We start from the raw sequence: 72,089 nt of genomic DNA, 5'->3' as shown, positions 1-72,089 counted from the left end.
TTCATGTGGTATCTTTGGTGGCTCTATCAAGTCCACCAAAATTTCTGGAGAAACTGCGTTCTCTAACCCGTGAACTGATTTCTTCAGTTTACTGACATGGAAGACAGGATGGACTTGAGAACTCTCCGGTAACTCAAGTTTATATGCTACGTCCCCAATCTTCTTAAGGATTTTAAAAGGACCACAATATCTCGGAGAAAGTTTATCACACTTTCCCGTTTTCATGGTTTCTGACTGCGCAGGAACCTTGAGGAATACAAAGTCACCTTCTGCAAAGGTCACCTTTCTTCGTCCTTTATCCGCATAAGATTTAGCGCGATCCTGAGCACTACGAATGCTCTCACGTGCAGCTCTGAGCATATCATTCATATCTTCAAGGAAATCCTTGACAGATTGAATTTTCTCCTTTTCTAGGCCTACAGCCATCGGAGATCTCAGCTGGAATCCATACATTAACATGAATGGTGTAAATCCTGTCGTTGAGTGTTTGGAGCTGTTATAGGCAAACTCCAATAAGGGCAAGTACTCTTCCCAATTAGATTGCTTCTTACTAACATAAGAACGCAACATATCCTCTAGAATTTGGTTAACTCTTTCAGTTTGACCATCAGACTCCGGATGATCTGCTGTACTCATACTCAGAGTAGTATCCAACTTTTTGAAGACTTCCCTCCAAAAATGACTGTTGAACTTTCTATCTCTATCCGACACTATATCTGCGGGCAGGCCATATAGCTTGTAGAGATGTTCAATAAAGAGTTTTGCCAACCCTGGCGTTTTTACAGTTTTCTTCGTGGCAATAAACTTTGCCATTTTAGTTAACCTGTCCACTACCACCCACACCGAGTCATTCCCTCGACTCGTCTTGGGTAAACCAGTAATGAAATCTATGGAAATGCTTTCTCATTTCCCTTGAGGAATCTCCAGCGGATGGAGTAGTCCTCCAACCTTCTTAAGACGTTCATGTTTATTGACTTGGCACTTACTGCATTTCAGCACATAAGCCTGGACGTCCCTAAACAAACTAGGCCAATAAAACTGTCTTTTTACTAGTGCATAGGTCTTCTGAATCCCAGGATGACCCGCACTTGGACTATCATGACTTTCTTTAAGAATTTGGGCCCGAAAGTCACCAATAGTTGGTACACATATTCTACCCTTGTAGAGTAAGTACCCGTCGTCAATGGAGTAATTAGCATATTTTCCCCCCCGACGAAGTTTATCACTCCCCTTTGAAGCCGTGGTAGTCAAAGGTGATGAAGGGCCTACGTCAGAACTCTTCGGTTCCAAACTATACCCAGAAGACACGGCTAGTCTCTCCGGACTAACTCTCGCTTCCCTTCTCGTTGCACCTTCGGCCAGTCTCTCCGGACTAGCAATACGTGTCAACGAGGGAGGTGGTCGCGTCTGTGAAGAAGTGCGTACGCGTACAGCACGCTAGACCTCTGTAAAAGATGGACCGTGCTCACATAAACCACGTAGGGACTCCAAGAAATCATTCTTGAAGACTGTGAAACTAAGTTCATTTATCTGTGGCATGCGACTAAGTGCATTTGCCACCACGTTATACTTACCTTTCTGGTAACGTATCTGAAGGTCAAACTCCTGTAGAATCTCCGCCCACCGAGCTTTTCTACCCTTCAGTTCATTTTGACTTGAAAGCCATTTCAGACTTTCATGGTCCGTCCGGACCTCAAAAGTAGCACCATATAAATAGTGTCTCCACTTTTTCAGTGCATGAACTATCGCTAGTAACTCTCGTTCGTAAGCCGAGTAGTTACGCTGCGCACGATCTAACTTTTTACTCTCAAATGCAATTGGGCGTCCCCTTTGCATAAGTACGGCCCCAATGGCCTCATTACTAGCGTCTATTTCCAAAACAAACGGCTCATTTGGATCGACAATTGTCAAAACAGGTGCAGTTGCTACGGTCACCTTGAGCTTGTCAAAGCTCTTCTGTTGGGCGTCCCCCCAACTAATGTTTTTTGTTTTTGACCGTTAACTGGTTAGGGCCACCTATGGTGCCATACATGCGCACCATGTCATGCGGACCTACAGTAGGCTGCCACATCGCTGGTGTCACTGAACAAGTGTGATGCTCATCACAATGACACACTGTCACCTCTCTGAACTCTGCGAAACTGAGAGGGAGTCTCTGCACTGTATGCAACTGCCTAGAAGATTTACCATCTTTTTTGGGCTCGTTGCCACTCATGCTGGCTTTAGGCTTTGGACACTCAGCCTTCGTGTGCCCTACTTCATTGCAATTAAAGCAGCGATTTTCCTTTCGCGCTTTAATATACTGCTCTTTCTTTTGGTTTTCGGTGTCTCTTTTCTTCCTGGATGGTCGCGGTTTTTTAGACCAATGACCACCCTGTCCTTCCTGGTCCGTCCTATCCCCTTGTTTCTCACTGCGGAACCCTTTTCTTTTGAGGTCTGACCTCCTCTTTTCACTACCCTCGGCCCTGCTAGAACCACCACGCGCACTACGCTCTTGATGTCATCGAATATCTGTGCATATTGAATTGCCTCTGCTAAGTCTTTAGGCTGTAGGGTTCTACGTACTCAAGGTAATCATCTTTGAGGCCTCTCTTAAAGCCTCGCAATGTCTGGAATGCATCGATTCCCTTTAGCTTGAGTACTATCTCCTTGTAGTTTGAGATGTACTGAGTTAGGAATTTGTTCTCCATCGAGCACTTGTCTCATAACTCCCAGCTTCTCTCTGCCTCATTAACATGCAAAAATTCTTTTCAAAACATTGTTTCAAATTCCGTCCAAGTGGCAGGGCGAGTTGTCAAACTTATCCACCACTTGTACGCTTTACCGGTTAATGAGAGGCTAGCCTCTACGGGCTGTATACGGCTAGGCTGCTGTCGCAGCGCATGCAAATCTGACCACTTCGCTAGAAACATATTGACTGAGTCCTTGTTTCTCTCCTTTTCCTCGCCACCAAAACTAGGCGGCTTTAAGTCTTTTAACAACGACGATCGGCCTGTACTCCTGCAACCACTGGCGAGGCTACGCTCACCCGTGCTGTAGGAGCTCGGCTACCTCGAGGAGTCGGAGTACTAGCCGAGGCGGCTGTCAGTGCATCTAACCGTGTGGAGATGCTCTGTAGCATCGTGACTAAATCAGCCTGGACTTTACCCATAGTGTTCAATTTGGCATTAAGATATTTAAACAGTCCACTAGAGAGCTCCGTCTCTGTCAGGACATCAGCATGGTCCAATAGGTCATAGTCATCGTCGTCATAATCCAAGAGGTCTTCCTCGGTCCCCTCGGCGACGTCAGTGTTCATGTCCTCTGGCTCATCGGCCAGAAAGGGGTCATCAGCCAATGCGGCCGCCGGGCCCGCTGGGTCCTAAGACGGGGTCAATAGACGAGGAGGGCGCTGGCGGATCACGAGTGATCGATAAGCGCGCTCCGGACCGAACAACGGTCGGGCGTGTACGGCCTGACAATTTGGTCGGGGTCAAACCCGCGAGACCGAGGACAAGAGACTGGAAAAACCTAGAGAAGTAGAAGGCGGTGGGGACATACTACGCCTAGCAAACATTTTCAATTCTTGCAAAAAATAATGCGAGAACTCGGAAATTACTAAAAAAAAAACACTAATAAAAATGAGCAGTGGTGGAGAGAGAATAATAGTCACCCCCCTTTACGGTCGCCTGTCGAATTGTTGTGCGTTGCGGGCCTCTACAAGGATGCTTCCGGGATGCTCCGATCCACAAGAAAAATGCCTGCGATGCTGTGTGTGACGGGGAGAGAGAGTGAGAGAGAGAGAGAAAGAGTTCTTCCCTTCAAAAAATCTTGGCCCTCCTTCCTCCACACACTCCCTTGTGGAGATAAGGGTGAGAAGATTGTGGATGAAAACCATCGAGTGGGCTCCGGTCCCCGGTTCGCGCGCGGACTCTCACGATCCCCTCGAACCACGCTCTGATACCAGTGTTAGATATCCGTAACGCCACTATGGGCGTTACCACGAGAGGGGACGGCCTCTGGCTCACCACCCAGCCATAGAGGAAGAATGAGGATTGCCCCTCATCCCCCAGGCTATATAGTGTGTGGCCTACCGTCCACACTAGCCTGGCCGCCCATGACTCCGCATTGGCGTCCTCTCCCACTGAACCCCGGACATGGCCATCCGGTCTGCCGTCGGTCACCACAGGCATTACAGCCTACGTGACAGCTATGGTAGCTGCACTAACCAACCCATAACCGTTAGTATCACTCTACACAAGTTGTGGTATCGACCACATGTACAAGGATTGCCCATTAAGAGCATCCATTCCAAGTCTAGCCCAAGAGCACAAACCAAGTATGATCCTTAATTTGCTAAGCATTAGGGATGGGCTATTACAAACGCTTCCTCTCAGCATCATGACTAGAATGTAGAATAGGAGAAGAACTACCACTCATCACGACGCGACAGGCTTTAGATTCTAGTACTCAAAGAGCATGAAAGCCATCCTAAGTCCTGTAGCCGATAAGGTTTCGAAACAAGCTATTGCCCCTAGAACTAGAAGATGAAGGTCTAAGAAGACAAGACAAGGGGAAGACCAAGTGAGAGTTCAAGAGAGATAAGGTGATGACACAACTTATAACATCTCTTCATCCTCTTTAGAGAAAGAATTGAATCCCCAGCCCACCACCAGATATCTGGAAGAACCAGCCATAGACCCTAGCAACCTCCCTAGGCCTCTAGTGGCTTTAGGTAGTTAGAATCCCCCCTGTTCCTTCTTCCTCCTCCTCAAGTGTTTCCATCAAGGTCAATTTGTTCATGGGGAATGGGTGGTTGTTGCTGTGGCAAGAGTGGAGGTGGCAGGGGTAATTCTAGAACTTTTAGAACTACTCTTTAAGGTGCATACTACCATGGGTGAGGTGCAGCAAGCATGGATCTTACCAGTGGAGCCGACAAAGCTAAGTGTCGTGTGGGTGGATTTGGTGCGACTAACAAATTATGTGCTACCTCTGAGGTTGACTCTTATAGCAATGGGTAGTATCATGGTTTCCCATCCTCATGTAGTATACACACCAGATTCCTCCTTGTCTTGGTCTTATAGGTGGGGGCATTCCATGCTTGTGTGGTTGGCAAGGCATATTGAACACTAGACCAAGTCACTCCTAGGGTATATATGTGGTTGAACTATGTTATCTTTTCTCACCCCAACCTTCCACTATTCACTCATTTTACTACATGAGCATGGCCACTAGGTCTTATATGGCTAGTGCGGCTTGTGGTTCTTTCCCTTTGTTGCCAACCTTTGAAGAAATTGTGCCAAAGGATGCTTTAGAAGGGGTTCCCCCATGAATTTATTATTATAGTTTATGGCACTTCTACAGCATGGCTCAAAGTTCTTATGCTTTTCTAAGTATAAGGTGTTCTGCCTGCAAGGTTGAATTGAGAATTCCTTCCAACAATCTCCCAGTTAACTATTTGTTAGAGAATTTGTCATTGTTGTGAAGGTATCTCACTCTATTAGTGTAGTCTCTTATTGTTTTTTCTCTTGTTGTTTAACATAGTAAAGTTGATCGTCGACTGGGTTTCATCGAATTCCCTAGCAGGAGTAAATTGTGAATTAATCTTCAGAGTGTCAAAGTCAGCCTTGTCTTTTAGTTTTAAGATCAGAACCATTGACCCGCTTTTCCTTTCATGATAAGTTTGAAGGCACTTGTAACCATGATAAGGCTAAAGGCACTTACCTGTATAAGGTCATCACACCAACCACAAATGTTGCACATCTAATCAAACACTTCCAAGTGCATAACGGGGTCTCCAGTCCCATTAAACTTAGGCATCAACTAAATGATTTGCATGTGTTTGATCGTATTTCAAATGGTGTCTAGGGTTCGAACCTGTGTTGTGATGCTGCAACAACTGGTGGTTTTGCTACTATTCTTGTTTTGTAGCCCCTTTTGTATTCCTCAAGATATCCTCAGTGGTTAGAGTAGAGGGTAGTGGTGTAGGCGAAGGTGTAGGCAGTGGTTGTGGGTGATAGTACGGGTATGGGTAGGTTGGTGAAGGCATGGTATATGTTGGGTGTTACCCTTACATGTAGTTAGGGTACTATCAAGGATAGCCATGTAAGGCTGGTTCATACTATAGCATGTATGCTCCTCGTAGGCTTGGATATAGTCTGAAGCTCCCTGCTCCATGCCGCAAGGTTTCCATAGTCATGTATCCACTGGTATCAATCCTAGTGGCCTGAGTGTGTGGCCTTTGTGGTCATGTTAAACCTAAATTCCCCATGCACTGCTTGTATCGAGGTCTAATGTAGCGAAGCCAGAAGGAATAGTGGGTCTCTAGGCTACAAACACTCAAGGTTCATGTTCTAAGAGCTGGTAGAGCCAAAACCATAGATGTAACCATTGTCTCTCTACAACCATTCTAGTTGTGTTGTAGAAAGGATTTCTACTTCCTCTATAGGGTTGATGCTTCTTGTTCCCGGGCCAGACTACTTACGATCCATATCAGGGCGGATGCCTTCATGCTTGGTCTTTCTTTAAGGGGTGGTCTAAGAGCTGGTAGAGCCAAAACCATAGATGTAACCATTGTCTCTCTACAACCATTCTAGTTGTGTTGTAGAAAGGATTACTACTTCCTCTATAGGGTTGATGCTTCTTGTTCCCAGGCCAGACTACTTAGGATCCATATCAGGAGCGGATGCCTTCATGCTTGGTCTTTTTTTAATGGGTGGTCTCTCTCTTATTATACAGCTTGATGAGTCTTAGACTCCCACTTCTCAGCTGGACCGACTATGATAGTATTTTTAGTAACATCTATAAAACTGCTTTGAGTAATTGTAGGGGAGTCAGGCTCTCCATGCATGGCTAGGACTTATGAACGTGCATTCACAGCATTAGGAACATGCATAGGGAACTCGAAACATACATGGCTTGGTATGATTTATGAACGCGCATTCCGAGACGTGAATGTGTGTGCCTGGATACCTGCAGACTTGTGAATGTGTGTTCAGCATGCATTCCCATTTTGGCACATGTGTATGTAATTCTAACAAGTTTGCCACCTGTTGTAGTGGTGGCCACATGATGGTTAGGTTTCAATCATTTTTATCATTATGAGCATTTATGTGAAAAATATTATCCAACCCTTTCTTAATGAAAATATTGTGCAAATATTATGTGTTTTGGTCTAAAAATCTAAAATTTTCCCTCTGATTTCTCCTTAATGCCACATATTTTTGGATTTTTTATTTGATAGCATGTTTTAGCTTTCCCTAATTTATCTAGTGATATGCATAATGTAGCCTAATGGTCTTTCTACAAAGATTAATGGTGAGATTAAGTGCTAAAATGAAAAAAACTTTAAAAAAAATACAAATGCAAAAAGGAACTAGACAAAATAAAAGGAAATTAAATTGAACACTTACTTGTAGCCATGCAACTCAAGCTCAAAGGGTTGCTCCAAGATCCATTGCATCAAGATGGGCAAATAGACCATAAAACAACAACAAACCAAAGTTACACTAGTGGATTTGCACTTCAACCCACAAGGATATGTCAATACTCCAAATGTAAAGTATTAACAAGGCTATGTCAATACTCCAAATGTAAAGTATTAACAAGGAAGTCCTAAGCACCATAAACACTTCCCACCTCAGTAGTGCCAAATATGTTTATGGTACAGAACACTTGAGCCTTGTAATATAGAGAGAAGGAGAGGAGAATGCAAGGGTCTTACCGGTTTACACCTCAAGAGACTCTTTTCTTAGAGTAACTCTTTCTTGTGCAGAGCTAGGGTCCTCAACCTTACCTCCTTTGTTGTCACCACAAAGGAGCTTTGCAAATGGGTGAGGAGCAAAGAGAGAGAGCGCTATGGAAATCTCAACCTCTACTTCAATGCCACAATGAGTGAAGGCATGAAAGAGTAGACAAGAAGGAGAAAGGGAGAAGAGAGCATACATCAACACCATCACTTACCTACACTATCCCTAAGCATGCATGTAACAAGGAAGAAGAGAAAAGCATACAAGCAATTTCAATCACAAGAGTAAGAAGAATGAAACTTTATTATGAGAATGAGATTATGTGTTTTCTCATTAGCTAAAATGTCTTATATACAAAATTCATTTGTATAATGCCCGGCCATCCAACTGATGTTTGAGGGCCCAATAAGCTAATCTAGGATAATTTCTCGGTCTAAATATACTCGGTGTTTGACTATCTTTTGACACTACACAAGTCATAAGCTCGAAGATTTTCCATAATCATTTTACATGAAGTACATTGCATAGTAAAAAATATTGTTTGGAGAAGATATCGTGCATTTTGGGAAGTAATGTAATCCAATGTGGTTTAACATTCTTCGAGAAGGGGGTCTATTAAATGTATTTAGGGGTATATATTCTCAATTTCGATCCCCGATCATCTCAAGCCATGCCCAAGATCTAAGAAGGCAATTTATATTTATAAAATGGTAATTTATATTTATAAAAAGGTAATTATAGTTATATATAAAAACATAAAATTCAAAAAGGAGAGAGAACACTACATCATAACAAGCCCTAAATCAATGGTGACATTAGAGCGTTAGCAACATCATCAAGGGGTTTACCTAAAAATATGTAAGTATAGCCCCATGAGTTCATTAAAAGGGGATTTTTAATTCAAAATTTTAAGGTAAATTTATAGAAATACATTTACAGAAGGGGTTTTCCCACTTGATTTTGAAAAACTCCCATTCTTGTTTTGGTGGTTGTGTCCTTGCTCCTTTGTAATTCCCTTATTGCCATTTTTTTTTTACTAACCTCTTGATCTCTAGCCTTTAAATGACATCACTTTCTAACTCTTCCATAAGCTAACGTTGAATCACTATGTTAATTACTCCACAAGCTATAATACTCTAGGCCTTGACAAATATAAAACATAAGGCAACAAGAAATAGAGAGAGAGAGAGAGAGAGAGAAGAAGGAGGATAATATATTTATTAAAAAAACTTTGCCTATCCTCAATAGACTAATTCATGTGCAATCTCTTCACTAACACTTTTCACACTAACACTAACATCCCCACCCCATCTCTTCCAACAATGACCAATTAGACACCACCAACTATAGTTGTTACATTAGCTTGAACCTCCCCTCTAATTCTAATCTGCGCTAAATTTTATCACATATCTTTCATAAGCCTAGCTACCCACTACATATCATTAAGTGCATATATACAGAGACAAAAAAAGAGCTTATGGCATATCCCACATGTTTAAAAAGGCAATGTTAAAGTAATGGTTAATGAAAGTAGTAAAAAGCTTCTAAGCTATAACTTTGGCCAAAGTTGCAAGAGCCTTCCCATCACAAGTCTCTTGATTCTACCCCACTATGAAGGTACTCCGTGGATGCCCATAGTGATGGTTAGTTGGGTCCCCTTGGTCACATCAGTGATGTTAACAAATGCTCAAATGGGTCAACTTGATCAATGGTGTTGATTGGGTTAAATCCTAAAAGATCATTTTACTACTACTTCATTTACATCCTTAGCCTCTCACTAGAGTATCTTCCTAGAGGAGAGATATGGCATGAAGGCCCTCAATGTGGAAAAAGACATGGACGTAAGAGAGAGAGAGAGAGAGAGAGAGAGAGAGAGAGAGAGAGAGAGAGAGAGAGATGACTAGCTAGCTCAAGGAGAGAGAGGTGAAAAGTGTTTCATGTTAGTTAGTTTAAAGGGTGGGCCATCTTGGTCAGGTGAAGAAAGGATAATGTTAAATAGAAAGCCTACACTACTACCTACTTCTATATACCATATTAATCAATACTACCTAGCATTCCATGGTTTAATAGTTATACATAATGCGGGTAAGGAGATAAGATTTCTTTCTAGTTGCATTATAAACAAGTCATGAGAGAAATGGGCTAGTGCCCCTATCTTAACCATAGTAGTTATCTTGGTAGGTAGAAATTAGGGGCCTCCATCTATGTAGGGGTAGGGTGGTCCACAACTTTGAATGTAGGCGTAATCATTGAAATAAGACTCCTTAAAAAACCAATTAATAGTTATAATGATTGGTACCACATCCATGAGTCCCATCGACATTCTAGCTCTACAACCCATCCTTACTGTATGCAAAAACCTATAAATATTCTAACTCTACAAGCCATCCTCTTGTATGCAAAAACCCATTATTTTTCTCCCTCTACAACCCATACTTATTGTATACAAAAACCTATACAATAATGTAACTTTATTATTTTACATATTTTGTCTCAAAACCTCGCAACCGATCCTATTATACACACTTAAGGATATAACCAAACTATTTTTTAAGCCCTTTATTTGATAATATAATCCTACTCAGAAGCATGTGGGGTATTGTCATTGAAGTGAAACACCCAAACTATATTAGTTGATAGATATGAGATAGATGTAATGATTGGTACCACGTCTACCTTTATAACCCAGCCTTATTGTATGTAAAAACTATAATGTAACTTTATTACCTTCCACATTATGTCTTATAACCTCAAGTTTAATATTACTATACATCCATCTATTTAGTGCTACATTCTCATTATCTAAATTAAAAGGCCATCAAACTCACAAGCGTGAGGGTAATGTTATTGAAATGAAACCCCCGAGATATATCGATTAATGGATATAATGATTGGTACCACATACATGAGCCTCAAAGCATATTGATGATTTACCTATGTAACAAACTATCCTGATTGTATGCAAAAACCTATATAGTAATGCATCTTTGTTATCTTTCCTATTATGTCTTAGAACCTCATATTCAATCCTAGTATATATTTTAGTATATATATTCAATCCTAGTATATATTTTAGGATATACACCAATCTCTTTATTTAACCCTTTATTAATACTAAAGTCTTACTATATAAATTAAATGCCCATCAAACTCACACGTGTACTATATCCTAAGGTCTTACTATACATACCTTAGGATATACACCAAACTCTTTGTTTAACCCATTATTATTATTAGTCTTACTATATAAATTAAAAGACCATCAAAGTCACAAGCGTACTATTTCCTAAGGTCATTTCCCCACTCACATATATCACTCTTACCCACCATCAAATCACTAATCCTATGATAAAAGATCTCATGATTGGAGATAAATTATCTAGATTTCATATATATAAGTTTTCCTTATTTTTTATTTTAACATCCCATGGTTTTACGGAAAGTGAGAACTGAACCCAAGTTCTTCCCCTAACCAACTTAATGCAACACCCACTGAGAACATGATTGATCTTTGACCTATCACTCCATGAATCGTCACCCCCTTGTTAACAAATCACCCTCCATAGGTTTTGAGAGGCCATGCAATGCCATGTGCCTTCTCTTTTTTCCCATTATAGTAGTATAGATTTTTGTGCCATTTACAATGGTAAGTAAAGTTGTCATTGTGCTATGCTAGAATAACTCTTGCATCGATATTTTGCATTAAAGTTATCATTAAAGTCGTATAGATTTTTGTGCCATTTACAATGGTAAGTAAAGTTGTCATTGTGCTCTGTTATAATAACTCTTGCATAATCGATATTTTGCATTAAAGGCATGGACCCATGTAAATAATTCCTTACCACATGGTGCACTTTTACAAAGGTGATGAGGAGTGGGGTGTCCACTTGGTAAAAGAAAAATGTGGATATGGTTTCCACATTGTGATACTCCACCTTTTACATTATAGAAGAGACAAATGATGGAGAGACATACCTTCTACTTGATGTGACTCTAGTGATGACCATGTCACAAAAACTCTTATCACTCCTTTTGTTAGATTTATGGAACATGAGTGGCTTATGTAGAATATGCAAAAAGCCAAAAAATAATTATGATTGACTTATACATACTAAGGTGCCACGTTGGTAATAGATTCCATGTTTTAAAATACTGTGTTTGGGCCATGCCACTTGTGAAACATTTGAACATTGTTCCTTTTAGCTTGGAAAACAAAACTTTTTTATTTCAATTAAAATTTATAGTTTGTAGTTTGAGTGTTTCAACAACTTTTCATGATGCAAGGTGTCTCTAAGGCTTTTTCATAGCTAAAAGATAAAATTTTGAGCTATAAATCTTCTTTAAATAGGGACTTTGTTAATTTTCCTAGTGAAGGATCATTCGGTAGCTTAAAAAGAATGCATATATTTTTTCAAAGTCAAAGTGAGGCCTTGATTCCACAAAAGCATAAGGGTGGCATTTTCAAAGTAAACTCTTTATTCCATCATATGCACACAATATAGAAAAGAAGGCATCCCACCTATGCTTTAAATGAGTTTGTTGAAAGAATAAAGGGGCAAAGCTACTCATGTCCATAGTACGTATAGTACAATTTTATAGAGTACTTATTATTCATAGACAATGAAATGCATTTTAAAGATATATAGGTTGGATGTGACTTCCTTAAGATCTCATAAACATTTAAAATGCATTTTAAAGATATATAGGTTGGATGTGACTTCCTTAAGCTCTCATAAACATTTAAAATGCATAAGAAGTGTCCTTGTAGGATATTTTTAAAAGGTAACTTAGTCCTTTACCAGAAAATGCTATGATAGAAAAAACAAAGAAATTATCCTTACATATAAATAGAAAGAGCTACTTTGATTCCATGAGACCTATCGAATGGCTTCATTGATGCTTTAGTTTCTATATCCACATAGTGTGTCCAAATTAACTTTACTCACCACATAAGATATGAATAAGAATCATGGTTAGAAAGGTAAATGAACAACTTCATAAACTAATTAGCATGCCATCTTGCCAATGGTGCACAATAACATGGTTTCAACTTTCTTTTATATCCCAATTTCTTCTTCCATGTGTAACGAGGAGAGCTTGTGCCACTAGCAAGGTAATGGAAGGTCTTGATGGTATACAAGGGTACATGAGAGCGAACATGTTAAGATATTTCCATCAAACTTTGTTGTTATCATTAATGCTTAATGTATGCCATTGTGTGGAAGGGAGTTGATTATGTGTTCAAAAGCAACATATTTAATAGTTTAAAAAGTTGAGAAACATATTGAAGAGGTAAAGCATCCTTTTTGGTCGTGCTAGTTATCCCTATGTTTTTAGGCTTAACAAAATTAAAGTGAGTGTTGGATAACATGGCGTGGATATTTCATGACTTACAACCACAACATTGTGTCGAACTCTCAACTTCTTGAAATGAAGAAGCATTATTCACTCCATTGGGATGGGCCACTACTTTTGGATGCATTTGAAGGCTTTCCCAAGCCACCAACTTGCTCCTTGCCCTCCTCCCTCAACTATTAACTCATCCAATCTAACCTAGCCCTACCCAACTCCTAGCTGATCCATCCCATCTTAACCACATAGTTTCTAGCTTGCATAGTGAGAAGTTGCCACACTTTTTATGCTTAATTGGCATCAAACAAGTTGTTAAAGGAAACATGTTGCTTTGATTTCCTCCCACAAGGCAAGGTTTAGCACATACAAGCTATGGTTTTTTATTTCTATGGTTACTTAGAGCACCGTCATTAATACCAAACTAGTTGTTGAGGGAAACGAGTTGCTTAGCTTTCCCTTCCATGAGACAAGGTAGGATTTTTTATTCTACTATAGTGTGCGCATGTATGTGTACTACACACACACACATGTGTGTGTGTGTGTGTGTGTGTGTGTATAGATAGAGCGAGAGAGAGAGAGAGAGAGCGAGAGAGAGAGAGATTTGATTATGTCTCCAAAGGTCAAGTACGAATATGGTAACACAAAGCATAAATCATGGAGTTCTCATTCTAATCATGTATAAAATTGATTTTAAAAAAACATCCCATGGATCATTTTTAGACTCTCTAGATCCTTGTAAATAAAGAAAGTGGGGCCTATTGATCCATTTTAACTTAACACTTTCCATTTTCATGCCTTGCATGCTACTTTATACTTCTCTAGCCCCCCTCTTTTCTATTTGAGTTATGAGAGTGCAAGCTCTTTGCTATATCCAAAGGGTGGTGTCCTTCAAGCTTTACAATTACACAAGTATTATCGCTTGTGTCATGTTAAAGGGGATGATCACATGCCCATTCTTGAACCTAATGGGGCTAATATGTTCCATGCAAAGGCTATGTAAATTTCGTTAGTGCATGTAATGTCTTGCCTACAAAGTTTATGTAGAACCACCTACTACTAGTTGCCCAAACCTTTAAATCTAGTGTATTCCTCCCTTTCTATCATTGGATATTTATATCTATTATTGATTCCATGTAAGATTGATTTGAGACCTAAGATTCCTCTTAAATCTTAGGTCACTTGAATCTAGTGCATTCCTCCCTTTCTATTCTTGGATATCTACATTAATTTAATTTTGATTCCATGTAAAATTGAAGTGATTTAAGATTCCACTTGAATGCTTAAGGTCCCATTGTCTCATTTAGGTTAACCTCTACCCTCTTTACCTTCTTCATTCTTTACTAGGCACTAATTGAGGTTGTAAGGGCAACTCAGGAACATTTAGGGTGTGCTAAGAGTAAGGAGTGGAGAAAGGAAAAAATTAGGAGTGCTTTTCTCCACTCTCTACACATACATGGAGAGAGAGAGAGAGAGAGAGAGAGAGAGAGAGAGAGAGAGAGAGAGAGAGAGAGAGAGAGAGACTAGTATAACAAAGAGTAGGATCACTTTTAATAAAAAATGATCCCATGTTGTTAATTTGAACTACAAGCTAAAGGTCATATCTTTTAACCAATCGATGACCTAAAAATAATTTCACACTATATCACTTAACAGAGTGCATACAACTTCAATCAGAAAACAATCAATATGCAGCGATTTTCTCATGTCAACACAAGTGGGTATTGGTATTATTCAATGGCACACTATTTAAAAATTAAGTAGGGTGTTGGGCCAAGTATACAAGACCATATGTGGCAATGAATTTAAATCTATAAAACCCACATGGAGCTTTTTGAGATGGACAGAAACCCAATGGTGTCCACATCCATTAAGGGTAGCATATTACCATGCACTAATCACTGAGAAAGATCACCTATATTGCAAAGTTGTTAGCATGAGCCTATATATTTATCTAATTATAACTATTAAAAAATTTATAAGGAGACATCTCAACTTCTCCCATAACTCGAAGAGGATTTTCCTAAAATTGAATCAAATGTAGGATGAAGTGAACCCATCAACTCAAAACAAATTTTCCCAAAATTGAACTAGTCATATGATGAAGCGAACTCACCTTTGCTTGAATTTTATTCATAACACGCCTAGTAACAAAGCAAATCAACATGGCTTCATTATAAAAAAAGTGCATGAAAAAAGACATATTGGTATAATTGATCTTAACAATGGGTTGTGAGCAATTTTGTCCATAATAGGCCTAGTAAACAAAGCAAATCAATATGGCTTCATTTACAAAAAGTGCATACATATTGGTATGATTGATCTCAGTAAATGGGTTGTGAGCAACCTATGTAATCAGTCATTTAGCGCTGTTGGAATGCGGTGTAACATGAGGTTTCATGGATTTATTATTAATTTTGTCTCCCCTATAATGGATGAAGTGCATTTTATTACATAAAATTTGCCTCAATCATATTTTTGAAACCTTTGATATTGAAGTCAACTCTCAAAAATACACTAAATACCTAGAAAATATTGTCATAACTCCATTTGAATTTTGTTTTTCCTAAAGACATTCACATATCAATCGATTATTTTATAACTAAAATACAAAAATCTTAGCCATGACAAAAATACAAGTGTTGTCATTTAACTTTAACTTTAAAGCAATTAATTTAAATAAATAATGAGAAAACTAATTGAATACCATTAAATAAATATTTTTATTGATTATCATTTAAAAATATTAATATCATTAAAATTAATATTTTAATTGATTTTTAACTCGTTGTAGGCCCCTATTTGGGCAATAAAGTTGGGTTATGACTCATTTTAGTAAAGAGTTCCTTCATGGGACTCAAATCTCGGGAGTGGAGCCTCCCAAGAGCTCATCAGCTCTATTGGATAGCACATTGGTTATTTGCATCTCTGAGAATCGAAGTGTCTGGGGGTGCATGGTATGAGACGTACACGCCTTTGGGATGTGGACTGGGCTAGGGGTGCGTGGTCTTTGGTTCAAGGAGGCTTACTATTTTATTTGGTTTGTAGCCTACAGCTAGCCAAACCCACCTTCGTCTTTGTGATCTTCATGATGTTTGTGGTGGCCATGGATTATAGGTACTTGGATTATTGCTTCATGTTTATGCTTATGTATGTAGGTGGACACTAGTGTTTGATTTGGTATGAGCTAGTAAATTTTATCATTTGATAAACTAATAGCAATATATTTAATAGGAAGATTGATTGAATAATGTATTGTATTTTTGAAAATTTAAGGGGGTACTTGTCAAATCTACTCAATAATAATGTATTGTATTTTTTAAAATTTTACAAAGGGGGTACTTGTCAAATCTACTCAATAATAATGACTACAATGCATGTGCATTGTGGCCCGTGGGCATTCTATGATCTCTCTACCTACCTACCTAGGGAAAGTACCTCCCCCCCCCCAAAAAAAGTGTCTAAAGTTGAGACATGTGCACAAGGCTATAATGTCAACTTTAGAAGTGTGCAAAAGCGTAAATGTCAACAAAGAAAGGGGAGAGGGCGAGGAGAGCCCGAGAGGGGTGCACCAGATTTAGGACAGTTCGTTACAACTTCAAAGCACCCATAACCTAATCGAGTTTAAGTGCGTATGCTGGATGGAAGAGAGAGAAAAGAGATGATTATATTGATATATATATTTATATATATATAGAGAGAGAGAGAGGTATTAACGTCGGTAGAATGCAACACGAAGACATATACGACCAACGGTGGGACTTGAACTCGGATGGATCATGGCCTTTATAAGGACCCTCGCAGTGAAGGCCATGATCCACCCAGTGCAAGTCCCACCAAAGAGATAGTCAAGGGAACAGTGGAGCCGGAGTGGACTTTGTCTACCTATAGCTATGGGTCGCTCGTGGAATCTGAAATTGGGCTTGAGCCTTGTGGGCGCATGTGCAGCGGTAGATAGTGGAGACCGTGCACAGAGATGATGGCAATTGGCTTCCTAAAAAGGCTCATTTCCTCTTTCTTGCGTTTCTCTCTCTCTCTATCTCATGGCGGGCACATTTTCACAGATCACCCACCACGTCCGGGAAGCCTCTCCTGCTTCTAGCCTACTTCTCTGCAGGTGCGCGCACTCTCTCTTTCTCTCTCCTTCTCTCACATACACACACACAGGTGCATTGCCTTTCTTTTATCTTGTATTGGCCACACCTCACGGTGCCCTCCATCCTTCCTTTCTGTGTTGGGCACTTCTCCCTCACGCAAGTTCTCTTACCCTTAGTGCCTCTCCTGTTTCTAGCCTACTTCTCTGCAGGTGCGCACTCTCTCTCTCTCTCTCTCTCTCTCTCTCACACACACACACACACACACACACACACACACACACACAGGTGCATTGGCTTTCTTTTATCTTGTATTGGGCACCTCTCACGGTGCCCTCCATCCTTCCTTTCTGTGTTGGGCACTTCTCCCTCACGCAAGTTCTCTTACCCTTAGTGGTTTCTGCATTCCTGAGGCTCTCTCTCTCTCTCAATTGGGTTGTTTCTTCTTTCCCTGTCATTCCGCTCCACTCTGCTCTTCTTTCTGCTGTACTTTCATCGAGTGGGGAACATCCCCCCTCTCTCCCTCTCTCCCTCTCTCTCTCTCTTTGTGTTGTTGGGCAACCGTCGCTCCTATTTGAGTGTAAACCTTCTCGTTCTTGTTGTGAGCACCGCCCTTCTCTCTCTCATACACACACACGAACAGTTTCTGGTCCCATTGTTGGAATCTTCTCAATAACCCCAGCCACAATGTGTCACTTTAACTACCCGCTCAGTTTCTCTCCATAACACGCCTCTCTCTCTCTCTCTCTCACACACACACACACACACACACACACACACACACCCCAAAGTTTCTTATTGAGGGAAGATTTCCATATGTTGGGAGGTGAGTAGACTCTGAATGACATTGGGTTGAAGCAAGTAGGGTCGCCATTGTGCAGAAATTGGGAGCTTCTATGGATTTGGACATCAGAGCAGTTCAGGATATGCCGGCAGCAGCGGCTCAGATGAAGGTGCCACATATGGATGCCAATGCACGCATGGCTTCCTTTCCCCTAATGCCGCATGTGGTCCAATCAGATGCCAAAATTCAGGCATTTATGAACCAGCAGCAATCGGTTTACACCATGAGCCCACGTGGCCAAGTGATGACTGATGAGCAGCTGGAGACTCTGAGGCGGCAGATCTCTGTCTATGCAACCATTTGCCAACAGCTAGTGGAGATGCACAAGGCCATCATGGCGCAGCAAAACCCGGCATCAGGTATAATCTAGTTCTCACTTGCTTGTGCTAGTGTTAACTTGCTTCACATTTGTCACTATGCCCTCAAGCTGTGGCTATGTGTGATGTGCCATTGATTAGACTTAATACACTGCAGCTTTATGGTTGGGCCAATCGACCCCCTTTGACTCTTCTCTCCATTGTATGGGACACAAGCTGACATCCAGGCAGAGATGGACACCAAGTCAAACCCAGCTTCAAATTCTTGAGAGGCTCTTCGAGCAGGAGAGCGGCACACCAAACAAGCAGAGGATAAAGGAGATCACCATAGAGCTGAGCCAGCATGGCCAAATTTCGGAGACCAATGTCTACAACTGGTTCCAGAACCGAAGAGCCCGGACAAAAAGAAAGCAGCAGCTTGGCGGCTCTAACAATGGGGAATCCGATCTTGACACGGATGTCGATTCGCCAGAGGAGAAGAAGGGTAAGATTGAAAGGGAGTTTTCAAATGACAGTTTTGATGCCACTCATGTGGGCAGGGTTTCTCAAAGCACCCATTGTGCTGAACACCACCCTGGGTTGCCAGATTCAGCTCAAATGCATGTACAATTGGATAACACAGCAGTTTCTTTCAGTAGAGCTGTTATTAATGGCCATGGTAGGTATTGTTGTTTATAATTGTTTTGTTTATTTACTTGCTTTTCATTTTCATCTTACAATATACATCAACACTTTAGATTGAATGTACCAAAGTGAACACTGAGGATGGAAAGTTTTTTTTTCTACTTCTTGCTTTTCAATCTCTGCCTCCCGCTTTTTAATCTTCTCAAAATCCGTTAAGTAGAAAATTTTGAAACTCCTACCTAGTTTTTTGCTCTTTCAAAGATTTTATGTTGTGTGTGGTTTGGCCACAGGCTTCCCCCACTAGTTGTGTTGTAAAGCTCCCCCACTAGTTCTAAGGAATATCGCGGTGTCGTTTATGAATTTTCCCCCGAAGCAATTCAAATGAACTGTAACAGCTTTTCTCATAGAGGGAGAGAATTGATGAATCAACTTCTTTCTGTTCTGACAGGTGTATCTGAAGCTGGCCATTTGGCTGACCATAAATTATGGGACATCCCTTTGTCTGTGTCTGAAATCAAGGCAGATTTTGCTGGACCTTCAGTGTCACAGGAATTCCAAGGACGGCTGATGATAATTAATGGTGCTGAGAGTGGCCATTGAAATTCTAGGGAATGACAATCTTATGCAATAAGGTAAACACTTGCAGTCTATTATTTAGACTGTGACGTTGCACAATCAAGAGAGGATTGCTGAGAGTTTTCTTTTTATTCACCACCATGCTCTTCGAGTTAATAGCAGTTTGACCTAGCAGGTTATCTTGTATATTTGTAAGTTCAAGTAATTTTTTTCTATTTGCTGTTCCTCTACTTTGTGTTGTCTCAATTTTGTGCTTCACAATAGTTTAAAGAACCAGGCTTCTCCATAGTGCACCTTGTACTACTGCTGCTAGTTTTCTTAGTTTCAGCTTGAATAGATGGCGAGACTTCATGTAAGAAAACAGGCATCACTGACACCCCATTTATAGATGCTTGGCAAGCTCGAACGTTGTATCCACGTGAGCTACCAAGGCATGATAGCTTTGAAGTTGTAGCAAATGAGGCTGTGACTCATTCAAAGAGCCACCAAAGTCCTTCAAGTTGTAAAGGCCGCCTTCCAGTACACCTATGGCAACAATTTGCAAGGGGTTGGTGTCAATGACCTCAAGAATTGAACTATCAAAGTACATGCCATAGCCTTTCTCTGCAATCCGAAACACTGAGAACAGATTGCTAGAGAGCTTGGGAACATAAAGCACATCTCGGATGGTAGAAGGTCGGCGAGGAGAAGAGTTAAGTTGCCCGTTACCCACACAAGAGACCTCAAGCTTGGAAGCATCACCAATGGACACCTTCGAAGAGCTAGGCCGAATATCATGCAAAATGCACCTGTCATGAGTCATGTGAGTAGTGCACCCATTGTCAACCACCCAATCCATAAGACGTGAGGTAGTAGGAACAGGTGAGCCTGCAGGAAGCTCCTCAATGCCAACGAAGACAGTCTCCTTGGTGGAAGAGGATGTAGCATGCAATAGGTTGATCGTCGTAGCACGCAACAAAGCCTTCTTTAATGCCATGAGTTTATGCAATTCCACTTTGCTTGAGAAAGAAAGAAAGAAAGTTGTATTAACGTCTACAAAAGGCCAAAATGGCCTATGAGACCAAAAGGTTACATCATGTCCATGAAATACATCATCAGGGGTACTAAAAATAAAAATCAAAGAAAGTAATAAGAGCTGAAATGTTAGATCTGATCCCAAAACAAAAAGTGTGCAACTCTCATATCACCCTAAAATATCCCAAACCAAAAAGTGAGAGAGAAGATAGAGTCGACAAAGTATGGGGTCCCAATTATCCATTGAAGCACACCCCCCCCCCTCCCTCCCCTCTCCCCCCCTTTTCAACCAGGAGTATTTTCTTATATTTCTTTGGAGAACTTTGTACAATGAGTATGAAGGAAGACTGAGGACTGCCGAACGTAAGGACGAAGTAGACCGAACGTAGGCTGAACCATATGTTGTCCAAGCTCCTTTGAATTGCTCTTCGATGACCACTATGCAGAACCAAAATTGCGGGATGCACATATACTGGCTGAATGCTGAAGAAACTCTTTGCAGAGGCCTTGGGGCTGTAGCACAATTAAGTGCTATATGCTGAATGTATGCGCAAGGCCGAAGGCTCTAGGCACACATCACTTTTGTTTGACTACTTGTAAACTGATGAATGAATTATGATGGGAACTAGGCGCTTGCTTTTATATTCATTTTGCTACTGGTCGGTTCACCCTGGATACTGTTGGCTTGTTTATGGGATAGGAAAATGCTATTTTAATAGCATTAAATGCTGCAAACTTTTCTCAATTGTTGTCCTTTATATTGGCTGTAACTTGGTTGAACACAATGCTAATCAATACACTTAAATACACTAAGATTTGATGGACAAGAGCAAACGCAATGCAGAAAGAAAACAGCGGGAGAGAGAGAGAGGCGTGTAACTCTGCTCTATATACACAAAGAAGATTCCGAATATAATACAAGATGTGGCAAGGGCTGTGGGGCCATTTTATATGGCCCCCATACAGCAATCGGCCTGCTGTAGGCAGCCGACAGGACTCCAGAAGTGCCCACCACGACTGTAATCACCAGTCGGCCTGCATAAAAAAAAGATCCACGACTTGTCCAGACTAGTCGGCCAGCTCCACAATGTGAACACAAGTATACTGATGCAGTCGGCCAGCACCTGGGTCCTCCTGCCATCACAGGGCAGCCTCCCATGCCAAGGAAAAATAGGGAAAAATGGGGAAAAAATACGGGGAGTGAGGAAAAATGAGAACAACACCTACAAGGGCGGGCATACCCAGGCCCTGGTGTCTACAGAAAGACAGGAGATGACTTCTAACACCCCCTCTTAGCTCCTGGCTGTGAAACCAACCACAGGGAGCTAGGGTGCCGCTTGAGCAAATCTTGAGATAGCGACTTCGTGAAGAGGTCCACTGTATTGTCCTCCGTCGAACAGAACTCAAGCAAGATGTCATCAGCAACGATCTGTTCACGACCAAAGTGCCTCTGGATGACCATGGGTTCCTCCAGTGGAAGCCCAATCTTGCAATACAACCTCTGTAACCTCACCACCTCGCAAGCAGCATCACAAGCAGCCCGGTACTCTGCCTCTGTCAACGACAAGGCAAAAGATGACTGCCTCTTATTGCTCCATAAAACTGCTCCTGGGCCTGAAGTAGATCTCCTCGTGTTCGGATCTCCTCCCCAAACTGAGTCACTCCAACCGTGGAGTCGGACTCCATCAATCAATCCCCCTCCTATGTAAAAGAGTCCATGATCCTTCGCATGCCGCAGAAACCGCAAGATACACAATCATGTCTCCCAAAGAGTCATCTGCAACCATGAGCTCAACTGCCTAATCAGGAAGCTCATGTCCAATCTGGTGTCCATCAACCAAATCAATGAACCATTCTGCTTCTGAGTCAAAGAGTCATCACACTGCTCACAAGGATCAACACCTGTTACGGTGCAAAGCCAAGTCCTAGAAACCTGCTGAAGACCACGCAAGGCCTTCTGAAACGTGTCAACCACCCCCTCTGAATCTGGAACCACAAAGCCTGGAGTATGCACCTCCTTCTTCAAGTAATCAATTGCCACCTGCCTGGCTTTTCGAGAGGTCCCCGTGGAAAGAACATCCTCATCTACAGGAGTTTCTTTGTCCTGAATACTACGATACATTAGAGCATAAGTTACCTGTTCAGTTTCCTCTGACCGACGAACACAAGAACCACCAACATTAGTACTGGAAAGTTCCTGCCAACTACTGCCATCAATTGGCAAGCTATCCACCATTTGGTCCTAGAAAGCCTGCACCTGCAGCGTATCCACACTTAAGTGGCCATTACCAGACTGCCACTCATCACAAACTGAGGACTTGGGAGAGAGAGTACTGAAAACTTGTAAACTCCATTCTCCACTCCGCCTTCCCAAACCACCTGGCCTGTTGCTTTGTCCCGGAGAGCAACAAAATGCTTATCAAACTCCACCCGTACACCAGTCTTGCAAACCTGATGCACTGACAACAGATGAAACCAAGTGACGGAACATACAACACCTAGGAGGAATGCTTCCCCCCTCTGCCATCGGGAACTATCTCCAACTTGCCCTCACTGTGAACTGGGATAGTGGATGTATCCCTAGTAAGAATGTGACCAGAATACCTACAGAGATCCTGTAAATCTGAACGGGAAGGAGTCATGTGCTTGGAAGCACCACTGTCCAGAATCCACTCCCGAGTATCCGTTGCGGAGATTTCTCCAACCTCCTCCCTGCCTGAAGAAAATGAAACATCGGTGTCCATCACCTCCAGGTGCACAAAAGCCGGAGTCTTCATGATTGCTGCCGAGGAATCTTCTGGGTCTTCCGCTTGGGACACTGCCTCCAATAGTGGCCTTTTTCGCCACAATCATTACAAGTCCTCTTTGCCTTTAGTTTCTCGCGGTCAGCGACGGACGTCTTCTCAGAAGACTGCTCCAATGAAGCCTTTCCTTTGCCCGTGTTACGGCCTTTCGATCGTTGGCCAGTTAAGGCCTCCGAAAATCCACCCTGAGGAGGGTTCGTGAATCGTTCCTCCTGGTCCAAGACCATGGGCACAAGCTCCTCCCACGTGATGGTGCTAAGCCTGCCACTGGTAATCGAAGACGAGTAAAATGTTGAGTACTGAGAAGGCAAATGCGACAGCAACGTTATGGCCATGTCCTCTGACGATATCTCCTTCCCAGCCTGAAGAACTTCCTGCTGAAGAGCCTGCAGCTTGTTAATATGCTCCCGCATCGTCAACGACTTTGTAGGGTTCATAACCCGCATCTGTACTTCCAAGGAAATCCTCTTCATGGGCAATACCCTGTTGTAAAGAGAAGCTAAATGCTGCCATATACCTTTGGCTAGCGTCATATGCTTTACATGATTGATTACCTGCGGTGTGCAGTTGAGGAAGATAAACGAACAGACCTTGGCGTTGACACGAGCCTGTGCCTCCCGGTCCTTTCGGATCGACGGTAACTCCCCTTCCTCTACTTCCGGCCGTGGAACCCCAACAACGATGAAATCAGTGTAAGACTCCAGAACAGATTCCATCATAGCCTTCCATATGCCGTAGTTGTTCCCGTCCAACTGACGCTCCATCGGGAACGTGGGGAGTGTAGGGATAACAGATTTGCCATTGCGGGGATGTACTCTGAAAAAGGGTGGGTGGGTGGGAACAAAGAAGAACTTACACCTGCAAGTGGCTGTCCAGCAAATCAGCCCGCCGTCCTCTTGCTTCTCCTCTTCCCAAACAGTCCCGTACAGTCCACCAATCAGCAACACAACAGTCCCCCTCTTGCTCACACAAATCCCAAGAACTATCAAGAGCCTAGGGCTCTGATACCATGTCAAAATGCGCAGCGGAGATGATGACCAAATCTGGGAACACGAGCAAACACAATGCAGAAAGAAAACAGCACAAGAGAGGGAGAGAGATAGAGGCGTGTAACTCTGCTCTATATACACAAAGAAGATCCTGAATATAATACAAGATGTGGCAAGGGTTGTGGGGCCATTTTATATGGCCCCCATACGGCAGTCGGCCTACTACAGTAGGCCGACAGGACTCTAGAAGTGCCCATGACTGTAATCACAAGTCCGCCTGCATAAAAAAAAGGTCCACGACCTGTCCAGACCAGTCGGCCAGCTCCACAATGTGAACACAAGCATACTGATGCAGTCGGCCAGCACCTGGGTCCTCTTGCCATCATAGGGCAGCCTCCCATGCCAAGGAAAAATAGGGAAAAATGGAAAAAAAATACGGGGAGTGAGGAAAAATGAGAACAACACCTACAAGGGCGGGCACACCCACAACAAAGGCCCTGGTGTCTACAGAAAGACAGGAGATGACTTCTAACAATTTAAGCATTAAAGCTTACCAATTGCAAGTAGAGTCGATGTCAGCGGAAGTCTTTGCGATGAAAGTCCTTGGAGTGATGAGATCTTCGATTTGTCGCATTTCTTCGTGACAAAAGTCTTCAAGAGGATGAAGGGAACCTTGGGAAAGCTTCCCCTATGGTTCAACTTGAGAAAGGAGGGCTGAAATTAGGGTTTTCAGCAAAAAGACCAGAAATTACAGCAATAAAGAGAGCTGTTTTGCTGAATTTCAGTCATTGGGAGTGTGCAGGAGAGTGATTAGCATCCGGAAACACTCTTGGAAGCTTGAGAAACACCTTAGCAAGCTTGGAAATGGAGTTGGGATGGAGAAAGTGCAGAAAATGCAGCCCAACAGCCCTCATGAAGGAGGCGCCAATCTCTAGAGAGAGGAGGAGTGAGGTGATGAGTTGTCCGGTGTAGATGGCAGGCAGGTGCTTTGTGGAGCAAGCTAGAGTGGACACATGGCTGGCTACTCTCTTTGTACAAAGGGGATGAGGTCTGGGCGGTGGACATTGGGTTATGTCCACCTCGGGACATCAGTGTGTGTGAACACCGGGCTGGTCATAATTTATAAGTGAGTTTTGGTCACCCAAAACTTAATGAAGTGTGTACACACTCACTTATAAACTAGTGCTGACTCCTAAGGCTAGGTTTATGACCAATACTTACCACCTGTCACATGTCACATAACCATGTCAGTAGACAGTTTCACACGTACGGTTCGCGGGCGGGCATCCCCTTACCCGGAACTACACATTGGTCAAGCAAGCATGAAAACATCATGCAATTTCAATTGCAAGCAAGCACATAAAGATGCTATGCAATGCAGCATTGGTATGGACAATCCCCCTTCATGAGACTATACTAAAATAGATGTGCTCCAGGCAAGTACACGAGGTACCAGACCCAATGGAACACCAATCCACCAAGCATTTCCGGGCATGTACACAGAGGCACAAGTCCCAACGGAAGGCCAAGTCCACAGTATCACATGAGTGGCATCAATCCTCGGCATAAACAACTGCCATGGACACCAGTCCAATCTACATACATGATAAGAAAGCACGGGTGGACCAATTGGGTGGCCACGACTTCTAAACAGTTGTCCGCAATTGAAAAGCATCCAAATATATCTGAAGCACATGCAGGCAATCTCTGAAGAACTCTTCATCTACCCATTTAGCATCAATGGGAAGATAGTTCTTAAACTTCACAAGGTAACGCCTGACAACTTTGCCTGTAGCAAGCTTGCGTTCCTTGTGATACACAATTTGCTGTGGTTGCAAGATCTCCTTAAGCTCATCCACTTCTAGTGGATCCTCAATGACCGTTTCATTGGGCTCCGGCTCTATATACTTGCGAAGGAGACTCACATGAAAAGCATTGTGTATGTGCCAATGACTAGGTAATGCCAATCTGAAAGCCACTTCATTGATCTTCTCGATCACTCAAAAAGGCCCATAGTACCTGGTTGCAAGCTTAGGATATGCACCCTCTTTGCCAGGCCTCTTTGCAAGTCTTGCTTTCTCAAATTTCAGCAATACCTAATCATTCTCTTTAACATCCAATTGCCTTCTATGCTTGTCGGCAACCTTTTTATGCTTGTCTTGTAACCTTGCAATAGCTGTCCGCACTTGCTCATCAGCTGCAAATATCTCATCCTTTGTGCGAAGGATGGGTGGCAAAACCACCTTACCATAAACAATCTCAAACGGGGCCTTTTCCATAGATGCATGCACCGTGTTATTGTATGCAAATTCCACAAGTGGTAAGTATTTCTCCCAAGAAGACTTCTGATCCGCCACATAACATTTCAAGAGATCCAACACGGCTGAATTTGCAGCCTCACTTTGCCCATCCGTTTGAGGGTGATAAGCTGATGAGAAGTCCAATTTGGTGCCCATATTATCAAATAAGGCCCGCCAAAAGAGACTTGTTATCCTGGGGTCTCTATCCCCCACAATGGACGAGCTTGCTTGCTAAACCTGTCCACAATTGTCCAAATTGCGTCATTACCCTGTTGGGTCCGTGGCAAGTCCATAATGAAATCCATTGTAATACTTTCCCATGGCTGCGTGGGAATAAGCAATGGCTGAAGTAAACGTGGTGTCTTTTGCCTATCAAATTACACCTTTTGACAGGTGATATATGCATGTACATGTGCCTCTATGTCCTTCCGCATACCTGGCCAAAAGAAATACCGCTCAATCATGTCCGTAGTAGTAGGCATTATGCATCTATGACCAGAGCATGGCACTCATCCAAAACCTTTTGCCTCATGTCAAACACCACACATAGGCAATTATCTTTCATGAGATAACCCTCTTTGATCACATATGAGGCATGTGCATGACCAGCCATCAAATCAGCCCAAATAGTGGCAAAATCAGCATCCGTATGATACAAATCACGCATGGCAGACAAGTCTCCTTGAGAGGCAACCGAGATAGCTGCTACATACAACTTTAGTGACAATGCATCGGCCACTACATTCTTCTTTCTTGTGGTGTGCAAGATCTGAAAATGAAACATAGAGAGGAAATTGGCCATGCTCATATGCTTCTCTGACAACTTAGTTTGGGTAAGAAAATACCTCAAACTCTGGTGATCTGTCTTCACAGTGAAATCAGCCCCAAGAAGGTAATGTTTCCATATAATAAGTGCATGAATTACAGCCAAGAGCTCTTTCTCATAAATGCCAAGAGATAGCTCTGCATCATGCAATCTACGGCTCTCATAAGCCACAGCATGTCCCTCTTGATTAAGGACAGCTCCTATGCAATTTCCAGATGCATCACATTCCACACTAAAAGGCTTTTGCAAATCCGGAATAATCAACACTGGACCATGAGTAGTTGCATCTTTCAATTTGAGGAATGCATTCCTCTCTACATTAGTCCATTTGAATGTGGCCTTCTTCTTTATCAAATCATGCAAAGAAGAAGCTATCCATGCAAAGTGCCGAATGAACCTGCGGTAGTAAGAGCGTAATCCAAGAAAACTACAGATCTCATGCACTGAACTCAATTCGGGCCAATTTCGAATCGCATCAATTTTTGCAGGATCCATCTGCACTCCATCTTTGGACACAATATGCCCAAGATAATGTATCTCTGACAAGAAGAACTCACTCTTCTTTGCATTTATGAAGAGTTTATGCTTACGGAGTTCTTCAAAAACAATGGCCAAATGAGTTCTATGCTCTTCTTCGGTCTTCGAGAAGACTAGGATGTCATCAAAGAAGACACTTGTAAATTTTTTGTATCCACGGAATATACGATCCATCATTCTATTGAATGTAGCCGGGGCATTCGAAAGACCAAAAGGCATAACAAGATACTCATAAAGCCCAAATGCTGTCCTGAAAGCAGTTTTGTGGACATCCTCAGGCACTACACGCACTTGATGATACCCACTCTTGAGATCAATTCGGCTAAAGCATGCCGATTCATCCAACTTGTCAAGGATGTCGTCTATGCATGGAATCGGAAACCGATTCTTAATGGTAAGCTTATTCAAAGCTCTATAATCCACACACATACGAAAGGATCCATCCTTCTTTTGAACCAAGAGGACAGGTGAACAATATGGGGAAGAGCTTGGCTGAACCAAACCCTTCTCAAGAAGCTCATTCACCTGCTTCATGATCTCCTCTTTTTGGGATGCACTTACACGATAGGATGGCCTATTAGGTGGTGAGCTACCCGGCACAAGATCAATGCGATGATCTTCCGGTCGTACGGGTGGAAACTCATTTGGTAACTCATCAGCAAAACAATCATTGTGCTTTTGCAAGAATTTCGGCCTATCATTACTAAGAGTGTTTTAATGTACACTATTTTCCTCAACATGATCTCATACAAAAATCAAGTACGCAAAAACACTCTTTTTTATTACTTGCTTAATTTGTACATGAGATACAAGGGGAATGGTATCACCCTCTTCACTAGCATCAATTACATGCTCTTGGCCTTTATGCATGAAGGTGATCCTGTTGGTCTTGTAAGCCTTGCACGGATCAATACGTGTATGCCAAGGCTTTCCAAGCAATACATCACAGCCATTCAAAGGCGCCACAAGAAAATCCTCATGATCCACATAGCCTTGAATGTGTATGTGCAACTTGCCAAAAATAGGCATGTCTTGCACTTCTCTACCAACAAAGGCAGCCCCTACTTCAATTTGAGGACCCATGTCCTTCACTTCAATACCCAAAGCAGCTGCTATGTGTGTGGATATGAAATTCTCAGATACACAATCATCAAACATGAACAAAGCGGATTGATCCTTGAGCTGTCCCCAAGCTTCACATACAATCCTGTCTTTGCTATCATGTGAAGTGTTGCCCTGCACATCCGGAACTATATGCACATTAGGCTTTGATGCATTTGCATTATCACGCTTCTTCTTGTTTGGGCATGCCTTTGCAATATGCTCGGTGCTACCACAGGTAAAGCATTTCCCCTCACTCATATATTGCTTTTTTTGCTCTAGAGTGGGACCATAGTCTCTCAGTTTGAAGGGACGCTTCTTGGTAGTGTTATTTTCAGCCTTTGGACCATTTTTATCTTGGTTTTGGTCCTTTTTAGGTGGCTATCCATTATTTTGCAGGTTTTGGACAGCCCTCTCTTTGCCTTGAAACGAGGGTTTAGCCTTACTGGATCGACTCAATTCGAGTTCGCTCGGTGGCGGTGGCGGCTGCGATTAATTGGTGTAAGGTGTGACCAAGATACATTTGTAGTCCCGCTTTGTACACGGGTTGCAATTCCGATTGAAACCTTCTCTTCCTTTCCGTCTCGGTGACATGCATAAATGGAGATACCTCCAAAAGCACTTTCCAAAACTTTTGTATATATGCATTCACTAATACCCCCTCATTTTGCTTCACCCAATATCACTTCATTGTTATCTCATTCAATGCATTGGGAGGCAAGAATTGAGCATAGAACCTCTCCTTGAACTCTTCCCATGAATGATCTAACAGGATTCGGTGAGAGCAGCTCCGTGAGCCACCAATGGGCTTTCATGAACATGCTTACATGCCGGATCATGGATTTCTGAGTGAAATCCTCATCACTGAAAGCAATATCAAACTGGGCAATAAAAGCAAGTGCCTTTGATGCATCATATCTCCCATGATATGCATCAAACTTAACAGATTTGTCTCCGGCTTTGAATTCACGAGACTTTGATGCATGTGCTTGCATCTCAACATGTTTTCTCCCATGTTTGTCCATTGGGATAGCCCCTGGACTGGCATCATTTTAGGACCAAAAGGTGATGCATAAGGCATAGATACATGTGTCCTGTAAGCATGAGGCATGGCTGGTCCCTCAACATGCATTGATACATTTTCAGCCATAGCTTCTCCCTCACGAGCACACTCGAAGGCATGAGTGGCATGAGAGATAGGCGGAATACCTGCACCAACAGAAAATTACAGCCCATTATGCATGTGTTGTGCATGTACATTTTCAACCGGCAATGGCATTTGACATACATTTTGACTACCATAAACATTGTATCCTTCACGGGCTACATAAGATATTCCTGCATGGCGTGAAGTCACTGATTGCGTGGAGATTCATCCTCTTAGACATAAGTTCTTGTTCGGCCACCTGAGGGGATTCCAAGACATGTGGGATGGTTGCCTTTTCTGCATAGGCATCCTCGGTACGAGCCAAGTATGCACGTGCTGCATCCCTCGGTTGCATGTGCAACTCTTGAGCTATCATTGCCATTGCATGATCCATATAAGATTCAACTTTCTTGGCCTTCAAACGGTCATGTACCAATGGATCCTCGCGGCGGTAAAGATTCAATTCTTCTTGTTGTGCATGGAGAAGAGCCTGCATACGAGTAAGTTCAGCTCTCAAAACTATAGACTCTTCTTTCTGCATCTTCTTTTTGCCACGGGATGGCTGTCCCACATATTCATGTTCCCTATTGTGCACCACATGAGTTTGCTCATCCTGTAAAGCATTGTGTCCTTGCCCCTTGTGTTAGCATCTCCAACATTCATTGTATGGCTGTCCATAATGTTCTAAGTGTAGAGATAGCTAGTGTTCGCAGTGATCGTTTCTCACGATAGAATTGACACACAATGAGCATAGTGTCATGGGCATTTCTAACCAGATTTCCATACCAATGCATATGAATATAGTATTGCAAACAAGTGGTTGTCGATGTAGACTTGCAATCCAGTGTCCATGTTCCCTACCATCTGCTCTCTATTGTTCTACCAACACATGGTAGCAACAATCTGCAAGAGAGCACGTAGGACAAGAGAACACTACACAGGATATGTGATCTTGTAATCCGGTTCCTCCCTCCTGCTACTTGCTTCCATATTTAAGCATAAAAGCTTACCAATTGCAAGTAGAGTCGATGTCAGCGGAAGTCTTTGCAATGGAAGTCGTTGGAGTGATGAGATCTTCGATTTGTCGCATTTCTTCGCGAGACAAAAGTCTTCAAGAGAATGAAGAGAACCTTGGGAAAACTTCCCCTATGGTTCAACTTGAGAAAGGAGGGCTGAAATTAGGGTTTTTAGTAAAAAGACCAAAAATTACAACAATAAAGAGAGCTGTTTTGCTAAATTTCCGTCATTGGGAGTGTGTAGGAGAGTGATTAGCATCCGGAAATACTCTTGGAAGCTTGAGAAACACCTTAGCAAGCTTGGTAATGGAGTTGGGAAGGAGAAAATGCAGCCCAAAAGCCCTCATGAAGGAGGCGCCAATCTCTAGAGAGAGAAGGAGGAGTGAGGTGGTGAGTTGTCCAGTGTAGATGGCAGGCAGGTGCTTTGTGGAGCAAGCTAGAGTGGACACATGGCTGGTTACTCCCTTGGTACAAAGGGAATAAGGTCTAGGCAGTGGACATTGGGTTATGTCCACCTCGGGCCATCAGTGTGTGTAAACACCGGGCTGGTCATAATTTATAAGTGAGTTTTGGTCGCCCAAAACTTAATGAAGTGTGTACACACTCACTTATAAATTAGTGCTAACTGCTAAGGCTAGGTTTATGACCAATACTTACCACCTGTCACATGCCACATAACCATGTCAACAGACAGTTTCACACGCACAGTTTGCGAGCGGGCGTCCCCTTACCCGGAACTACACATTGGTCAAGTAAGCATGAAAATAGCATGCAATTTCAATTGCAAGCAAGCACATAAAGATGCTATGCAATGCAGCATTGGTATGGACAATCCCCGTTCATGAGACTATACCAAAATAGACGTGCTCCAGGCAAGTACACGAGGTACCAGACCCAATGGAACACCAATCCACCAAGCATTTCCGGGCATGTACACAGAGGCACAAGTCCCAATGGAAAGCCAAGTCCACAGTATCACATGAGTGGCATCAATCCCCGGCATAAACAACTACCATGGACACCAGTTTAATGTACATACATGATAAGAAAGCACAGGTGGACCAATTGGGTGGCCAAATGGTGACATCGGCTGACTTTAGTGCTGGCCAACTACTGCTGAGCAAGTCTTTATGCTGGCCGACTGCAGATTGGAGTTCTTTTATGCTGGCCGACTGAGGGTTGGAGGCTTCTATAAGCTGCCGACTGGCTGCCTATGCTCTCCATGCTGCCTATGATGCTTTTTTGTTGGTGTGAGGTGGAATAGGGTGTAAAGACCCATATGCAAGGCAACCCCCATGATGGGGTGCCTTTATGGGCTGGTCCATGTGCATATGCCCTAAGATGCTTACTAATGTAATGACTAAAGCTGAGGTTGACCTCTACATGAACCTATCCGATGAATTCTCCAAGTGCGTAAGAGGAACTAACACATGCAAACTCTCTATGGTAGTGGAGACTGACCTACGTAGCTCGGTTGACATGTCTCGGACTAGCGCTCACAACAGCATATGACAAAATATTCCTAAAAAAGGTAATCCTACTGTATACATGTTGCACTGATGTAGAGCCAGTGTGTTGCATAGCACTCCAGTGCAGGGTGCGTGTGGCATTCCCTCCTACTTAGCTTGGCAGCAGGTTCATGGCTTCCAAGTAGTCCGCCAAGAGTTGAGGGTTGGAAAGAACTATTCGTCGATCCATATTACTTCAAGGGTACCACGGTCCTTGAACTTCGTGTAGAACTGTCTTTGTCTTCGACTAGATCGATGCTTCCATCTGTGGAGTAGATTCTTTTCAGGTTCAAAAACCTCGGCTTCATCTACCACGTCCGGTTGTTGCTCATTTGCAATATCTTACAAAGCTGGACCAATGTAGGGCTTCAACCAAGAAACATGGAAAACATTATGCATAGTCCAACTATCTAGAAGCTTCAGCTTCATGGGGACATCATTGATCTTTTTGATGATAGGAAAGGGTCTGAAACTACGAAAGGAGAGTTTGGGACAATGTTTGCTCAGTTGCTTCAATCTCTGCTTCATTATCTGGAGTTATACCCAATCCTTTTCTTTAAAGTTGACATCTCGACTTGTTGGCTTGCCTAGTATATGCTTCTTGTGCTTTGGCAAGGTGCTCCTTGACAGACTCAATGATCGTGAAAAAGTTTCAGTGGTCTTGTTGGCCTCCAAGGAAGGTGACACCATTCTCGGAAGAAGTGATGAGAAACAACGACCATATGCTGCCTCATACATAGTCCGACCAATACTAGATGAATGAGTGTCATTTAGGATGGCCTGAACCAAAGGAAGATAATACTGCCTGTCATGGCAATACGATTTGAGAACATCAAATACCAACTCACTATAGATTTCTGTGTGTCCGTTTGTCTGCGGATGGAATGTAGTGGACAGATGTAACTTTATCCCAAAGTCGTCGAATAATGCTCTCCAAAAATTCGAAGTAAACTTGGGATCCTTGTCTGATGTTATTATCCTTGGCAATCCACCTATGGGGTACCAATGGCGAATGAATAGGCGAGTGATTTCTTTGGCTGTGGCCATTTGCTTGCACGGGATCAACATGCAAAATTTATTGAACCGGTCCACAATGGTCATGCACTATGTGTTCCGAGATCCACATGCAACAGGAAGAGGCTCAACAAAGTCCATACTAATGTCTTGAAAAGGGCCTTTAGAAACTGACAAAGGTTGAAGCAACCCTACCTGTTTCGTATAGGAACCTTGACTTTCTGGCATATCTGGCATGCTTGGACCTCCGACGAGAGTCATGGGCATCCCATCTCATTTTAGGCCAGTAGAATGATCGCTCAAGCTTCTCCAATGTGCTGTTGATACCTCGATGACCTCCGATGAGAGTCATGGGCATCATGAAGAAGTGCCTGTCGCTTTTCCTTGAGTATGCAAAGTTGGTTCCTGTAAAATAACTAGCCATTATGGATGCTATAGTGACCCCGTTTTCACTGCAAGGCCAATCTATACCGAGTCTCGAATTCCAAAGAATCCTCGTATTGTGCCTTCATATGGTTGAGATCTTTTCTCTATATTTCACGCACAGTGGACTCCTGCAAATTTTGAATTTTTGTGTCTTTACGACTTAGAGCATCAGTAAAACGAGGTTATTCTTGAGAGGAATGTATTCAATCATACCTCCAAATTGTTGGAATATCTGACTTCATCTGGCTTGTCTATCACTCCATTGGGCACTAGGCATGTTTTGCAAACCATTTAAGTGCCTAATGATGTGTCTTAACTGTGAACTCACTCCCGTAAAGGAAAGGTTTCCAATGCTTAAGCGTTGTCATCACCCCCAATAGCTCTTTGTTATACACAGAATAGTTCTTTTTTGTGTCATTTAATTTTCGGCTATAATAAGTTATGGACGCCCTTCTTGCTGGAGAACAGCTCCTATGGCTAAATTGTTGGCATCGGTAATCACCTCGAAAGGATCATTCCATGAAGCCAAATTGAGAATCGGAGACTTGGAGGCAACTATCTTCATTGCATGGAATACCTGGAGTGCTTTGCCCGTGAGACACTTTCTGTCGACATGTCTTTACACCCTTGAGTAGATTTGTAAGATGTGTTGCAAGGTCAAAACATTTGCCCATATGTGAACTGCATGCTTGACAGAGACCTATAAAAAAGCAGATCTCTAGAGCATTTTTGGAAAACACCTCATTTGAGAATTGCCCTTACCTTTTCAAGGTTGACGCTAATCCCGTTTGCACTGATAACATATCCCTGATAATGAATTTCTTCTACTCCAAATTCACTCTTTTTTGCATTGATGTAGAGCACATAGTCTCACAAAAGTTGCAAGACCTTTTCAACATCCTGCACATGTTGCTCTACAGTACCAGAAAGATGAGTATATCATCTAAAAAGATGAACACACTTTCATCTAAGCTCCACAACACCCGAGACATCATCTTGTTAGACGTCGCCGGTGCATTGGTGACCATCACCACAAACTCGTAGCGGTTGCGTTCAGTCTTGAAGGTTGTTTTTGGTATGTCAAGCGTAAAGATGTGAACCTGATGATAGCCACTCTTGAGGTCTATCTTTATAAAGAACTTTGCGCCATTGAGTCACTCAAAGATATACTCAATCCTGGGCATTGGGAACCTGTTTTTCACTGTGAGCTTGTTAATTGCCCTGTAGTCCATGCATAATCGTGCGGACTTGTCTTTCTTCTGCACACACAAGATAGGTGCAGCAAAGGGCGAGGATGAGGGCCGGATAAATCTAGCTCGGAGTAACTGGAAAAGTTGCTGCTCCAGTTCGCCCTCCAATGCCTTAGAAAGGCAATAGGGGAACTTATTGGGCAGTTCTGTCTCGGGGACCAATTCAATTTGATGATCCTCAAGATGACTGGGTGGGAGCTGCGGCGGGAGGTCGTCCTTTAGCATGATGTCTTGAAACTGTGCTAGGAGACCATCCAACTTTTGCTTCAAAGGGTTTGCTGACTGAATAGTAGAGGACTGCTGGCTATGGATATAAATTAAAGCACATTCGGCTCCTTTTTTGATAGCTCGTTGGGCCTGGATGTGTGAGACCCTTCACATAAAGTGACCTTGGGTTTGACCTCTCTGGCAGATACTCCATGTCACCATTTGGCTCCTTGAACAACAAGGTATCCTTAAATAAATGCAAAGATAGATTCTCACTGAATCTTCCTATGCGTTTGGACACCAGTTTGATTGTTGAATCACCCACGGGATGTCCAGTATTTGGGATTTCCTGATATGATTAGTAGTCATATGACATGGACTGGTATTTCCAGAGGAATAGGAGCTTTGCTGATATGATCAGTAGCACTTCTGGCAGTGCTAGTGTGACTAGTAGGCCTAGTATGTTTGGGAACACTGGTGCTTGGGGTCTAGTATGACTAGATCCCTAGGTGAGATACATGATTTGAGAACGGGGGATTTCCAATGTAACACGCGGAAGCTCTGGGGGTCTTCTTTCAGCCCTAAACACTCCTGGAAACATGTTGATGCAAAACGCAGATATGGAGAGAGAGTAGAGAGAGAGAGATGTGTTGGAAAATTCAGTATATTGATATGGTACAAAAAGGGTACTTTGCTACAGCCCTAGGCTGTCTTCATAAAAAGTGGTAAACACCTAAAATTTGGTCCTACTATAGGACCCTACGGACCCAATCCCTAAAGGATTGAATGAGTTCAACTATGAGCTACCTTGCCTATTTATAGCTCCTTTATTTCCTTGGAGAACTGGTCGACTGCTGGTCGGCCAGCAGTCTTGGCCTTATATCCATAATATCCAGCGCCGCCCTCTGGTTGGTCTAGCCGCCTCTTGTTTTGGTCCAGCCGCCCACCTTCTGTAAGCAACCCCGACAGCCCTTCCTGGTTCAGCCGACATCGCATCATTCCTTGTCCTGGCTCCAAGTCCAAGCTACTACCTCATCTGCACCCTGATGCTCCTAACGTCTGGTTCATATTCTTTATCTGGTTGCCTCTTCTGGATCAGCACCTGAGAATGTCCATGGCATCTTTCATGCACATGACATGCCCCTCTGCTAAACTTGATGACGAGATTCCAAACTATTCTTGGATGACTGTCATCATCCCAATCTTTTCCCGAAGTCCCTCTGTCATCCATCCATCCCTGGCAACCCTTTTCTTTGAAAGCCCGGCCCGGTCTCCAAACCACTCTGTCACACAGACTAAGATCTATGCATCTGATTCCCATCTAGTCCACAATCCATTCCTGCCCTGACTCTGAACACTGTCTTGGTCTTCATTCCTAAGAAATGAGTTTGGCACTCTCACATCACCCTTGGAGGGTAAACCTCACTTGGGACCGTTGCTCGAGAACCTATCTGGCTCACAGGCCTGCCATCCCCTCTGGCTCTGTGGAACACCACCAACAAACCTCCTGGGAGCTCTTCTCGATTCTGTGCTCCTTGCCTTGGGCTTCGTATCCGTGTACTTTCCTGTACTTTCGAGTGCATGAAAGATGCCATGGACATTCTTAGGTGCTGATCCAGAAGAGGCAGCCAGATAAAGAATATGAACCAGACGTTAGGAGCATCAGGGTGCAAATGAGGTAGTAGCTTGGACTTGGAGTCAGGACAAGGAATGATGCGCTGTCGGCTGAACTAGAAAGGTGTCATGTGCATCATAGATGCCATGGACATTCTCAGGGCTAGATCCAGAATAGGCAACCAGATAAAGAGTATGAACCCAGTAGAAGAACCAAGATGATGGAGCACAGAGCACCTTTGCAGTGTAGACTGAAGCAAGGCTTGGAGAAGAACCAAAGGGATGCTGTCGGCTGCTCACAGAACCAGTCGGCTGAATCAGAGGACATGGGCAGCATCAGGCGCACCATGAGCAAGCAGTATAACCAGTCGGCTGAAGTAAAAAGGGATTTATGAATATATGAACTGGCCGACCAGCAGTCGGCCAATTCCCCATCAATATCAAGGGGCTATAAATAGCCCAAGTGCCCATCATTCTAGGCATTCAACCCACTAGGGGTTTGAGTCATTAGGAGTCCTAGTCTAGGGCAGAATTTTGGGTGTTTTACCACCTTTTCAAGAAGGCAGCCAAGGGCTGCAGACATGTACCTTTTTGTACCATAGTATATACTGAATTTCCAGCACTTCTCTCTCTCTCTCTCTCTCTCTCTCTCTCTCTCTACCTGCGTTTTTGCATCAGATGGTGTGTTTTTGCATCAGAAGGTTTCCAAGAGTGTTTAGGGCTGAAAGAAGACTACCCAGAGCTTCCGCGCGTTACATTGGTATCAGAGCATCAGGCTCAGCAAAGCTAAACACTGATTCAGTCCCATATGATGGTGTACAGGTCCAAGGTACAGGAAAGTACACGGATTCGAAGCCCAAGGCGGGAACACAGATCGGGAAGAACTCCCAGGAGGTTTGTTGGTGGTGTTCCACAGCGCCAGATGGGGATGGCAGTTCCGAGAGCCAGATAGGTTCTCAAGCAACGGTCCCAAGGGAGGTTTATCCTCCAAGGGTGATGTGAGAGTGCCAGACTCAGTTCCAGGAATGAAGACCAAGACGGTGTTCAGAGTCAGGGCAGGAATGGATTGTGGACTAGAGGAAGACCAGATGCATAGATCTTCATCAGAGACATAGTGGTTTGGAGAACAGACCGGATTTTCAGATAAAAGGGTTTGCCAGGGATGGATGATGACAGAGGGACTTCGGGACAGGATTGGGATGATGACAGTCATCCAAGAGCAGGTTGGATTTCTGTCATCAAGTTTAGCAGAGGGGGATGTCATGTGCATCATAGATGCCATGGACATTCTCAGGGCTAGATCCAGAATAGGCAACCAGATAAAGAGTATGAACCCAGTAGAAGAACCAGGATGATGGAGCACAGAGCACAGAGCACCTTTGCAGTGTAGACTGAAGCAAGGCTTGGAGAAGAACCAAAGGGATGCTGTCGGCTGCTCACAGAACCAGTTGGCTGAATCAGAGGACATGGGCAGCATCAGGCGCATCATGAGCAAGCAGTATAACCAGTCGGCTGAAGTAAAAAGGGATTTATGAATATATGAACTGGCCGACCAGCAGTCGGCCAGTTCCCCATCAATATCAAGGGGCTATAAATAGCCCAAGTGCCCATCATTCTAGGCATTCAACCCACTAGGGGTTTGAGTCATTAGGAGTCCTAGTCTAGGGCAGAATTTTGGGTGTTTTACCACCTTTTCAAGAAGGCAGCCAAGGGCTGCAGACATGTACCTTTTTGTACCATAGTATATACTGAATTTCCAGCACTTCTCTCTCTCTCTCTCTCTCTCTCTCTCTCTCTCTCTACTCTCTCTCTACCTGCGTTTTTGCATCAGATGGTGCGTTTTTGCATCAGAAGGTTTCCAAGAGTGTTTAGGGCTGAAAGAAGACTACCCAGAGCTTCCGCGCGTTACAGAAGGGCTGTCGGCTGCTTACAGAAGGTGGGCGGCTAGACCAAAACAAGAGGCGGCTGGACCAACCAGAGGGCGGCGTTGGATATTATGGATATAAGGCCAAGACTACTGACCGACCAGCAGTCGGCCAGTTCTCCAAGGAAATAAAGGAGCTATAAATAGGCAAGGTAGCTCATAGTTGGACTCATTCAATCCTTTTGGGATTGGGTCTCTAAGGTCCTATAGTAGGACCAGATTTTGGGTGTTTACCACCTTTTATGAAGACAGCCTAGGGCTGTAGCAAAGTACCCTTTTTGTACCATATCAATATACTGAATTTTCCAGCACATCTCTCTCTCTCTCTCTCTCTCTCTGCTCTCTCTCCATATCTGCGTTTTGCATCAGCATGTTTCCAGGAGTGTTTAGGGCTGAAAGAAGACCCCCAGAGCTTCTGCGTGTTGCATCCAAAGTATATTTGCATGTGTGTATAGAAGCCGTGTACATCTGCATCTGTTCCCCTTGTTGCGCTATGATTGGCATAAATGCTTGGAACATGACGTTTGTATCACCATTGGTGACTTGGCTTCTGGAAGCAGTCGTTGCCGAAGAAACAGCTTCTACAAGGGTCTGGTGTTCTCTCTCATTGTCTGAATTCGCCTTAGTGGTATTAGTCAAGTTTTTTCCTAACTGCAATAAAACCATCCACACTGTGTGTGGGAGACATTGTCACGTGCATCCCGCACTTGGATGCCACGTAGACATATCTGTACAGAAGGTGCAGGACCTGGGATGGTGAACTGGTCCCATGTGAGCCCAGTCCAGGACGAGTCAGCTAGGGATCCATCTCAGTCGTCCGAGGTCAGGTGTGCATTGTCCTACACATGAGTCCAAGGTCAGGTGTGCACTATCCTGCACATGAAACAGTGCTAGTCCGCGCTGTGAGTCTCCCTTTGGAATGATGTCCGTGATTTTGTGTATCTGGTATGGTACCGGATGCAGATCACTGAGTAGTTAGTTAGGGTTTGCTTTTAGAACAAGGGGCCAGCCCATAGGGCTACCCCGGGTCTTTGTGTGGGCATGGGGATAGTGTGGAACCACCCCCATGAGGGCCAGGAAGGCCGTGGCTGAACCCACCAGCCATGGAGGAGCTGTAGGACAGCCTAGGGGCAGGCTAAAGGCAGACATTCAGGAGATGCAGCCTTTGCATGGCTGTGGGGCAGCCCATACAGGCTGCCCAGTCCTCAAGATGTTTGCAAAAGCATTGTCCAGCCATCCAGAATCAGGCGCATGATGCCCAGCCAGTTAGGGAAAAAAACGCGGCATTTTATGTGATTTATTTCAGCATTAAATGCTGAAAACTCAGTCGTGGGACATTTTATGCTGGCCGCCTGGTTTAGAACTGGCCGATTGCTATTGTTGGAGTAGTATAAAAGGGTGAGCCCACAATCCCATTATCTCATCTCATTTCTCACCAAGAGCTCAAGCATAAAAGGGCTAGACAAGCCAAGAAGGTGCTAAGCAAAGGGGTGAAGGACTGTAGGTCAAGGGCAGGGATTTTCTCAGCCAAGAAAAGTCAAGATTTCTGTATTTTCTTTTCAGATTTACATCATTCTGATAAAGCAAATACACCATCCGTGGTGGGGGCCCTAGAGAGGGTATTTGGGACCCAATACTGTGTCCTCTCCATCTCTACAGAGGGCTTTTCACACAGTACCGAGAGCCAGACTGATGCGCAGACTACAGGAGATGGGAGTGCCCACATAGCTGATTTGGGGAATCATGGCTTTATACAGGACAGTTGTGGGGCAGGTACGTACTACTCAGGGTATATCTGAGATGGTTCACTCCACTATTGGGGTGAAACAGGGCTGCCCCCTTTCTCCCACCTTATTTGGGATGTATGTGGAGAGCGGGAGGTTGACAGAGGAGCACAGCTAGCAGGGACATGGATTCCGCTGTTATTGGATGCTGATGATATTGTGTTGATCTCAGATTCTCCAGAGGGGATGCAACGTCATTTGGATGCATTGCACACGTTTGCACAGGAGAGTGGATTGTCTGTTAACCTTGGTAAAACCAAGGTGACAGCACATTGGGTTAGGAGGTCAACACCCACCTTTACATATGGTCAGGAGATAGTGGAGTATATAGATGCATATACTTACCTTGGTGTGGTTTTTAGTGGCCCACTATTTTCCTTGAGGAGAGCAGCGGAGACCAGATTGACTAGAGCTTATGCAGCGTTGGGGAGACTAGAGAGGATGTGTTCGCAGGTTCAGTTTCAGGAACCTTGAACAAAGCTATGGCTCTTTGACACTTTGGTCACTTAAGCCATGCTGTATGGAGTGGAGATATGGGGACCCTCAGTGTATCACCACAGTCGAGCTGGTAGCACTGATGGATGGAGATGTATGGAGAGGCCCTTGGTTTCTATGATTTCCCGGATGATTAGGGCCAAGGCCTCCGTACCACATGATATTTTCCGTGCAGAGATGGCTGCCCCCCCATTGGTAGTAGAGGCACTCACTCGATCAGTCTCCTTTATACATAGCACTTGGGCTCTCCCTAGAGACAGATATTGTTGGGGTAAAGGCACTATGCCCACCCTTATAGTGTGTACAAGCCCATAAGTTATAGTACATAGTACACTTAGTACTTTTAATGTACTAAGTGCACTATGTGTACTAGTGCAATATACATGTGTGATAGGGGAGTCACACACTCACTTGGTGAGTTGACTTATCCCCACAACTCTCTCTCTCTCTCTCTCTCCCTTGCTTCTCTGTATGTCTCCCATGAATGAACTCTAACCCTAATTCAGGTTTTCCCTCCATCAACTGGTATCAGAGCCTGGCTACTGTGACCTTGATACAAGCTGCTCACACTAAAGCAAGCCTTGCTGCGAGTGTTGATGCCATTGGCGAAGGCAGCAGCCCTAGGCGACCTGTAGCGTGGCTGAGGCAGCACACGTCTATACTCAGGCGAAGACTAGCGCTGCTGGTGGAGATAGCGCTGGGCGTACAGGCGCTAGGCGTAAAGCCACAAAAATCGCAGCGAACTGAACGAAGCGATAGGCGAAAGCGCTGGCGTGAGACGTGCAAGTGGCGCTAGGCGAGTGAAGCGAAGGCAATAAGCTCTCAAGGCGAGCGAACTAAAGCGAACGCAAAGGAGCAATCAGGCGATGACGGAGGTTTCCACAGCGAGAAGCGAAGGCATCAACACAGAAGCGAAGGCATCAACTGGACGCCTTCATCCGTGTTCTTGGTTTTGATGCCAAGCGACAGGTCCAAGTCAGTGGCTTCCTCGTCCAGAGGCCTGCTTAATTGAGCTTTCACTCTGCAATTTTTTTTTTGGAATCTCTAGAAGCTCCAACCAGCTGCAGTTCATCTGCACACATTTTCAGTAGCATCAGCATCAAGCATCAGCACCAAATTCGCCTGCAAATCAGAAAAATCAAAAATTTCAGAGGTATTTGCCTTCAATTTTTTGCGAATTTCTTATCAATTCAAGCAATTGAGCAGGTACAGGTGCCCAATTGCTCAATTTTTTGAGCAAAATTGGCAAAATTGGGTGACATTGGTCACAATCAGGATAAATTTGCAGGAAATTGGTCAAATCAGGATCAATTTGCAGGAAATTGGATGTCGAAATTTGGGGCTTTTGATGTAATTGTGCAATTAAGCACTCATACATGCTGTATGATGTGAAAAATCGCACATTTGGGCAAAATTGCAGCAAATTGCAGTGCAAATCAAGGGGCTTTTGTGCCGATTTGGTTGATTTGCATGCAGGCAATCGCATTTGATGCTGTGGTTAATGTGCTGATGCCTTACAAGCACTCAATGTGCCTGTAAATCAAGGGGCTTTTATGTATTTGATGTATATGTGGCCAGGGGGAAGCATCGTGAACACTCTGGATGCCGTCATGTGCGTCAATGTACCATGCATGATCAGAAATTGATCTCAAATCAAGGGGCTTTTCAAGTTTGTATGCTTGTTGAGCTTGGCAAAGCAGCAGGCAAGACATTTATGCCTTGAATCCTCAGAAATCAGCCTGCAGTCAAGGGGCTTTTGCCCAATTTCTGTTCGGGACTGTTTTATGCAGTGTTCGTGACTGTAAAAATCTGATTTTCACTCATTTGGACAGCCAGAAGAGCATTTATTGCTATTGTACCTGCTGGTACAGATTTGGCACAGCTTTGTGCATGTTTTGGCATGGCTGTACACTGTTTTGAGTGACCAAAAGATTCAATTTCAGCTGCTGAAATTGCCGGTACAGGTTTAATACATCATCTGTAAGCACTTGGTACTGTTGTACAGTACTTCGGAAGGGCAAAAGAGCACATTTAAGGTGCTGTCCAAAATCTGCAGCAACCAGATTTTGGTGTTTTCATCACAAAAAGTGGGAGAAAAGTTGCATTCTTGCTTCCGCAGTGGGAGATAAAGCTTGGGAGAACATTTGTGAGCACTTTGTGTGCTTTGGGTGCAGTGTTTGCACATCTTGGGTGCAGTGTTTGCACATTTGCAGGGAGTCAGGCATTAAAGGTTGCATATTGCTATGGCAACCACAGGTGAGAGCTCTTCATTGCTTCACATCAAGAAGCTTGAAGGCTCGCAGAATTATGATATTTGGCAAACCCAGTGTTACAATGTGTTGCTCCAGAAAAAGCAGCACAAGCCTATCAAAGAAAGGGGTGTAATGCCCGCTTCTCTTACTGCTGAAGAGTGGGAAGATATGGATGAACTGGCAAGATCTACTATCATGTTGTCTGTGTCAGATTCATTACTTTTCAGCATTCGTGAAGAGAAGACAGCTTGGGGAATGTGGCAGAGATTGCAGGACTTGTATGCCCAACAAAGTGCCTCAAGCAAAGTGTATTGGTTGAAGAAACTCATAGGTCTTCAGATGAAGGAAGGGGCTTCTATGACAGCCCATCTCAATGAGTTTAATGGTATTGTCAGCCAAGTCATCAATCAAAAGTTGGCAATGGACGATGAGTTCAAAGCCACCTTTTTGTTATGCACTTTGCCAGAGAGTTGGGACACATTCAGGACAGCCACTAGCAATTCGAATGCTATGCTGTCATATGCAGATGTTGAGGGTGCTCTTCTTCAAGAAGAGATGAACAGGAAAAACAACTCTGTTGGAAAGTCCAATGCAATGAATGCACGTGGGAGATCCCAACAAAGGGGAAAAAGCCAAGAAAGGGGAAGGAGCAAGTCTCGCTCCAAAAAGGATTTGGAATGCCATTATTGTGGCAAAAAGGGACACATCAAAAAGCAATGCTACAAATGGAAAAATGATCAAAAGGAAAAGGGAAAAGGCAAAGACAAAGAGAAAGATGAAGCCAAAGATGTAAAGCCAAAGGGCAAAAGTGGAGTCAAGATTGAAGAAATCAATGTGTCACATGCAGGTGGCAGTGAGGATGAGGTCCTCTTTACGTCTTCACTTGATGCCCATTCACTTCTTACAGGTGGTCATGGTATGCACTCATGGATCATTGATTCAGGTGCCTCCTTTCATGTCACAGGTTGCAGAGACTTGTTTGTCAGGTACACTGCTGGCAATGAAGGAGTGGTTTATTTGGGTGATAACCATGCATGCAAGATACTTGGCAGAGGTGATGTGAGGCTTGTGTTTTCAGATGGCTCACAGCTTATGCTCCATGATGTCAGGCATGTGCCTGAGATCAAGAAGAATTTGCTTTCTACTGGACAGCTTGATGATGCTGATTATGTTACCACATTTGGTAGTGGAAAGTGGAAGATTAGTAAGGGCTCACTGGTTGTTGCCAGAGGCTCTAAGGTGGACACTCTTTACTTTATGCATGCAGGTGTTTGTCACCATGCTAATGTAAATGCAACCGAGCTGCCGGAAATCTCTATGTGGCATAGCCGGTTGGGACACATGAGTGTCAAGGGAATGGAGCAATTGTCTCGTTTGGGTTACTTGCCTTCTCTAAAGTTTTCAAGTTTTCAATTTTGTGAGCATTGTATATATGGTAGGCAACTACAGTGCCCCCACAAGAAAGCTCTTCGACAGAAAGATGCTCAGTTAGAGCTTGTGCATACAGATGTATGTGAGATGCCTCAGCTTTCTTTGGGAGGGGCAAAATATTTTGTGTCATTTATAGATGATGCCACACGCAAGGTGTGGGTTTATCCTCTTCGTTTGAAGAGTGATACATTCTCAGTGTTTGAGAAGTTTGTTGCTCTTGTTGAGAATCAAACTGGCAAAACACTGAAGGCTTTGCGTTCCGACAATGGTGGAGAGTATACGTCCAAACAGTTTCAGGACTTTTGTGATGCTAAAGGCATCAAGAGGGAGCTCACTACTCCTTATGATCCTCCACAAAACGGGACAGCAAAGAGGATGAACATGACCATACAGGAGAAGGTCCGTTCTATGTTGTCACATGCTGCATTACCTCATGGTTTTTGGGCTGAAGCTGTTATGACAGCCGTTCACCTTATAAACAGGTCACCTAACACGAGGCTTGGTGGGAAAGTGCCAGAAGAAGTATGGACAGGGAAGCCTCCGTCATACAAGCACTTGAGAGTGTTTGGTTGCGTTGCGTACGTGCACATACGCAGGGAAATGCGCACCAAACTTGATCCTAAGTCTCACAAATGCATATTCCTAGGATATGGTGACAGAGGTGAAATGGGGTATAGACTTTGGGATCCCATGAATAGAAAGATCATACGCAGCAATGATGTCATTTTTGATGAAACATGCATGTATAAGGAGCCTGCAAGGCAACATGAGCCTGGCAGAGTCATCTTTGATGATGATGGACATCATGGACAACAACAAAGGGCTGTAAATCAGCCATTACAGCAAGAAAACCAGCCCTTAAATGGTGCTGAAAATGGTCCAAATGGACAGCCAGATATGGCAGAAGATATCCCTATGGATATACCACAGTTAGAGGAGATACCGGGCATGATTTTTCAGCCTTATGGCATGGAACAGGAGCCACCAATGGGTGATATGCAGGCTGGACAGCAACCTGCAAATGATGGTCATTGGGTACGGAGGTCCACTAGACCCTCCAGAGCCCCTGACAGGTTTGTTCCAGGGGTTGACTATTTGATGCTTACTGACTGTGGGGAACCCTCATGTTACAAGGAGGCTTTACAGAGGGAAGACAAAGCTCTATGGGAGCGTGCCATGAAGTCAGAGATGGATTCTCTGCATAAAAATGGAACTTGGAAGTTGGTGCATTTGCCTGCAGGCAAGAAGGTTTTGCCATGCAAGTGGGTATACAGGCTCAAAGTTGCATCAGATGCAAAGCCAAGATACAAAGCCAGGTCAGTGGCTAAGGGCTTCAAGCAGGAATATGGTGTGGACTTTGATGAGATCTTCTCTCCAGTGGTCAAAATGACCACACTTAGAGCTGTGTTGGCTTTGGTTGCGCATGATGATCTGGACTTGATTCAGATGGATGTGAAGACTGCTTTTCTTCACGGTGATCTCCATGAGGAGATATATATGCAGCAGCCAGAGGGTTATGCAGTGAGTGGAAAGGAGAAGCTTGTATGCAAGCTGAAAAAGAGTCTTTATGGGCTCAAACAGGCACCAAGAGAATGGTATCATAAATTTGATACATTCATGAAATCTCAGAAATTCAGGAGAAGTGACATAGATCACTGCTTGTACACCAAGAAAGCTTTGGATGGCAGTCTATTGATCCTCATCTTGTATGTTGATGATATGTTGATTGCCGGGAAATCTCGTAAAGAGATGGATGCATTGAAAAAGAGGCTGCATGAGACCTTTGATATGAAAGATCTGGGTGATGCAAATCACATCTTGGGTATGCGGATACTTCGGGACAGAAATCAGCATGTGTTGTATTTGTCTCAGAAGGAATACATTGGCAAAGTCTTGCAAAGGTTCAATATGGACGGGGGGAAGAAAGCTAGTACTCCTTTGCCTCCATATGCGAAACTCAGTGCTATGGACAGCCCACAGTCGGATAGAGACAGGGCTGATATGGCCAAGATTCCGTATGCTTCAGCTTGTGGCAGTCTCATGTATGCCATGGTTGCTACTAGGCCGGACATTGCATTTGCAGTGGGAGTGGTTTCTAGATACATGGCCAACCCTGGCAAGAAGCATTGGGAAGCAGTGAAAGGTGTCATGAGATACCTGAAGGGCACACAGGATTTGTGCATTTGCTTTGGCAAACAGGATGCATTAGTGCATGGTTACACGGATTCGGATTATGCCGGTCATCCAGATAACCGGAAGTCTACTACCGGTTATGTATTTACATTCACAGGAGGTGCTGTGTCATGGATATCCAGGATGCAGAAGTGCATTGCCTTATCTACTACAGAGGCCGAGTATATTGCAGCCACAGAGGCTTGCAAGGAGGCATTATGGCTATCTCGGTTAGTGGTTGATTTGGGTTATACAGGGGATATTCCATTGTTGCATTGTGACAGTCAGAGTGCCATCCAGTTGGCAAAGAACCCTGTCTTTCATGCAAAGACGAAGCATGTGGATGTGAAGTATCACTTCATCAGAGAGGTGATAGAGAACAAGCAAATTCAGCTTGTTAAGATTCACACGGATGACAACCCGGCTGATCTGTTGACGAAGAGTTTGCCTCCGGAGCGGTTTGCTCATTGCAGACACTTGATGGGCATTGGATGAGGCCAGTTTCAGCCTTGATATGGCCTTGTATATTATCATGTACATGCTGATTTTTTCTTTTCCTTTACTTAAGGGCACTTTGCCTTTAAGTGGGAGGTTGTTGGGGTAAAGGCACTATGCCCACCCTTATAGTGTGTACAAGCCCATAAGTTATAGTACATAGTACACTTAGTACTTTTAATGTACTAAGTGCACTATGTGTACTAGTGCAATATACATGTGTGATAGGGGAGTCACACACTCACTTGGTGAGTTGACTTATCCCCACAACTCTCTCTCTCTCTCTCTCTCCGTTGCTTCTCTGTATGTCTCCCATGAATGAACTCTAACCCTAATTCAGGTTTTCCCTCCATCAGATATGCTCGCTTAGCCCTGGAGTCTTCACGACAGTTGGCATCACAGGGAGACGGATCATGTTGGTATGCACAGATGACAGCTTGGTTCCAACTGCATGGCTTTAGTATGGACATTCTACCTCCATTTCAGTACTCCCTGGATGCACCCTCCCTCTCTCTTACATGGGCAGAGATTACCAGACTTATCAGGCGCAGGACTTGACTCAACTGGACACTAGGAGGACATGGATACAGCCGACACACGAGCTTGGTACGAAGATGGCTTTCTATAGAGATCATCTTCTCCAGCTCACGGAGGATGGGTTTGTGATTAGACCCAGCTACATGGATACTCATCTTTCTCATGGGGTATGGTGTGCTATTGGTCAGATGCGCACATCCTCACACTAGCTAGAGATTGAGACTGGCAGATTCAGAGGAGTACCAGCTGAGGCCAGGATTTGTCAGTTGTGCCAGATGGAGCCAGAGACAGAGTTACATTACATATGTCACTGTCCAGAATATTATGAGATACGAGGCCGTTTTCACTGCTTGTTTAGAGAGGGTTTTGGACCACTTTGCAGAGTCATGAGATACCAGATCAGAGATGCCTCGGATTATACTTGCTGGAGTTGCGTAGACATAGAGAGGTCTCTTGAGAGGGAGGGGATCAGCGAGGGAGAGACACCTACAGAGGCAGATTACAGACTTCTTTCGACCAGGGATTGAGCAGTCAGGCCAGCGGGCATTGTAGCTAGCCCCAGAGTATAGCCGCTGTCACGACCCTGTGTTTTTCTCTGGACGAGATGCAGATGTGCACGGGGACATGGTGGACAGTGTGAATGGCATCAGGTTGGAGTCAAAAAGGGAGCCCATGTGTGGATAACCCCATGTGTGAAAGGGGGCAAAGAGATTTTAGCTTAAAAGGTTTAAAAACCTTTAAAAGTCATTATAAAGCCCTTCATTAAAGAAAACGTGGCCCATAAGCTATTTTGGGGCCACGTGTGAGCTTTTTGGTAAAAGAGGGGCTGTTGGGCAGAAAAAGGAGGAGGCGCCTATCTCTCTGGAGGAAGTGTGTGCTTTTTCGCTGAGGAGGGCTGGTCGCCTGAAGATGCATGTTGGCTGCGCATGGAAGGGCTTGTGCAGGCACAGTGTACGGCTGCTGTGCAGGTACAGTCCACGTGGCAGCGTACGGCTGCTGTGCAGGTACAGTCCACGTGGCAGATTTGGTTGTGCAGGTACAGGCGTGTACAGGTTGCTGGTACAGGATTATGTTCATGGGTGTGACTCCTGCGGGATGGCCATGAAACATATCTGGGAAAGTACTTAGTGGATGTAGTGTTTGGATGCATTGACTGCTTTCATATGCTCATGTTTTACCTTCAGTCGTGGGTCCTGCGGGATGCCCATGGGCGTAAGGCTTGCGAGCAGCCCTTAGACTGTTACTTTGGAGTAGGTAGAGCATTTTGAGGAGCATATTGTTTGCGAATGCATATGTGTGTCATACATATGTGTGTCATATGTAGAATGATGCATGGTTTTGTTTTTGGCTAACACAGTTAACGTGTTTCCATTTGGTTTTAGACTTTTGCTGTAGGTTCTGAAGGAACAAGCAAGAGGACAGTGTGGCTTATTGTGCAGGATGATTGTTCTATCATCCAGATGCATTGGAAGGCCATTGTTTTTGCCATATGGGGTATCTTTGCTCATGAGATGCTTTACTATGCCATTGAGTGCAATCGAGGACGCTTGCCATTTTTCAAGAGGGGGGTATGTCACGACCCTGTGTTTTTCTCTGGACAAGATGCAGATGTGCACGGGGACATGGTGGACAGTGTGAATGGCATCAGGTTGGAGTCAAAAAGGGAGCCCATGTGTGGATAACCCCATGTGTGAAAGGGGGCAAAGAGATTTTAGCTTAAAAGGTTTAAAAACCTTTAAAAGTCATTATAAAGCCCTTCATTAAAGAAAACGTGGCCCATAAGCTATTTTGGGGCCACGTGTGAGCTTTTTGGTAAAAGAGGGGCTGTTGGGCAGAAAAAGGAGGAGGCGCCTATCTCTCTGGAGGAAGTGTGTGCTTTTTCGCTGAGGAGGGCTGGTCGCCTGAAGATGCATGTTGGCTGCGCATGGAAGGGCCTGTGCAGGTACAGTGTACGGCTGCTGTGCAGGTACAGTCCACGTGGCAGCGTACGGCTGCTGTGCAGGTATAGTCCACGTGGCAGATTTGGTTGTGCAGGTACAGGCGTGTACAGGTTGCTGGTACAGGCAGCGCAGGCAAGTACGACAGCAGGTACCATACTGTATGACTGCTGGTACAGTAGACTGCTTGTGGGCTGGACTGCAGGTTCAGGTGGGCTGCGTGGAGGAGAAGACAGTCGGGCAGGGGCTGAATAGATCGTAGATCTCTTCCCTTTCCTGGTGAAAAGCTGGCGCAAAGAGACTATCTGCATGGACTCCACATGGATGGACTGCAGAGGTGCTGGACTGTACAGGGCATGAGAGTTTCTCTTGGGAAGAGGGGGATTGCAGGAGAAACAGGGGCGTACATGTGGGGACAGCCAGTATTGCTTTCTCTCTCTCTCTCTCTCTCCCTCTGCTGAAGAGTAGACAAGGGTTGGTTTCTCTTGATACAAAGGTGGACAGAGACTGGATTTCCATGAACATAGACATCATGTTGATGGCGTTCATCTGATGGAACTTTCAGTTTCTCTTTGCTTTGGATTTGGGACTGTTTTGGGACAGTTTATGTGCTGTTTTTGTTTGGTTGCAAATTCAGCTATGTGCTTGGGTTTTTGGCTGTAAGTACAGGTCACTTGAATATGTTTCTTGGCATGGGAGTGATGCAAGCTCGCATGGCTGCGTGCTCATGGAGCAGATTGCTTTCTTCCTGCTAGAAAGGAACAGAGGGACCTACAGCTATGGGCATCTCTATGTTGCCAGATGTTTCATGAGGGAACAGGTAACTAGATGTATGGGAAACAGAACAGAAGTTTCAAAGGGAAACAGGCCTAAGGGTTTCATGTGGAAACAGGTCGTAGGTTTCTCAACGAGGAAACATGTTTTTTTGGGTTTCTCCAGGAGATAGGTCACATGCAGGCAGAAGATACAGGAATGGACACATGTTTGGTACAGCCTTGCTACTGATAGGACAGGGGACAGGGAATCCATGACAGAGATGGATAGTACCCTTGGAAGGTAGAGAGGGTTTGTACAGGTGTGTCAATTGTATGGTATGCTGTGCTGTGATGCGAGTTCTCTTTTGAGAGACAGTTTGGGAGACTGTGTTGTGATGCAGAAGCACTGGATGTGTCAGGGTGTGATGCTGTTCATAGTGTGAGAGGCTATGGATGGTTGTGGCAGCCTTGATCATGGGAGAAAGCTTCTGTATGCAGGCTCAATGTGTGAGAGTCTTTCGATGTGAACAATGGCTGGATTTATTTGTGGATGCCGTGTGGACAAGAAGCCAGATGCAGGTTCTTTGCAGGCTTCAGGAGTTCTACTGGGACGGCTGAATTACCAGCCTTATATTGTAATCAAAGCTCTTATAATCAATTAAAGAAATACCGCAAGGGGCGCCACTGCGATTTGGGGCCAATCGGTGTCCGTGTACTATTTGCAGGAGCACTTTAGCTCCCCCTGTTTGTTTTCCTTTTCTAGGTCCTCAATGGTGTTGAAGTGTTTTATGTGCGAGTGTTTGTTTCACCGCCCTTTGCTCTCTGTGAAGGCCGGTTTACAGCTGCACCAGAGGTACACTGATTGATCGGGCTATAGAGCTGGGTGGTCCAGGCGCCCCCAGATGAGAGGCCCATCTTGACACCGGCGGAGACTACAACAGAGGATCAGGACCATACTAGCACGGCATGGGAGACGTCCAGTCAGAGTTCTCACCATGGAGGACATTGAGGATATCCGCCATCGACCGATGAGAGACATCTTTGGATAGTGATGTATATGATGCTTACCTTTGTTGCTGGAGTTTTCCTTCCCAGATGTTATCCATTAGGAGCTCCTAGTACCTTACTTTTCCTCATAGTTGTTGTTTTAGTTTCAGTTAGTTGTTTAGTTGTTTTAGCTTTTCTTACACAGACATTGTATCAGATCCACCAATTGTTGTAACCTTTTTGGTCTCATTGGTCATTTTGGCCTTTTGAAGACGTTAATATATCATTTCATTTCATTTTCATTTCTCTACCTAGGATGATGTACCTCATGGATATGATGTAACCTTTTGGTCTCATAGGTCATTTTGGCCTTTTGAAGACGTTAATACAACTTTCTTTCTTTCTTTCTTTCTTTTTCTCTATTTTCTGCACATCTTCATTTAGTTTGTGCGTTAATTCCATCGCGAAAAGAGTGCTGATTTTTGAGCATTGAAGTTACCGATCCTCTCTGAAGCTTCCGCATGTTACAGACATTTTCGATTGCTTCTGGAGGCTACAAACCAACCGTTCTGTCACATGCATCCTGCACTTGGATGCCACGCAGACATATCTGAACAAGAGGATGTAGGACCTGGAGTGGAAACCGGTCCCATGTGAGCCCAGTCGGGGACAGGTCAGCCAGGGTTGCACTCTATGCGTTCGAGGTCAGGTGTGCATTGTCCTGCACATGAAGCAGTGCCAATCCGTACTGTGAGTCTCCCTCTGGAATGATGTCAGATGATTTGCGTGTTGGGTTTGCGACCGGACACCAGGCGTCTATAGAAGCATGTAGGATGGGGTCCAACCCATAGGGCTACCCCAAAAGAGAGCCTTAGGCTCTTGCAGTGGGCATGGGGCAGGCTTTGTGCCACCCCAAGGGGCCAGGAAGGCCTGAGGCCTTGCCCACCAGCCCTAGAAGGGCTGGGCAGGCTGTTGGCCAGCCCAAGAGGGCTTGGCCAAGCAGCCGACCAGCCTATGGTGGCCTCCATAGTTAGCACCACTGGCTTTCTGTATCTGGAAACCTCAATCTAGGCATCTTGGATTATGATCATCACACCTAACACGGCACCTTGTCCTGGGGTTATGCCAATTTTCGACAAGCCTGCCACCTGCCACCTAATGGCTATTCGAATAACATGAATGGTGCATGGTAAAACTTGGTACAATCTCTTCACCGTTTTAAAAAGAACTATCCACTCATGTGGAAAAGTAAGAGCATGCAACAAACTAGATTCCATCACAGTTTGACAAAGACGTCAAATTGTTAATTAGGGTTTGTACAAAAAAGTACGTGAAAAACAAGTGTCACAATTTAGGGTCTGTGAAGTCAAGACTATTGAGCCCTTTTTGGACCCACCAATGTGTGGGCGAATTCAAACTTGAATCCCACTTAGCCAAAGCCTCCTGACACCACTTGACAACCACACGGTCATCAGTTGGCGAAGGCATGGACAAGCTTGGGCTCGACGCTATCCTCCCTTAGGGGATCTTGGATAATGCGCTCGTGTTTATCTTCTAGCCTTACTGCTGGTGGCGGGTAAAATCCTAGCCATTCCAGTGGTTTCACTTGGTTAAAGTTATCGTCGCTAAACCAACTCCGTGTCGTTACTGCCGGATGCCTTCACAGGATTAGTGCCCACTGACTCCATATATTTCCCATGTACACGGAATCGTGTGTGCAAACTTAGAGAAAAGCTGGAGAAAAGCTTTTAAGGTGGATGAGAGGGCTTAAGTGAAATTTGTAGCTTTTGGACATCAGGAGCTTCGAGATGGCTTATGTAGATTTTGCACGTGTATGAATGAGCCAATAAGAAGGAAGAGGGTGAATTTATAGGGGACTGAGTTAAAAAAACCACACTTGCTTTAGTTTTGTGCTTTTTAAAAGCTGAAGCTTGAAAATAAGCCCCCTCCCGCTTTAGTACATAAAAAAGCTTGCTTATGCTTTTCTTTTACTCACGCTTTTTCTTGTTTCAACATCCATGTGACTTTTAGGTTTTCTTCTCCCATGTGGTTCCCTACATGTCTATGTGCACGTCAGCCTGTATGCTCTCCCCTGTGCTTGCTATCCTCCTGCGCGATAGCCCAGCCCATGTGTGTGCACTGCCCAGGCCTCTGCCCAGCCTTGTGCATCAGTTCTGGCTGCCGCCTGTTGGGCTGCACTGCAGCATGGCTGATGCGTGGCCTGAATGGGCCTTCCTGGCTACGTCCCTCAACTGGTTGCCCTCAGCTAGCCTGTACCTGGCCGTACAACAAACCCTTGTGGCCATCCCTTGGCTGCACTGTGCACGCAGGCCTTGGCTAGCCACCTTAGCCAACATTGTACTCATTGCATGACTGCGATGGATTGTGGCTAGCAACTCATTGTAGTACCTCTCGAACCACCCCTGAGCTGAGGTCTAATTGCCGTGAGCCTGCTCGGTACCGATGGTCCCAACCTAGCGTCCCATACCACTAGGCCGGACCATCCACCTTGCAGCTCCATGACCATGAGGTCTTGCATGCCTCTGGTAGCGCTCCTGTCTACTGCGTGGATACCTCAATAACTCATAAGTGCCCCTAGGTCACTTACATAGGACTAACTTGGATATTGTTGGCCCTTGCTTTATTTATAAGCTTTTCTTTTTGTGGGAAAAAGATCCTTCTAATTAGTTATTGAAAAAACCCAGCCACAAAGGGCTAAATACAACCACGAAGGGCTAGTTACAAACTCGCCTCATGTACAGGGTGGGGATCAAGAAATCAAAAGAGGGGAAAGAGGCACTTCTCCTCTAGCTGGCTGCAATATGAGGAGAAGGCTATCTCATAAAGGGGGGGGGGGGGGGACATATGCTCGTGATAGACTCTGTAGGCGGAGTGTGGGTACCCTCGATGGCCTCGCTGCATCTAGCTCGCCATATGTGCCAGGCTGCAATGCTATTGCAAATGTCCCATCTCTGGCATGAGCCTGGTCGCCAGTGGGTTGTAGGTGGGGCTGTGACTGGAACTACCGAAATGCGGAGGTGAGAGACCTGAAGGGCTATCCCTCCACCATCCTCCTCGTAAGTCCTGGCCACCTCTGCCTATGTGGCCCAAGCAACAATGCCCCATGTAATGATCCGGGTTGAGGCCTTGTCCATCGTGAATATGCGGAGAATCCGACGCCAAACCTGTTGAGCCTTCAAACAATCCCAAAGACAATGTCACTGAGACTCCTGAGGGTGGCCGCACCTCAGGCAAACTACTGGCCCACCTCCAACTGCTAGCCAAGTGCCAACTACCAAGCCTCTTGTGCCATCAGCCAAAGAAAGAGGGTGATCTTTCTAGGCTGAAAACTGGCCCAAAGCCTCTTCCAAAAATCTGAGAGGAAACGTTGTGAGGGGCCCTGCCATTGTGCTAGTATTGCCAAGGTACCATCAATCGCTGGTATCTGAATCCTGCAGCCTAGCCGTGCCGAGTATGCAAAAAAGGGGCATCCAGAGTCTCCTCCTGATCAACGGGGTCATGCCAAGTCCACTCTCCCGGGTTCCACTGGAGGCGTGTAAGGGGTCGGCACTCCCCTATCCATAGCCGCCAGAATCTCTCCCTGGCCACCTTGGCCGGTGGTGGTTTATGTGCCACTCCCGTGCATGAAATCTAGTCACCCTCACCCTCTGTAAGGTGCAACCACTGAAATCCTCTAAGAGGGGCTTGGATCTCTCTAATCTGCCATGGGATCCAATAGAAAAAGTGAGCAAACCATTGCCCTCATCCGCTCCGTGGACTTCCACAACAATATCATGCTTGGTAAACACGCCTAGCCACACTGGGGGAGTCGGGTTTGGGATAGGAGTCAGCCACTCCTAAGGAATAGCAGAGTCGATGTCAATGTTGAGCCTGTCTCTACCCCGGATGCTCGCCAAACCTCTCTCATGAACCTCCGCGGGTAACTGCCTGTGTGCAAGCCAATCTCAAAGGGACCTAGCAGGTCCTAAGCTCAATGTGCCCCATGAGACATGAGGTCAGACCCCCAACATTTGGCCACTGGGTAAACAGATCAATGGGTTCCAGATCAATGGCTGCTGAAGACACTCTTTTGAGGCAACTGGAGCTAGCTGAGGGCTGGCCTGAAGTGGTCCCAAGCTCGGAGTAAACTCGCTGCAAATATGTCCTCAAAGGCGGGGCTAAATTCGCGGGCCCTCATCTCTGTGAAGATCCTTTTAGTACTCTGCAGCCAAGGGCCCCGTAGACTTGGGGTGCGGGCTGAAATCTAGGCCAAGAGGAAGTTCTTCCAAGGCTCACCACCGGGAAGGAGTCCTCTAACAATCAGCTTGCCCAACAAGGCACGACTCTGAATAGCAGGGGCAATGATGCCTAGGCCCCCTCTGCGTCGTGGCTGAATGATGACTCTCCATGCGACCTTGGCCCTGGTAGGCCTCCCGTCACTGCCAGCCCATAAGAAATTCCAAATCAACTACTGTACCTGACCAATACATGCTCGGGGGAAGGCCCAACAAGAACTAATGTACCACATGGTGGCAAGAAGGACCTGGTTCTCCATCACTACTCTACCAGCTAGGGAGAGTCTCACAGAACTCCAATACAATAAGAAGGATCAAAGAGCGGGGGGACCACCTCTCTCGTGTGCCACCAGACCCTCTCGCGTGCATCCATCACATGTGGGGATAATGGGGCACCAATGAGAAGAGATCATAAAAAATCCGTGGCGATGGCTCTCACATGGGGGAGGGGGGGGGGTCACAGAAACAATAGTTCCGTCTTGGCCACGCAACCTGCGAATGCCGTCTCTGAGCTAGGCTCCCACATAGACCTCCCAAGATGCCTCTAGTTCTTTGGCTTCCAATTCCATGCTTCCACGGTTGTTGAAACCATTGTTAGCCACGAGCTCAACGATAATAAGAAGGGCACCCACGACTGTAACATGCGGAAGCTCTGAGAGTCTTCTTTTAGCCCTAAACACTCCTGGAAACATGCTGATGCAAAATGCAGATATGGAGAGAGAGTAGAGAGAAAGAAAGAAAGAAAGAAAGATTTTATTAACGTCTTCCAAAAGACCGAACTCGGCCTATGAGACAAATCAGTGTACCTGTGTGGGGTATCCTCTGTCTTCCCAACAAAATGAAAAAGTATTGAACTAAAAAGCTGAATCTGGGTGTGCAATAAGTACAATGAGTGGGGGAGGGGATGGAGCTCTACTACTAGGAGAATGCAAAGCTATATGCATGTAGTATACAATCATGATATGCAACCTAGCTAGCTCCATCTTGTACCATACTGGGGGTATAAAATGGTATACATCAATGAAGGGAGTGTCCACTGCTCCCTGAAGAACATGCCTGGGTCTGCTCTGAAGCAAGCCAATCGCTCCACACCCTCTCTTTGAAACTGGGCTCTGATCTCTGTCATCTCTCTCTCTGGTATAGGCGTGGTGTCCGAAAGCCAGGTGTCCTCTATCTCCTGTGGGCTCTGACTGTGTGCTCTCTGGAGAGTAATTCCTTGCTGTGTAGGGGCTGGGAGTGGGGTGGATCTCTGAAAAAATGTAGTAATCTGTGTCTGTCGTCCCCCCTCTGGAGCTATCTGAGCGTGTAATGATGTCTCTCTATGACGCTGTATGTCTAGAATGAATCTCCCCAGTATGCGCTGGTCTACTGCGTCAGAGAGCTTGCTTTGGGAATGTGGCTCTCTGAATAAAATGGGATATCTCTCTCTGATGGCTGTAGATGCTCTGCATCTGCATACATAATGCTCCTCACTCTCCACCTCCTCTCTGCACAATCTGCATACCTTCTCCTCTCGGGGGATCCGTGCTGCTCTGCCAGTCTCGATCTCCAATCGATGTGATGAGACTCTAAGCTGACCAATAGCTACTCGGGAGCCGTGTGGTAAAAAGCCCTCCATGTATCTAGGCCTCTCTATAAATCCATCTCATCAGCGATACTTATGAAGTGATCTCTGTAGTACAGCATCTTCGGTGGAAGAGCCTGTGTAGGCGATATCCATGTCTCTCGTGTATAGAGCTGCCATAGGTCCTGTCTCAATACTCTGTTCCTCTCACTATGAGAGAGACGGATATGTGGTGCATCCCTGTCATGTTGGAATGGTGGTAGATGATCCATGTCTAGGCCATGCTGTGAGAACCAATGTGTGACTCGTGCATACCATGATCCTCTGTCTCCTGCCTCAGCCAGCTGTCTAGATGCCTCAAAAGCTGTGTGTGACAATCTGTCCTGTGGCATCTCTCTGAATTTGTCTAGCAGGCATATAGTATGGAATATGGCCTCTACCATCATAGGAGGCGCAGCAAACTCTGCTCGGATAATTTATGAGGTACTGACGGTTTGCTGCGTATCATGCGTGCCATCATGAGGGCCTGTGGTCTCTCTATTTGTGTCCACCAATGGGTAGCAAGGCTTGTCCATACCGCTGCTCCATACATCAGTGCCGGTGTGACTAATGTGTCAAATAGCCACCCCTTCGTCTGGGGCTCTTGAAAATGCGCCTGGTGGCACTGTCTCTCTAGCATAGCCAATGCTGCATATCCCCGTGTCAATCTAGCTCTGGCTGCTAAACCCATGGTGAAGCGCGTGGCTGCTGTGCAGAGAAGGTAACCCCTAGGTACACGTATGATGTCTCACCACCTCCACCTGACGTCCTGCGAGAGTGAATGTCTACTGGCTCCTGCCCTGTCTCGATGTATGAAAGACCATAACCTTGGTTTTCCCAAGGTTCACAGTAAGACCCCTCTGTGTGCAGAAATCATCGAGTGCATGCAAGTCTCCTTCCCCTTTTCCAAGCTTCCTTCTCTTTTTGTAAAGCTTTGATCTCCTTCTCGACTTTGGAAAGTCGGTTGATGATACTGTTGATGGCGGAGTCCGCCGTCTTCTTGTTTTCTCTGATGGAGATGTTCAGCTTATCCTCCATTTTGACTATCTCCTCTTTGCTTGCACCCTTGGCCATGTCGATGTACCTCGGAGAGATAGAACCCTAACACTTATGTTGTTGCCTTGGAGGCATGAGCAAGGGTGAATGGGAAAAGGGAAACGGAGGGGCTAGCAGACGGGCCAGCATAGCGAGCCAGTCTAGGCGGGAGAGAGGGCGGCGAGCAAGGGCGCGAGCAGAAGGCGGACAGTAGCGAAGCGAAGGCGGGAGAGTTGCGGGCGGCGAACAATAGCGAAGCGAGCAGGGGCGCGAACAGAAGGCGGACAGTAGCGCAGCGAAGCGAACAGAAGGTGGCGAACAGCGAAGCGAACAGAGAGAGATATGCTGGAAATTCAGTATATTCATATAGTACAAAAAGGTACTCTTTTACAGCCCTAGGCTGTCTTCATAAAAAGGGTGATAAACACCAAAATTATGGTCCCTACTTGGACCCTAAGGATTCAATCCCTAAAGGACTGAATGAATCCTACAATGAGCACAAACGCCTTTATATAGGCTTCTTGAACTTTAAAAGTGCAGTCGGCCAGCAGCCGACTGGGCTTGTTCCTTCCATAAATGAAGCTCTTGCTGCCGCCTTGGTCTGGATTCAGCCGACAGCCCCTTATATCTCAGCCAATAGCTCCTGCTTATCTCTGGTACAACCGACAGGCCTTCTTGCCCTTGCTTCAAGTCCACACTAGCCATTTCTGCACCTTGTGCTCCAAGTCCTTTCTCTAATGATCTTTTTTTATGGCTGCCCCCTTCTGGGTTAGCCCTGGAAGGTACATGCGCATGTCATGCACATGACATCCCCCTCTGCTAAACTTGATGACGGGATTCCAACCTGTTCTTGGATGACTGTCATCATCCCACTCTATTCCCGGAATCCCTCTGTCATCCATCCATCCCTGGCAACCCTTTTCTTTGAAGGCCCGGCCCGTTCTCCAAAACCACTCTGTCTCAGAACAAGATCTATGCATCTGTTCCATCTAGTCCACAATCCATTCCTGAGAAATGATTGTGGCACTCTGCCCTGATTTTGAACACTGTCTTGGTCTTCATTTTCTGAGAAATGAGTCTGGCACTCTCACATCACCCCTTGGAGGATAAACCTCCCTTGGGACCGTTGCCCAAGAACCTATCTGGCTCACAGGACTGCCATCCCCTCTGGCTTTGTGGAACACCACCAACAAATCTCCTGGGAGCTCTTACCGATTTTGTGCTCCTTGCCTTGGGCTTCGTATCCGTGTACTTTCATGTACCTTGGACCTGTACACCATCAATTGGGACTGATTCAGTGTTTAGCTTTGCTGAGCCTGATGCTTTGATACCAATGTAACACGCGGAAGCTCTGAGAGTCTCCTTTCAGCCCTAAACACTCCCGGAAACATGCTGATGCAAAACGCAGATATGGAGAGAGAGTAGAGAGAGAGAGAGATGCTGGAAATTCAGTATATTCATACAGTACAAAAAGGTACTCTTTTACAGCCCTAGACTGTCTTCATAAAAAGGGTGATAAACACCAAAATTATGGTCCCTACTTGGACCCTAAGGATCCAATCCCTAAAGGACTGAATGAATCCTACAATGAGCACAAACGCCTTTATATAGGCTTCTTGAACTTTAGAAGAGCCAGCCGACTGTAGTCGGCCAGCCGACTGGGCTTGTTCCTTACATAAATGAAGCGCCTGCTGCCGCCTTGGTCTGGATTCAGCCGACAGCCCCTTATATCTCATCCGACAGCTCCTGCTTATCTCTGGTACAGCCGACGGGCCTTCCTGCCCTTGCTTCAAGTCCACACTAGCCATTTCTGCACCTTGTGCTCCAAGTCCTATCTCTAATGATCTTTTTCTGGCTGCCCCCTTCTGGGTTAGCCCTGAGAAGGTACATGCGCATGTCATGCACATGACAATGACCCGGAGTATGAGCACAACGAGTTGCTCAAGACATTTGGCTACATATGTGGTCAGAGAGTTGTCGTCTTGTTTGACAATGGCAATATGGAGGACAGAACGCTCGGTAGGCTTGTTTCCCACAAGTCGAGAGATTTAGCATAGATATGACCATGAGTATCAAGTTTGAGGCTCGTAGTGCTAAATTAGTCATCTAGGATATAAAATTTGTGCGGGATTTCGTGGTTGCCCCTCTTGTAGGAGCAGACATAATCCTAGGGATTCGTTGGTTTTAGAAGTTCCACCAAGACACTGAATGGGAGTGACACTTTTCGGATTCTCCGAAATGTGTGCAAGCCTCTTGTGATCATCAAGTGTGATCCAACGATACCTAACTTTCCTCTTATAAGCCACATGCAGGCTAAATGAGAAATACGGAAAGGCGTGCATTGTGCGATGATCTATGTTCAGACCACCCACACTTTCTCGGCTTCCAAGAAGTACCAAGCCCTACATGACCGGTTCTAGAAGATTTTGCTTCAGCACAATCTCCCTCCCAAGCTCCCCCTGTCTAGACTAGAGGATCACATGATAGATTTGTCATGTGCATGCACATGGACATGCTTATCCTAGGGCTATTCTCTGAAAGGCAATAGAAAAACAGATGAATTAGGGCACTAGCCAGGCTCAAGGGAATGCTGAAGAACCCCGGAAGGACCAGAGGGATGTCGGCCTGTAGCTGTTGGTGCTAGTTGACAAAGGATTGGTAGTAGGCTGGGTGAGTCTTGCTGCTGGCCGACAAAAGGTCGGCCAGGTCTTTTGCATGAGGAGAGCCTAAACAAAGGCTAGGCCAAAATCTATTTAGTCATTTAGTCCTTCAGGGATTGGATCTTAGACTAGGACTTCATGGAGTCAAGACCACCTTTTTATGGGCAAGCCTAGGGTACCGATGGTAATACTTTTAATGTCTTAACTTAATCAGGGATTACTGACGTTCATGCCAGGGATTAGCCATGGCACGGGCGTGCACGTGACATTCCCTTCTGCTAAACTTGATGACGGGGTGGAGACCCTGTCATCCTTCCTCCCTGGACTTCTACTGAACTGCTACTGCCTTCTGACTGTAACTGCTACTGCTTACTGACTTCTACTGACTGATATTTTTGTTCTGAACACCTTCACTTCCAAGTCTTTGATGAAGAGCTGAACATCTGTTCACTGTTGTCCCCATGCCTGCTTTCCCTTAACCTTTACACAACGTCGGGTCACCTGCCGGAACTGATCATGCCTATTGCTCGGCCTTTGGAACTGATCTAAGATCTTACTGAGGTACTGGGTCTGCGTACCTACCCTCAAGGACTACATCCTCTAGCTTTGCTTGTTGCAAACCACTCCATCTGCTACCGTGTTGCATCCTTCCTGTTGGAACTGTGCACCTTGGGACATAGCTTAGTGAGCTGAGCCTGAATGCTCTGATATCAATGTTGCATGCGCGGAAGCCTTGCTGTACTGATCCACAGCCCTAAGCATACTTAAGAACATTGATGCTAATTATCATATGATAAAGACAGAGGGAGAAAGAAGAAGAGAGAGATTAGTGTTCAGGTTTTCTTGTATTACTATGGTACAAAAAGGTTGCTTACTACTTGTACATGATGTAGGCCAGTGGTCAGCCCCGTAGGCCCTTCTACATGATATTCTACTGACTGCTAGACTGAATGATGACTGAATAATGACTTGACTTTGCTGAAAATGATTGAGATGCTTATATATTATGCTATGATGCCAATCGGCCAGCTGCCCCTGTGTCGCCTAATCATATGGACATATTTCATGTCTTTTAAGCCCTTTTTCTGAATACTTCACTTGCTATCTGTGCTGTCCACACCTGCCGCCTTCTGATGCTCTGGCTGCATGCTGTGGGACCCTTGATGGCTGCTGACAGGATCCCCAGCCCTAAATGCTGATGCCTATGCTGTAGCTGATGGTGATGATGATGTAGTTGATGATGATCAAGTGGATGACCATCCTGATGATGATGTCGATCCTTATGCTACTGATGGTAATGCTTCTGATGTCTTAACTTAATTAGGGATTACTGACGTTCATGCTAGGGATTAGCCATGGCACGGGGGTGCACGTGACATAATCACTGATACGAGTAACATTGCCATTGGAGCTGTTTCATAGTAGAACGGTCATCCATTTGCCTACATGTCTCGTAAGCTGATCCTTGCAAAGAAGAATTACTCGGTCTATGATTGGGAACTCCTTGCTGTGATCTAGGCCCTGAAACATAGGAAACATTTTCTATATGGGTGCGACTTTGAGGTTTGCATTGATCTTCAGGCATTGCGTTGGCTTGAGACAATGCCAAGTGGGCAATGGAGTGACCGGCAGCTATCAAAAACGCGGAAGAGCTGCCTAGGAGAACCGCCAGCAATGCGGAAAAGGATGGAGGCCTAGCCTGGCCAAATGGTCTCCCCACCCCCAAATCCCGGCATCCACCATAAGTGGGGGTTGAGGGAGGCCACAGGATGTGCCCCATATAGGAGGGCTGTGAAGACCGAAACCACCATGCAGGATAGAAGCTGCCAATGTGGTAGCATAGGAGCTGAGAGGAAGCGCTGAATTTCAATGCCAACACCCAGCCCCCCCCCCCCCCCCCCCCCCCCCCCAAGAAAGAGACGCTGGACCAGGAGCCCAAGAGCCGAACAGGCTCTGATACCATATCGGAAATGCCAAAGAGCCGCAGAGGAGAACCGCCAACAATGCGGAAGAGGACGGAGGCCTAGCATGGTCGAATGGTCCCCCCACCCCCAAATCCCGGTGTCCGCCATAAGTGGGGGATGAAGGAGATCACGGGGCGTTGTGCCCCATATAGGAGGGCCATGAAGACTTAAACCATTGTGTGGGATAGAAGCTGCCAACATGGCAGCGTAGGAGCTGAGAGGAAGGCGCCAAATTTCAACGCCAACACCCCCCCGGAAAGAGGCGCCCGAACGATGCCGAGCAATAGTGCCCGAACGAAGCCGAGCAGGAGCCCAAAAGCCGAACATGCTCTGATACCACGCAGAAGAGCCTCCAAGGAGAACCACCAGCAATGCGGAAGAGGACGGAGGCCTAGGTTGGCCGAATGGTCTACCCACCCCCAAATCCCGGTGTCCACCATAAGTGGGGGATGAGGGAGACCATGGGACGTTGTGCCCGTATAGGAGGGCCGTGAAGATTGAAACCACCATGTGGGATAGAAGCTGCCAACGTGGCAATGTAGAAGCTGAGAGGAAGGCGCCGAATTTCAACGCCAACAGCAGCACTGTTGGAGCCATATCTTCTAGCAGTTCAGTGGCACGATCGAGGACTTTCTAGGCAAGGCCAATCCGGTGGCCGATGCATTGAGTAGGAAAGGAATCATTTCCTACATCCAATCCACAGGGGTGGGTCTCGGGTATAAGACTAGATGAGATGAAGCACGAGTATGCAAATTCCGAGGAATTCGGTACTCAGTGGGAGCTGCCATTGGATGCCATAGGACCGTGCCATTTCTTGATACGGGATGGTTGGCTTTTCTACAAAAATCGACTCTGTGTCTTGAAGAAATTTCGAGCAACTCTTCTCCATGGCACCCATGATGCCATCATTGGCAGTCATAGGGGCATGAACTCAACAAAGATGGCTTTCCAGACCGAGTGTGGACATTATGAGTTTGTGGTGATGCCGTTGGTCTTAGGGGCATGGACCAAAGCTTTTGTCTGCTCTTCAGCCTTGCCCTCCTGCTATCATCAAATACCACTGGAGGCAATGTATTCAAAGCAAGCAAAAGTTGATCGGCATTCGAAAAATCGAGTGTTAGGAGGTAGGGGTAGCTTTAGCTGTGGCCACTGTAGAGAGCGATGCCTTAGTGGCTTTCTCCACTTGCCGCTTGGTACAATCCTAGCTTCGGCGGTGGCCTCTGCTGAGGATGACGCCTTGGCTTTTTCCGCTTGCCACTTGGTACAATCCTTCTTACCATGATGGCAAAAGAAACATCGGTTCTCTACCTGTTACCACTTTTGCTGTTCTAGCCTCCAGTAATACCCTCCTTAAGTGTCTTCTTAGGTTTTGCCTCTTTGTTTGAGTTGCTATGAGATTCCTTACTACTGTCGTTATTGCCTTTACTGTTCTATGCTCCCATACCGGGCTGGGATAATGACTGCTTCTGCTGTTGGGGTTTGGGCTTGCTTGGGCTTGCCTCCATTTAGCATCATCTCTTGAATCTGAGCCAATGTCAGGGCTCAGTCATATGACTTAGGATTGAAATTCCATATGGGTAATGAGATGTTCATATCCAACCCCCTGAGAAACTGTTTCAGCTTCTCCTCCAACTGTTGTGCCATGGTAATGACATTGTTGGAATAGGTCAGCACTGGTGAGTTTGTAAAACTCATCCTCCAAATTGGTCATAAAAAACATGCAAATGTAACTAGTATAAGAAATATCTACTTTAAAAAGGTCAAAAAGTAGACAATGCATGACTATGCTGTTGAGAAAATAGCCCTTGTAGTTCTTGTTATTGGAATGCAGGGTTCACATGCATTTGGTTTGCTGAGCAGTAACTGTAATTTTGTAGGTTGTCCGTCATCCTCCTTTGAAGATCTACTCCAATTGCACTTGTAGGCTGGTTTGAGAATGTCGACCTTGGAAGCTTCTGGAGTGTTACTCAAAATTCCTTCAGGATGGGGTGTGCCTAATGTCAATGTTTTGTAACTTGACAGGAAATCCTATATCATGATAAAGATGTGCCAATGCACTAATGACATGGAGGTCGTTGAGTTTGGATCATCTGCTACGTATGGGATTGTTGGAATTCATAACTTTGACAAAGCTATGTAATGACGATACCCGGAGAGGCCTTTCTAACCTTGGCGTCAAACTGGGTTTTGTAATGGAAGGATTGAAAAAATAAAGCTTGTTGCTGCATAGAATATAATCAATGGATGAATGCCATGTTTTACCAATGACCCTTATGACACATGGCTGGGGGTTGATGACTGTAATGTATCAGATAAAAATAAACCAACAATATTGGTGGCCTTGCCTCTGGTAAGGTTATATTAACATCTTCTGAGGTGGTAATGTCTAGTTTAGCATGTGCAGCGATCTGTCATTCACAACGGAGCACCTCCGCAATGAAGGCAGCAATTGCATTATCTTTTCCGCTTTCAAATGGAAGACCCTTCTCAAATCAGTGAAGAAAGCATGTGCGGATAGAACCCTACGTGCCACTCCAGTAATGTGTGCTCTGTTCCTTGCACCCCAAGGGGGCAGAACATGCTTGTGGCTCATCCCTTGTGTGTCCCGCTACTCATCTGAGGTGTTGAGAGCCTAACTGAATAGCGGCAACTGCGCCCAATATTTAGAGCCATTCTGCCCTTCCCAACTGGCTAGACATTACCTCCCTCCTGAGTAAAACCTAGTGCACATTCCTTTGCCATATTGTTTCTTGGTTGAGCCCTGATGCTGCACCCCGGATTGTGGTGCCACCTCCTCTCCTCATTGTTAAGATCGCAAAGAGCCAGAGAGAGAGAGAGAGAGAACTCTCGCTACCCAAGAGAGACCGCCCATGTACTTTGCGATCATAAAGAGAGAGAGAGAGAGAGAGAGAGAGAGAGAACTCTCGAAGCCCAAGAGAGACCCCCCACCATCCTTACACACGGGTTTTTTGCGCACGCGTGTGCGCACGAGAGAGAGATGACCAACAAGATTCACATATGATCTATGAGTGACCTGGCAATATGAGCCACAAATGATCTGACGTAAAGGCAATGTAAAAAGAAAAAAAGTAGCTACCAACGCTAACGTACTACGTATGCCATATGTATACAAAAGAGTAGGCAGAAAACCTTGTGTCCAAATTCATGTGTTGTTCTCCTTATGGATGGAATACAAGACGACAATATCCACTACATGTGGTGGTGTCTCTTTGTATTGCTAAAGAATGTCTTGGATTTGCAGTTGGCGGATGAAAGATCTAGATCTGAAAGGACACGAGCATCTGGCTCTTTAGAGCAAGGACCTCCGAGGGATGATGAGTTTGTTATGAGTCAAAGGAATCTGTGATGGACATCTAGGTAGAATCATGTAGCTCTCCCCTCTTAATGTGTGCAGCTGGCTGCACATCAGAGCATCTCGAAGTTGGGGAAACTCCAACAAATACCTACCCAAGCACCTCTGATCTCTCCGTGTCAATGCAACTCGAGCAAATAAATACCTGAGCATCTTTGATCTTTGTAGTGTATCACTCAAGAGAGTGGGTAGAAGCCATCTTTGAAGAGGCAGTGAGTTTTTCTCACAATATAGCTGCATCGGAACAACTAGTGCTCCATGGACTTCATCTCCCTAGTCGATCATATCTTCCGTCGATCATATCTGCATTTTTGAGCCATCCCTGGAATGGCCTACTTCCGTCGATCATATCTGAGCCATCCTTGGAATGGCCAAATCTCGTCCTATCTCAATCCAAAGTCAATGGGAAGATTACCACATCTAACCAATGGCAATTCACATGGCATGAGATGTGTGTATATAGAGATATCTAGGTTCCTCAATGAAACCATCCTTTGTGATTTGCAAAATGTGCTATGCATAAAACTCCTACTTCATGGGAAGCTCTCCGGTGTTGACCATATTTGGCTCGAGTGAAGCCAAGACAGATCCATATGAATGATGCGGTTGATCTCCTATTGAGAGATCCAACAAAGGGGGAGTCTAGGCTAAACTCAAAGGAGGGGGTGGTAGTTGGTCCTTTAACCATTGTACCATGTGGAAGTACCAAGTTCTGCTATGTCCCACCTATGAGAGTTGTCAAGAGGACTCCAATGCAATTCTAAGAAGCTAGTCTCTGTCCAAAGTGTAGAGGAGTGTATAGAGGTAAGAGATGTAAGTGAAGGGCAACAAGGGCAAGGGGTGCTACTCCAAATTGCTAGAATGATCTCATGGGGCATTGATGGCTTACTCCCATCGTGCATGAAAACATCATCACTTGCACCCTTGTCTATCCTCCTCTTTGCCTAGAAGAAAGCCCGGTACATCATAGCTAGCCTAACTCGATGCTCGATTCCTAGAAGTGAACGTGAAAGCATTGTCATGCGGGCTAACACAACATACCCTGTCACCAATTGCACCTTGCTAGTCGACTGCAAGGTGAATATGTGATCCATGAAGGTGACCCCTAGATACACATGATATGAGGACAAGGCCATATGCATATTGCAAGATCGATATCACCACATGGGCAAGATGTGATCCAATCTGTTAAAGAAATTGAAAATCTCATCAATGAATTATAGCCCAAAAAGAGTGGGGGAGATGATCTCGATAGTGCTGCATACATCTCTACAGATACCCCTAGGTCCTCATACTTGTCTTGTCACAGAATCGTTACACAATGTCATCTTACCCATATCATCTTTGAGGGCAAGTGCATTATTGTCACAAAAGATCCGAAGAGTCTTTGAGACCAAAGAGATGTTACATATGATAAGTGCATAACGAGATACCAAGCTACTGAGAGAGAGAGAGAGAGAGAGAGAGAGAGAGAGAGAGAGATTTTATCAACGTCTACTAAAGGTCAATGAGTCCATGAGACCTAAAGTGTTACATATGTTCCATGCGTAGAATGACGATCATAAAAATAAACATGAAAAAATAGAAAACGCAGCAAAGGCAAAGAAAAATAGGTTAGCATACTATTCAGATGCTATGTAAAATGAGTTTTAGCACCAATGAGACCATTGGGCCTCATCTTGTGTCATCCTCTTCTATGGCACATGGAAGCAAGCACATCATCATCTGTGGGGAGGTACTTTGTCATGTGCATCACATCTGTGAGTGCCACATGGACATGGATCTTACTTGCTACCCCCACTTAATTAAGATGAGGGGTAGAATATAGCCCACCAAAGGCGCCCAAGACATGGCCCAATGGTTTGGACACAAGTTGGTACAACATGAATTTGTGCACCATGGGGGGTTGAAGACCCATGTGAGCTTCAATGATTGTCTTAAGTGTTTTGTCTCCCAGAATCTAGCCATCATGTGAAGAAGGTGGATGCACTTGCCTGCATACTTCTAATAGAGGGTTGAGGCAATGAGTCTGACCTGTGCTATTTTATAAGTAGTTTGCAACTTCTCCTGTACATAGTTACTTCTTGCTATGAGATGCCAAGGTTGGAGATCTTTAAATTTGGAGTTGACGAAGTCCCCAATTACCTTTAGTGGCGAGGGTGCAAGCTCCTTTTCTTCATCAACTTGAGGAGTTTCAGACATGGGACAAGAGGCATTTTCCAAGCATATTTTCTACTCTAAGAAGTTTCCAAAGCTAGAATTAAGCCTTTGAGGTTGGTTGAAAGTTAGTAGTATTAGTATGAGAAGGGGAAGATGAAGAAGGCAAAATAAAAAGTCAACATAAATTCAAACTCACGTGGAAGATCAATTGGAAATTAAGACGTGGTGTGTGTGTTATTTATTAAGAATTTGAGAAACCATGCTAAGCCTAGTCTAATCACATGATTAGTATATACTTAAGGAGGCTCCAAATAATCAAGAAAATCCATAATGATAATTAGCACACTAATGCAAAGTAGACAAGATAGGCACACTCAACTCAATCTCTACAATGTGTTGTAAACCATACAATGAGAGGCTTCTTATATAGATAACATCTAGTCCAATCTCCTTTACATGTGTCATGCCATGTGGCAATCGCTTTTCCACACGCTTTCAGGTGGCTCTAAGAATTTGAGAAATCATGATGAGCCTAGTCTAAGCATACTTAGACAACATGTCTAAGCCATATTGTCTTTGTATAACAACAAAATGCCATGAGGTGATCTCACCATCTCTATACCCAAGAAATATCGTAGCTCATCCAAATCCTTCATCTCAAACTTCTACTTCAAAAGCATCCTGATATCATGTATATCAACATCACTATCACAGTGATAATCAAGTCATCCACATAAATAATTAATAGCATGATCCCTCTCTCTCTCTTTTTCACAAAAAGTAAAAAATATGCATTGGATATCTAAAATCCAATGGTAACAAGATACTCCCGGATCTTGTTTGACCATACTCTGGGTGTCTGCTTCAAAACATACAAGGCCTCACATAACTTGCACACAAAATCTAGTGTGCATCACTCTCATAATCTGGTGGCTGCATCATGTATACTTCTTCTTGCAAATCACCATACAAGAAAGCATTCTTTACATCCATCTAATGTAAAGACCAACCCTTCATAGGAATGAAAGCTCTCATAGTTGCCATTCTCGCAACCGGACTAAATGTCTTCTCATAGTCAATGTCATAGTTCTGCGTATAACCCTTGGCAACCATCCATTTGAGTTATGCTTGACCCACTTACATCCAATTGCCTTATTTTCTTTAGGCAAAAGCACTAACATCCATGTTGCATTTGTATCTAATGCTACCATCTCCTCATTCATGGCATCTTCCCATTTTTAATTTCCAAGTGATAAAAAAAAGTTGGCTCCAACTTTCGTATTACTTTACTATGTAAGCATAATGATGGGTTATATATCCATCATATCTCAACCTGTCTGATGGGCTATATATCCATCATATCTCAACCTGTCTCAACAGGGTATGTAACCCTCGTAGACCTGCGTACACCTGGATCACTGCCAGATGTCTTGAAAACAAACTTGGCTTTCCTTACACTAGGAGTAACCATTGAGATAGAATGCCAAACTCCTCATCAAGGCTCTGCGGGGCCACTAGAGTCACCATCCACATAAAAGTAACTTGCTCTAACATTGATCTACATTTTCCTTCCCTTTATGTGTGGTACATGTGTATCTATATCTGTCCTCAACTTGCTTGAGGATGGACTAACATTGGATCCACTGCTAGAGGACTCTCTAGGTCCAATAAGCACTTGTGATTGTTGCTCGACATGTGTGTGTGATGCTTCTCTACATGTAGGACAACATCATTACTTCTTATATGTGCGTCTTTTGTTGCCTTCACTGTTGCTTACTCGCATCTCATGAGTGGTAGGGTTATAGCATCTATAACCTTTCTACTCCAAAGCATAACCAATGCAATATACCTAAACACTTTCAAGTGAGACACATATGGTTTTATGCCTAGAAACTTACGTTCAGGCATCATACCATGAATAGTTACAGTGTGGTCCTATTCATAATGTAAATAGAATTGCGTACTACCTCTGCCCAAAAATAATCTGGCATATTCTTTTCAGACATCAAGGCACGTGTCACTTCTACAATGTACCTATTTTTCCTCTCTGCACCATTCTTTGCGTGATACATGTGTACCTACATCTATCCTCAACCTACTGACCATGGACTAACATTGGATCCATTGCTAGAGGACTCTCTAGGTCCATTAAGCACTTGTCATTGCTGCTCTACATGTGGTGTAGCATCATCAATTATTACATCTTCATCTTGTGTTGCCTTTAACTTAGTGAATCGATGTCTAGTCCTCTCCACCCTCTTCCATTGTTATAAAATCCAACCCTTTCAAGGTATTGAACCACTTTATGATTCCACTCTATTTCTTAGTTTCTCGTGCGCACTCTTGATCAACCTGCTGCCCATGACTTGGCTTGGCTCTTGCTTGTGTGTTAGCTGCTTGTGGTTGTGCTTTTGGTTATGCTTCTTGCTCCCTTTGAGCTGCCTCTATTGAGCACTTGACATCTCTTTGGTTTTACGATTCAGCACTGTGCTACCCTCTTCAAAAGCTTTTGATGATTACAACAGGCTTTTGCTTTTGGTCTGCGCACTCGACCGTCTCTTTAGGTTTATGGTTCAACACCATGCTACCCTCTTCAAAAGCTTTTGATGATTATGCTAGGCTTCTACTTCTGGTTTGCGTACTTCTCTACTAGCATGGCCTACTGCTTCTCAACTTTATGTGCAATTCCCTAAATCTTGTTTGACTGTAAGCCTCCCTTCTTGTGTTGCTTGATTGCTACACCTAGTTATTTGTGAGCTCTTGGTGTGGAAGTACTTCATTTATCTTCTTTACTCAGATACTTATGCACACACAAGTTGGGTCCATCTGCTTCTTGTGCACGTACTACCCATGGCTACTTCTCTTATTATTGATGCTTTAGTAATTTTCTCTAGGTTGTCGAGCTACCCCATAGTGGATGGTGTCAACCATTAATAGTCTTCTTCT

The 72,089-nt window shown here is 44.7% G+C and overlaps 1 protein-coding gene across 8 annotated transcripts; it reads left to right on the top strand.

The window, feature by feature from the left end:
• The first annotated feature begins 16,895 nt into the window (after window positions 1-16,895).
• On the top strand, window positions 16,896-65,952 carry LOC147641568 (WUSCHEL-related homeobox 8-like). Of its 8 annotated transcripts, none has more exons than XM_086789897.1 (6): window positions 17,211-17,382; window positions 18,052-18,373; window positions 18,489-18,815; window positions 18,918-18,989; window positions 19,404-19,587; window positions 65,633-65,952. In XM_086789897.1, the coding sequence occupies exons 2-5, from the start codon at window positions 18,067-18,069 to the stop codon at window positions 19,553-19,555; spliced, it is 858 nt and encodes a 285-aa protein (XP_086646023.1). In that variant the 5' UTR covers window positions 17,211-17,382; window positions 18,052-18,066; the 3' UTR covers window positions 19,556-19,587; window positions 65,633-65,952. The 8 variants fall into 8 exon arrangements, 7 of the variants coding, with proteins under 7 accessions (XP_086645614.1, XP_086646023.1, XP_086645974.1 ...); XR_015264574.1 differs by adding an exon at window positions 65,442-65,487 and having other exon boundaries at window positions 17,212-17,382; window positions 18,489-18,989; XM_086789848.1 differs by having other exon boundaries at window positions 17,212-17,382; window positions 65,488-65,952.
• Window positions 65,953-72,089: the final 6,137 nt, after the last annotated feature.

Source organism: Cibotium barometz, chromosome 1 (assembly GCF_041138505.1).
Source record: "Cibotium barometz isolate CiBa-2024 chromosome 1, ASM4113850v1, whole genome shotgun sequence".
Lineage (NCBI taxonomy): Eukaryota > Viridiplantae > Streptophyta > Polypodiopsida > Cyatheales > Cibotiaceae > Cibotium > Cibotium barometz.
The sequence above is the reverse complement of the archived record's forward strand: the minus strand, read 5'-3'. Positions and strand labels throughout refer to the sequence as shown.

What these genes read in the sequence shown, in the direction of transcription:
- LOC147641568 (XM_086789488.1), top strand. Translation starts at nt 18,067, where the DNA reads ATGGATTTGGACATCAGAGCAGTTCAGGATATGCCGGCAGCAGCGGCT. An exon ending in GCAGCAAAACCCGGCATCAG is followed by an intron (nt 18,374 to 18,488) that starts GTATAATCTAGT and finishes AATACACTGCAG; the next exon opens with CTTTATGGTTGGGCCAATCG. An exon ending in AGCTGTTATTAATGGCCATG is followed by an intron (nt 18,990 to 19,403) that starts GTAGGTATTGTT and finishes CTGTTCTGACAG; the next exon opens with GTGTATCTGAAGCTGGCCAT.